Source organism: Manihot esculenta, chromosome 9 (assembly GCF_001659605.2).
Source record: "Manihot esculenta cultivar AM560-2 chromosome 9, M.esculenta_v8, whole genome shotgun sequence".
Taxonomy (NCBI): Eukaryota; Viridiplantae; Streptophyta; class Magnoliopsida; order Malpighiales; family Euphorbiaceae; genus Manihot; species Manihot esculenta.
In genome coordinates, this window is record NC_035169.2 from 31,580,593 (window position 1) to 31,638,254 (window position 57,662).

The following is a 57,662-nucleotide window of genomic DNA, read 5'->3' on the forward strand; positions in this document are numbered from 1 at the left end:
TAGTTCACATATTCAATAATAATAAATTTTATTTTAAAATAATAATTATAAATATTTTATAATAGATATATTATCTAATTTAAAATAATAATATATATATAATTATTAAAAATAATATATTTATTATAAAATTTTATAATTATCGATATAAAATAAAATATATTTATTGTTAAAATTACCGATGACATATTTTACATTATATTATTATTGTCTTTAAAATTAAATATATTATTTAATTATAATTAAATATAAATTAATATTATTTTAATGAAATTAATTTATATTTTAAAAATAATAAAATATTATATGTGATATTCTATTTAAAATATTATATTTTAATTTTTAAAAATTGATTAAAATTATATTCAAATATCTAAATGATGAATCAATCAATTCTAAATTTAAATATTTTGAAAGATAATATAAACGTTAATATTTTTTGGTCATTTAATTATTAATTTATATAAAAATAATAATAATAATATATGTGTTATACACTTAGGTTATTAAATTATCGTATAAATTATTAAATTTAAAATTTTAAATATTGATTAAATCAATTAAATTCAAATTAAATATACGTTTGAATTTTTAGGTTAATTAACCAATTTTTAATAGTAATTTAAAACATTGATTTAACAAAATGTTGATGATATTAATTACTAACAGGCTATTTCTAGTATCAATTTGAGTAATTATAAAGTAAAAAAAAAAAATATCAAATTGAGTAATTATAATACTCTTAACTGAAATATCTAATTCTTCTGATTAAATTATTTAAGTGGCTTAATTAAGAAAAAAAATAAACGGAAATGATCTTATTGTCTCTAAAAATGGTAATGGTTTGACATTTTTATAATTGATCCGAGTTCTTTTTGTTAAGACGGATTTGTAATCAACACGGGTTAATATATTCAGATGGACTTCTAATTTAAATATAGAGTATTTATTATCTGAATTTGTTCATATATTAAATTTAAAAATAAATAATAATATAATTAATAGAAAATAAAAAAATTTAGATATATTTATAACCGAATCTGAATCTAAAAAATAAAAATATAAAATATTGTCCCAAACTAAGTAATTCAAGATAGAATGAATGGGTATATTTATTAATTTTTCAGTTTTTATTCAAAATTTAATAAAAAATTATGGGAAATAACTCTAAAATGAACAAAATTTGTGTTTGAAAAAAATGACTAAAATATTTTCTCAAAACATGTAATCAAATACAGCAAATATAACAAACACATATCAAATACTGATGATAAAGCAAAGTAAGATTAAAAATAATAAATTATTTGTAATATATTTTTACCGACTTCATTTTAGCATATAGACATGTATCAAAGTTAAATATTAAGCTTTAATCGTAAAGAGTTTAAAAAAAAAGGATAAAATAAAAGAGATTTAGTGTGATTCGAATAATTTAGATTATATCCACTTTTCTAAAAATTTTCTATAAATTTTGATTCTTCGCAACATTGAAATTCTTTTACACAAGTAAGAGAATGGCAACAAATTTTTTAAGTGCTTTTGAATATTTTTAAATTTGAATTACTTTTTAAATTTTTATTTGAGTTTGAATAAATACGTTTACTCAGTAAACACACTTACTCGATCAATTCTAATTAAATTTCGGTTAAACTCAACAAATAATACAACATAAAATTATTACAATGAGAGAAAAAATTTACCAATTAAGATAAGATTTTTTGAATAAAAACATGTGCAAGTAAGTTTGTAAACTCAGAAATTTGAGCTATTTTAAGGAGTTTTAAACTATAAATTAAAATTTAAAAATAAAATTTTCTCAAAAGGATTGGTGCTACATTTCATCTTTGTATTTATTGTGGGAGTTCATGAATATAACTCATTTTCAAATTTTTTAACCAAATCATTCAATAACTTTCATTTTAAACTTAATTTAACTTAGAAATTAAGAAATTTAAGAAATTAAACTTTTTAATTTAAAATAATTAAAAAAAAATACTATGTAACTTAGCATCTAGCAAAATAATATTTTTAACATCGTTAATAAATATTGACATGATAAAAATTGATTAAAAATAATTGTTAATTAGGATAAATTACATCTAAATTTTTAAAATTTTATAAAATATATAATTTAATTTATATATTTATAAATTTAATTATAAAATTTTGTTTTATAATAAAATAGTTATTTTAGTTATAATTCATCTCAATATTTTTATAATTTAATTTTTTAATCATAATTTATCTATATATTTTTATAAATTGATTTCTAGATATTATAATTATTTATAAATAAATATTTATATTTTTTAAAAATTAACCTTGCAGGTTTATTCAATTTAATAATTATATTTAGTAATAAATTAATAAAATAAAAATTAAATTAAGAATCTTGATAACAATATGCATTTAAATTTGAGCTAAAAAGATTCTTTCTCATTCTAATTTTTATCTTCTCAATAATTTATCAAAAGAAAATAACATATTTTTATTTTATTATTTTTTACATATAAAATATTAAAATTTAATAAAAAAATTAATTTATAAATATAAAAATTTATTAATAATTATAATATTCAAAGAATCAATTTATAAAAATATAAGATTTTAACTTTACTTAAAAACTGTGAAGTTTAAATTGAGGAATTATTTTATTAATAAAAGAAACTTGTAGAAAAAAATTTAAAAATATAGTAATTAAAATATAGAGTTTACTAAATATTAAAAAATAAATTGTAATTTATTAATAATATTTAACTATATTTTAAAAAAATTACGTAATTTTTTTATAATTATGTCTTTTTAATTTTTAAGTGAAATTAAAAAACTAAGAAATCAGCACGAAAATAAAGAAATTGAGCTTTTTAATAATTTTTTATAAGCTTGATTTCTTCATTTAAAAATAAATAAAAATCTTTAGCTAAAAATTTTTATAGATTAATTGAATTTAAATTGAAGCTTTTAACTCAATTTAAATAAAAAAATAACAAATTGAATTAAACTGAATATTCTTAATGTGAAATTAAACATTCTAAAAGTTGCAGAGACCATTTCTTAATGTGAAATTAAATATTCTAAAAGTTGCAGAGACCATTGATTTATCTATAATTTTATTTCAAGCTTTTCTAATCAATTAGATTATAAAAAGAAGAAGGTGGTGCAAGTGCAACCCTAACATCTTTTTTTTTTTTTTTTTAATTTCAACCTAATTAGGTATAATCAGAAAAAATAGTCAATATAGAATATTGTTAGGCGAGAGAAATTGCAGGCTGGAATTCCAAGTTATGACCATTGTTACTGAAAATTCATATTTAATATATACACTGTATTGCTTTCCAAGGAAGACTTGGAAAAAAAAATCATCTGTACTGATTGGACCAATAAATTTTAACATATATTAGCAAATTGACAAAATGGTTGGATCGAATCTGCGAGAGCAGATTAGATTCATTGGTCAAATAAAATTTGCAAGTTTGAAGGAAACATCTTCAATTATTTACAGAAAAAGTGGGATAGGGAACATTTTGAGGAAGTTACCTTTTTTTTTTTTTTGAAATGGTTTGAGGAAGTTACCTTGAAATTACATATTCAATTATTTACCTAGTATATATTTTTTTTAAATTGAAAATTAAAAAAAATAAAATTTAAAACTTCTAAAATTTACTTAAATACATTTACCATTAAATTATAATAATATATTATATTATTATAATATTAAAAAATAATTTTATTATATTAATTTATATAATTACTATTATTTATTAACAGCTTAATAACACAAAATATTATTTTGCCCTATAAAGCCTCTTCCTACACTCTTCAACACCAATTTCCTCCCTTCACTTTCTCTCTCTCTCTTTCGCTTGCTCCCTTCGCCATGCCTGGTCAAGTGATGCCAGAGAAGACCCTTCACGGCATTCATGTCCTCGGACCGGAAAACAATCCTCCCTCTCCTAGAAGGTACTTCTCCATAGTTTAACTTCTCTTGATTTATCTTACCATTCTCTATACACTCGCAACGATTACTCACGCAAGTAAATTGATGCAGGTTGGAAGGGAAGATTGCTATAGTAACAGGCGGTGCCAGAGGAATTGGAGAGGCAACAGTACGGCTATTTGCCAGACATGGTGCCAAAGTAGTGATTGCAGACGTTGAGGATACACGGGGAATCATTCTAGCCAACTCTTTATCTCCTTCTGTGATATTCGTCCACTGTGATGTTAGCCAGGAAGAAGATATTGAGAACTTGATAAACTCCACAGTTTCTCATTATGGCCGGCTCGACATTCTTTTCAACAATGCTGGGGTTCTTGGAAACCAATCAAAGCACAAGAGCATTCTTGATTTCGATGGGGATGAATTTGATAAGGTGATGCGTGTAAATGTTAAAGGGATGGCTTTAGGGATCAAGCACGCAGCTCGAGTAATGATTCCTAGAGGAGTTGGATGCATTATTTCAACAGCTAGTGTAGCTGGGGTGATGGGAGGTCTTGGTCCTCATGCGTACACAGCTTCCAAGCACGCCATTGTTGGGCTCACAAAGAACACAGCTTGTGAGCTTGGGAGATATGGGATTAGAGTCAATTGCATATCTCCATTTGGGGTGGCCACAGATATGCTCATCAATGCGTGGAGAACCAGTAGCGATGAAGAAGAAGACTGCATGAATTTTGGGCTGCCGTGTGAGCAACAAGTGGAGAAGATGGAAGAGTTCGTGAGATCACTAGCTAACTTAAAAGGTTCAACTCTAAGGACTAAAGATATAGCTGAGGCCGCTCTTTATCTTGCCAGTGATGAATCCAAGTATGTCAGCGGCCATAACCTCGTTGTGGATGGTGGAATTACCACTTCAAGAAATTGTGTTGGTCTGTAAATACAATTTGCCATTTTTCCCTTTTTTTTAGGATTTTTTTTTTACTTTTCCTTTTCTAGCTTTGCATTCGTTAGAACAGGCATCTAGTGTAAAATTATTCCTCTATTAATTATAGCTCTTTCAATTTTATATAGATATTTTATTTAGGCCAAATGAGGATTTTGTGTTCTAATGTCTTTAAGAAAAATTGCCAAATTCTTGGAAGTGGCTGGGACACAGAATGTGACAATGATGTAAAGAAACATGCATATAGCCAACAAAAATCACTTCTAATTTCTGTAGCAGTCATGAAATGTATAGATGTGTCATTCGATTAGTCATAGAGGCTGCTTGTTGAATTTTCTTAGGTTCCTTTTCCCCTCGCAGTGGCGTTTGGCAGAAGTTATGTATTAATATCTGATAATTCACAGCTAATTACTGATTTATAGCGGATTGTATCAGGCATTTTGCTAAATTATATTTAATTGTTATTATTAATATATAAAAAATTTATTAAATATAAAGAGATATTTTTAAAAAATTTAATATATTTAAAATGAATATAATTAAAAAATTAAATAAATATTATATGACAAAATAAATATTATTTTAGCTCGACTTTATGATTTGATTGTGGATGATATCAAAATCGAAGCTGTCATGCTCGTGACCTCCTCAACTTCAATATAGAAGGGAGCCACTTGCATTAATATCTCTAATGCTCTATACAAGTCATGGCTTCTTGGAATTTGAAGGGAAAGTCAATTAAAGACAGCCTGGAATGTTACTTGCCACAAATGCTAGGGCAGACAGACTGTGGATTAGGTTAGACTTGGCCAGTGAGCCAGTCTGGTTTTCTTTTAGATTTAAATTATTTATTTTAGCTTTTATAATTAAGGACATGGGGTAGAATGAATTAGAGGTTTCTCTATTTTACTTTTAATTTTGTTTTGATTTGCCTATCATAATTAAATGAATTGGTAAACTATATTTGACAATTTTTTATTTAAAATAAAAATATATAATTTTTTTAATTAAAATATTTTATTTAAAAAAAATTAAATCATGATTTTGTAAATCGTCAAGTTGTTTTTTAGCTTTCTGACTTTAGAATACACCTATAATGTTGAATAAGATTACGTTGACTAGACCTATCTCTTGTCCTTTTATTGCATTTTCTAATTTACTTTCCACAAAATTCTTCTTCCGATATCATTTTCAGAAATTCAATAAATAAAATTCATAATAGTTATATAAATTTAGTAGGAGAAAAATATTTTTTTTATTTATATAATTATTTTTCTATTATAATATCACTTATGTTTTGTCATTCGAATCCATATGTATGGATGTATCAAAATTTTTTTTTACACTAGACAATCAATTTAATTTTTTTCAGCAAACATACGAATAAAATTACAAAATGATTTGATCTGCTTTCCTACTCTGGACTAAACTTTACATTGTTATATTGGAATCCGTGGTCTTAGACCGATCCGTTTGAGTAAGACCTCAAAAGTTAGTACCTTTTTCAAAATCTGACTTTACTCTCATGTATAAAAAAACTCAATAATTATTAAAATATTTTTTGATTGCATTAATTTAATATAAATTCATTCTAAATATATACACGTAAACATGACAGATAATCAGAAAAATTGCTAAAAATCCGAATTAAATTATTTCCCATTAACTGTGGTTTGAAGAGTTGTTGCATGAATATAATAGTGAAAACCCTTAACTGGAAACTCAGAAAGCCCTGGATTTCCAGAATCTGAGTGTGGAGAGAGCTGGCGTGCATTCAACATACATGAAAAGGTAGTTAGGGACAGCTCAACCAAACCTTGGAATTCAACAAATTAAAGTAGAATCCTTTACAGGGCTGTCAGAAATTCAAACATCCATCGCGAACCATGAGTTGTAAGTCTGTCTCTTGTTTATTGAAACCAGTACGGTGTCCACGGAGATCCATGTCGAGGTAGCCACTTGCCTATTATATATTTATATATAAGCACTGCAGAATTCCAACCCAAGCATTTGGGACCAACTGTCCGTAACATAACATTAGGGTATATAGTATAAATTACTGGTATATACTAGGGCTAGTATAATACTAGGCCTAAAAAAATTAGATACTATGCCAAATTATATTTATATCTATATTTATTTTATTAATCCCATGCAAACCAAATTCTTAAACATAAAGTTGCAAATGAATTCTGTGGAACTGAATTTTAAAAAATTAAAATTTAATTTATTAAAATTTTTTTAAAATTAAATTTTTATTTATTTTAAATTCAAATTAAATATTAATAAATTTAGATTTAATGCATTACGCAAATTATGTAGAACAAGTTTAACTTTTATCGAATTTAATTTCAAATAATTTAATAATAATTTAATTTATTTATAATTATAATAAATTTTAATTTAAAATTAATTAAATTTAAAACTAAATAATTTTACAATTAAATAAGTTTACATGAGTAAACTTGTAAAATCTATAAAAAATAATTCTTAAATTTTAATAACCTGAATTTTTATAAGTTCAAAAAGTATAATGAAATTGAGCTGAACTCAATATTGGAAGTTTCGAACTTGATTTGATTTTAATTCTGTTATGACATTGGAAGTTTTGAACTTGATTTGATTTTAATTTTGTTATGACATCGAGATTAACTTAGTTAATGAGTTCGTTTACGAATTTACTTAATAAATTAAATTATAAATTTATTTATAAATTTAAAAATAAACTGAATTTATGAGATTTAACGAGTTAAATACTATAAAATTTAAATTCTACTCATTTACTAAACGACGCTAAAAATTGAAATTAAAATTAACTTGTTTAAAAAATAAATCAAATTTAATTAAATTTTTATTTAAATTTCAAATAACTTATGAATATGTCAGACTCTCTACTAATTAGACTCCCCTCATAGATTCCATTTCATTCAGCAAGACAGGTTTTGAATTAGTCAAAATGAATATGGCACTTAAATAGCAGAGAATCTAATATAAAAAAATGTTTCTTGTTGTAAATCTTTTAAGGGATAAATAGTAAGTTAAAATTTGATTGACAATTAAGAAAAAATTAGTAGGAGATTATCTAACTAAACCAGTTCATTAAACCTCTCCAATACAAGGCACGCTAAATGGGAAATTCTGACAAAGACAGTATAAACTCAGGAATCATAGCAAGCAACATGTTATCATATAGTTATAACAAAAAATTCAAATTCAACCATTTTAACTCAAAGTTTTTATTTTTTTTTAAATTTCATTTAATATATACATAGGTTTTATGTTCCAATTAGATTAATTTAACTAAAACAACTAAAATGATTAAAGATTAGTACCCATAATAATTCTTTTAATTTTTGAGTTAAAAAACTTTTACCATTTCATTTCATATTGTTTTCCTATTTTAGATATGTAATTATTGTCTAGTCTGACATAATCTGTGAATTATTTACGTATTAAGTTTTTAATATTCAACATCAAACATCAGCCGACCTTAGCTCAGTTGGTAGAGCGGAGGACTGTAGTTGGCAATTGCCTCAGCTAATCCTTAGGTCGCTGGTTCGAATCCGGCAGGTCGGAGATTTTTTACAAAAAATTTCTTATATGTGTTGTTGTATATTTTTTTCCTTCCCCGATAGCAATTTTTCTCTTCAAGAAATGACACGGTCAATATAAATATATTTAAAAACCTGTGTAGTTGGCTAACTGTATTTTGAATTTCGAAAATTTTCTTTTTCGGATAAAATTGCATAGCATATAAATATAATAATACCGTTATTATAATTTAGTATTATATTTATATTTTTGAAATTTTCTTTTGAAGAATTTAATTATTATAATTTTAAATTGATTCAAAAAAATTATTATAATTTTAAAAATTTAAAAGTAGTCAAAGGAAATTAGGACTTCTATATTTTGATTTATAAAATTTTACATTATAATATTATCACTTAGTAACAGAATTACAAACTTAACGACTAAAAGTAAGAGAATTATTTTTAAAAAATCAATTAAATTGAGATTTCAAAAATTTTTCATTTAAAAAAAAAAACTAAAATAAAAACCAATTCGAGCTTTGCCTTCCACCTATCCTATTGGTCATCTCATGATAATTTTTCCTTTATTCTGAGGTCCTTGTTTGGCTTTGTAGAAAGAATTATGGAATGATCTTGCGCATCAAATTGTTTTCTTTATCCGTGAAGCACTGCTTCCAAACATAGATGGTCAGCGGTGGCCGTTCTTGCAACAATGGTCCGTAGCTAGGATTTTTGTTATTTTTTGGGCTCTTATATGTACGCCTTTTGAACTTTTGGGCCTTAATTTTTCATTTGTTGATGATGGGTTTTTTGAATGTAAATTCTTCTTAGGCCTTGAATGTATACGTATATACATACTAGAAACCTATATGGTATCCACATACATCAATGTCGAAGAAGCTAGTCACTTGTCGATTATATACTTATAGGAAATTTCGTACAAGTATAAATATTTTTTGTCAATAAATAATAAATAAATCAATATTATGATACAATACATATATTTAATAAGTGTGATATGACATTAAATTATTTAAAATTTTTTAAAAAAAGTAAATAAATACAAATAAAATTGAGAGAATAAAATTTACTCTCATGAAAAGATTTGAGACCAAATGTGTGCATTTGGCCTTTTCCTTATTGAATTGATTTCAACGAAGGATGAAGAACTTCGGGGGGGAAAACAAAAATAATTAATTAATTAAAGTTGTTCGAACTTGTCAGATACCGACCTTAGCTCAGTTGGTAGAGCGGAGGACTGTAGTTGGCTTATGCCTCAGATTATCCTTAGGTCGCTGGTTCGAATCCGGCAGGTCGGAATTTCTTTTTTTTTTTTCTGGCCTTGGGGAAAAAATAAAATATATAACAAGGCCAGAAAAAATAAAATATATAACATTGTTTTTCTTTTTTTCTTTTTTAAAATGAATATTTGATTTATCTTTCTAAAAGAGAAAGCAGAAAAAACTACGAAATTAATTGTCGTTGGGGGATTGTGTTTTTTAAATATAATATAATAATCTAAAATATTTTTTAATAAACGTAATATTAATATTTCTGACTTTTTTAATCGAATGTAAACGTTAATGTTCTGACGTTATATCAAGACAATTGAGGTGTAAATTCTAATATGGATTAATGTTTAAGAATTAAAAAAAATTAAGTGAATATTTTTTTAAGTTTGTCAAATGTATTGCAAGAACATGGTGTTAATCCTGTCATGAAGAAATTGACTTAGAAACAAATTTATAATAAATAGATAAATAAAGTTGTAATTTCGGCCATGAAGAAAACGTGATTTCATCATGTTGCAGTTGTTTTGGGAACAACTGTGCCGAAATGATTTATATAAAAGGAAAAAAAATTTAGCGATTACTATTCAAAAATTTAATAAATAAAAATAAAATTAATTAATTTTTAACCGATGATCATTAGATTTCTCCCACTTAAAACGAGACCGAATTTAAAAAAAAGAATATTGATCCAAAATCTATTAAACTAGTTTGAAGGCTGACTCAGCAGTTTAAATTCAGATCCAGACGCGCAAAGCATACTGAATTCACAGCAAGCTCAAATCTAATGAAAAGTAATTCAATCCGGTGATGTGACGTGAGAAATAATAATTAATTTAATCACTTTACAGTCTTATCCACATGCGTGTTGGGAGAGTTAAATGGCTATTTGGTATGTAAAGAGATTCTGACGCATTCATACATATAAATTTGAGTGACAGATAAATAGATTAGGTGTCACTAATAGGCAAAAAAAAGAAAATAAAATGAGTGAAACATCTTTGTTCAAACTTACAGGATTAATATAAATTTAATTTTTTATATTTCAAAACATTGTAAAAAAAATAAATTATACTTCCTAGAAATATTATTTTATTATTAAATTTATATTTATTTAAGAATGAATAAAATGAGTGAAACATTTTCGTTAAACTTATACGATTGATATAAATTTAATTTTTTATATTTTAAAACATCGTTTAAAAAAATAAATTATACTTCTTAGAAATATTATTTTATTATTAAATTTATGTTTGTTTAAGAAAAAATATATTTTTCACATTAAATACTTAACTATTCAAAAGTAAAAAGTATAAAATAAAATAAAATCATTTGAAATCTAACCTTCAACAAAATCTGACAATAAAAGAGAAAAAAGAGGACAATGATGAATGAAAATGATCCATCTCCAACTGACAAGAAGACGTATCAAAGAGATAGAAATGGATTCAGTGGCTGAAAAATGGAGGGAGAGATTTAGGCCATTAATGCATACAATCATCACTGAGGACTTATCTCTTTTCTATTTTTTAGGCATTTTGAAAATTTTAATTCTAATCATAAGAAGACTTTTAAATATGTCTTGTCGAGCCAGTAGAGGGTAGGTGAAAATGACTTATCATTGATTCCATGAGCGAGGAAGATTGGTGAAGCCGAGATTGGGCATGCTTCTCATCCATTTATGAGGCGGCTCTGTTCATTTTCAGTTCAATGTACACTCAAATTATTCTGTGGTTTTTGTGAGGCTGTTGTTTGAGTAGATCGGCTTGTGGTTGTATCCAACTGGGTCCTTAAATGCATGGGCTCTACATCTACTCCATTATGCACATTGTCTTTTTATTTATTTATTTTAATACAATTAACTCTAAAATAAAATTTAAAATTCAACAATATCCAATTTAAATTTAAAAAAAATTATCGAATTGAATTATTTAAAAATTTAATTTAAAGTTTTATTTTTTATTTTCAAAAAGATAAGTACTTTTTAAAGTGTAAAAAATCCTTAACCCGTCCTTTGTAATTAAAATTTTAATTTAATTAATTTCTTATCTATTATTTTTATTGGTCAAAATAAAAAAAGTCAAGTTTTTAATTTAAAAAAATTAAAAATTAATGTGAGTTTATAATAATTTATTTAAATTTTTTAGTAAAATAAAAAATAAAAAATAGAGTCTAAATTTGAGTCTCAATTAAAATTAATTAAAAGAAAAATTGGAGTTTTAGTTCATGACTATTAACAAGCTTATTAAGAGGAGTAGGGTTGGGGAATTCAATTTAAAGCCGCACGTGGAAAGGGACAAGGCAGCTACCGTCCCCGGTTCCCTTGAGAAAACGACGACATGAGTCAAACGGTCAAAGATTCGGCCAGCCTGGCCAATCTACTTGACTAGCATCAGCTACTCCCTCTGCGGATCCGACAAACTATATAAACAACGGTGCTACTAATTAAAATTTCTCGATTGGTACTATAATTTATTATTTTCAAAAAGAAATTCGATTAAATTTTTGTAGTTTTACTTAATAAAAATAATTTTAATTCATTTTTTAGCAAGTAATAAATAAAATTACAATACTAAATATTATTTTTATAATGATAAATTATTTCATTTTATTTCAATTTAAAAAAATTACTTTTAATTTTTGATATTCAAACTTTAAATATACTAATATTTTTTTTCAAAAATATTTATAAATTAAATTATTCATATTTATTTTTTATAATAACTTTTTAATAATAATTAATAATAACTATTTGTATTTATTTTTTATTTATACAAATGAAATTATATATTAAATTTTAAATTTTTGGAAAAAATAAATTTTAAATTTTTAGAAAAAAAATGATATTAATAATGGTTAAATTATTTAATATTTTCATAAATTATTTAAATATAAAAATATAAATTTTTTAAAAAATAAATTTAATAAATTATGAGTTGAATTAACTTTTTAAAAATAAATAATAAATATAGATAAAATTAAATAGTATTTATGTGGATAATAGATTAAATCATTCAAATTAAAAAAAATTAAAAAAAAAAAATTCAGTCAACTTGTAAAATTTTATTTATAAAAATTTTCTCCAATTAATTTTGACTTTCAATTTAAAAATTTTATCTTTAATATTTATATTAATAATTTTTTTTTCAAAAAATATATAAAATTAAATATTTTGCTAAAAAATTGAAATTAGGCACTCCTTATTTAAATTTCTAGATCCTTCTCAATATATTATTTAGTATTTTACAAATTGGACTTATTTAATCCTTAAAAAAATATATATGAATTTAATTAAAATTATTTTTATTTTGTTTTTGATAATCATAGAAAAAAAAAACATTATTGAATTATTATATACTATGATTGTATTTTAAAACCAATCACCTATTGAATTTTTGTTTTCACTTTGCTAACCGCTGTGAAAGAATGTAATTTAATTCGATTTCATATATTAATTTATTAAATAAATCATAATTTATAAGTAAACTTTCAAAATAAAACCAATCATACTAAACTTAATAAAATTTACCATACAACAAGCCAAATAACAATAATTTAACAATAAATTGAAGCAAATAAAAAATCTAAATAAAATAAATTATAAAAATAAAAATTAATTTTGCTATTAAACTATATAGTAGGATTAAAAATAAGGTAAAAAGATTATTAAACTATACAGTAAGGTTAAATATGTTTAGTATAAATTTATTCATATACACCGACAGACTACCATTAATATGCTACGGATGACCTTTCTCAATCTTTCATTTTCTGGTCTACTCACCTTTTTTATTTACAACTATGTGCCAGAAAATGCCTAGTATTTGTGGGGTTCAGTTTTGGTCACCTGGACTTTTCATTCTTTAATCTTTTATTTTTATTTTATTGTCAATTTCAATAATATAACACATTCTAACGAAATTAAATATTTTAATAAATATTCCATCTCTATATACCAATCAAAAAGATTTAAGAAAAAAAACTCAAAAAAATTAATATTTTTTAAATAAATATCTTTGGATAAATAAGAAAATTAATATTAAAATTAGGAGAAAAGTACAAAATTTACATAATTATGGAATTAATGTACCTAGAGAAAAACGGTAAAAAAGAAAGATTCCATCAAATATTTAGATTGAACCTCCAAATCATGACAAATTTGAAGGGTAAATTAGTCATTTTAGAATTTCATATTAATGCACCAAATTCTTAGGAGAACACAGACCGTTGGATCTACCACATCATAGAAATAATCCAATCTCTATCACCACAAATATTGGAAGATACCCCACAATCACACGTATGCCTCTCCAAAATTTTGCTATAAATAGGTAGCCTTTATCAGCCAGAAGATGTCCAAAAATATTGAGGGCTAACACCAAGCACAGTTGCACTACAGTAACTCTCTCAAATCATACCTTCAAAGATGGAATCTCCGGTGCCGGAATCCGGTAACAACAACCCAGAAATGCAGAACAAGATTATCATCGATGTATTATACAAGGCAATAGCACAAGGTCACATGGATGAAGTGGCTAAGTTTCTATCAAGTGACCTGGAGTGGTGGTTCCATGGACCTCCACGGTGTCAACACATGATGAGGGTGCTGACCGGCAAGTCGAGCCACAATGAGTTCAGGTTCGAGCCAAGAAGCATAGAGGTTATTGGGGAATGTGTGATTGCAGAGGGATGGGAAGGTGCACAAGTGTATTGGGTTCACGTATGGACCTTGGAAGATGGTGTTATTACACACTTTAGAGAGTATTTTAACACATGGCTCACGGTGAAGGGAATTAGCCCAAGTCGCTGGGAAACTGGGATAGGGAGGCGCCGCCCCACCTTGTGGCAAAGCCAACCCAGAGATCTTTTCAGCCGTTCGCTGCCTGGCCTACTTCTGGCTATTTAGAGAGCCTGTGCATGGTTGCTGGGTTAATTACCTGTAAAACTGTGATGAAAATGGAAATTTGTATAGTATATTTTATATGTATATGTGGTTGAACGTGTAGTAGTCGGTCAAGAAAAATGCATTTTAAAATTTTTTTTAACACTTAACGGCTACTCTTTTAACAATATTCTTCAAATAATTTGAATTAAGCATGCGAATAAAAAAATACAATATAATATATCCTAGAAAAATATATTCTTATCAAAAGAATATATGTCTATTTATAAAATATAGTACTATGAAATCTTTCCTTAGCAATAGAATATACCTCATATTACTTTTTACAAACAGGGGAAGAGGTTCCTTCTTTCTCTATATTCTCTTAGCACTTGTCCATCTAAATTACTATTATTATTATTATTAGTTACAAACTTAAGATCGTGACTAGGGATGGCAGGCGGGCGGGTTTTCACGGGTACCCGATCCGCCCAAACCCTATTAGGACGGATTTGGGTTTTTACAAAACGGATTTGGGCGGATTCGGGTTTGAAAAATTTTACCCGTCTCGGATTCGGGTAGGGTTCGGGATTAGGTGATCGGATACCCGTTACCCGAATCCGATTAACTATACTAACAAAACTAACCATAATCCCTAATTTATTTTTTCATTTTACTCTTTCTCTCTTAGTCTATGTCTCTCTCTCCCTCGCTTCCCTTCCCATAGTTCTCAGTCACGCCTCTCCCCTACTTTACTGACGACTGCCGGCAGCCCAGTCGTCACCGGCGACGTCTCCTTTCTCTCCCCAGTCGACCCCAGTCGACGATAAATCTTCTCTCTCCCCCGTCAGCAATATCTCATTCTCTCTCTCCAGCGGCAACATCTCCGACTTTCCAGTTGAAGACAACTCTTCTCTCTGCCCGGTCGGCGTCGACGATATCTCCTTCTCTCTCCCCAGTCGGGTGAAATCTACTCTTTTCGATTTACGCTTCTCTCCCCGCACTTCACTGACGCTAGAGACAACCCTTCTCTCCTCAATCGGCGACATCTGCTTTGACTAGAACTCTCTTCAGGTTTCAAGATCTTTTATGTGTATGTTCTTAAAGAATTTTATAATTTATGAACTATTAATCTGATTATTTGGATATGTTAAAAAATTTAATTATTTGCTATTTGATTAATATAATACTGTTAATTTTTAAAATTTATGGACAATTAATCTAATTATTTGATTATAAATCATTATTTGCTGGATTGCTGAGTTGCTGGTTCTTGTCATTGAACATTTCTCCTCCTACTGGGTTGTGCAACTGTTAGATAGTTTATTTGGTTTTGTCATTGAATTGAATTAAAAAAATTATTTGCTGAGTTGCTGGTTTGTATCGGGTTCGGGTATTGTGCGGGTATTATTAAACGGGTTTGAGACGGGTTCGGATAGTAAAATTAAAATATTAAACGGATTTAGGACGGGTTCGGAAATTGTATATATAATCGGGTTCGGGTTTGGGTACTCTCAATTTTGCGGGTACCCTACCCGTTTACATCCCTAATCGTGACCGATCATAAAATTTAGTGACCCAGAAATTTACTTTTACATCCACTGCCAAGCTTTCCAAGTAGGTTTAAATTTAGGAAAAATTACTTCAACTATATTAAAATTAACAGATATATCACTCCATTTTTAAAATTTAATAGGAAATCTCTCCATTTAAATTTTTATTATCTTATAATAAATAACCAAAATTACTTTAGATATATATTTTTTAATCATTAATTTATGTCAAAATTAATACTTATATTTCTTGATTTTTAAAAATAAATAGTTTAGTCTCTATTAACTCCAAATTTATAATCTTGCTGCGATTATGCCCCCAACCAATTTACAGACTAAATTGCATCAAAGGATCTATATGTTTTAATCATTGTTATTACCATGATTATTCTAGTGCTACTAAACTAATGTGAGATGCATTTTTGTGTATGAGATTTTTTTGAAAGAAACTTTTTTTATGCGATGTGTTAGTTTAAAAAAAAAAAAGAGAAAAAAAGACTATTCTCAGCCAAAGTTGAGAATTTGTCTTGTAGTTAGTTGAGTAGTTGATAAATCGTAAAACACTCTCTTTTGCCTATGAAAAAGATAATTTTAAATAAACCTGAAAAAGATAATTTTAAATAATCCAGATATAAAAATGGCTACTGATATTGTTGTTTTTATTATTATATAATTTTAAGATCAAATTTATTTACAGCAGAATAATATACAAAGTCAGATTTCAATTAATACAAACAGAAAATTTATCGCTATTTTAATACAGCATTTTTTTTTCTATATGGATATTATATAATTGATATTATTACATTTCAATTCTTTTCTCACACCTCTCACGATAAATTCTGAATTGGATTTTAAATTGACAGAAATTTAAATTAATTGAACTAATAAATTTTAAATTATTTGTTAAAAAAAAAGTAGTTACTGTTAAAATAGATAGAGTGCAGAGAATATTTGCTGACAAAGAGTATCAGGAGAGCTGAAAAAATGAAAAAGAAAAAAAACATAAATGTTTGTATATCTCTATCTTTTAATAATAAAATTTAAATTGTTTTTCTCTCCATTTTTTCATTTTTTATTATATTAATTTCATAATTAAAGTCGACATCTAGCTTTTTCATCCTTATATATAGTGGTCTTGAAACTTTGTTTTTTTGATAGATATTCTCCAATTTTTTTCATTTTTATTTTCTATTTTTAGAAAGCTATTTTCCTGTTTTAGTCCCTTCTTTTAATACGTATCCCAACTGCATAAGATCACATGAGAAAAAGCATCTTCAAGTAATCCAATGGGAGAACACATGACTGCAAATTTATCTGAGAATTTCCCAACATTTTTATTTTCACTAACTGTAGGGTGGAGGGGGCAAACCAAGTTCTGCATCCTGCAATTCTACAGTACCACAAACTACACACGCAGTCCTTCCAAAGTAAGGAGACAATAGAATATAACAAAATTCTATTTACTTCTCTCCAATGCCAAATCAAGCAATTTGCGAAAGAATCGGTGAGGATACATTGGAGGTTGCTCTGCTAGTGCCTGCACCAAGCAAGGTAATCGCTCGTTAGGAATGAGTTTATTACACTGATTCCATTAGCTCATGCAACACTGAACACAAACGCCCAATTCCCATCAAATACTCCAGCATATGTATGTGCTGTACAATATGAATTTGGAGTGCCATAGCTACCTGATGAACCAGGACAGTGGAAGGAGTCATTCCAGGGACAGTATTGACCTCTATAACCAAGACCTGCAAAGGAAAATTTTTTAATAAAAAATTAATAATTTAAGTGCTTGAATCTTAAATTGAGTCATAGTGATATTATATCATTTACCCTTCATTTAGAATCACCAGTTTTGCAAGAATTCAATTTAATTGATTTCTTTTATAATAAATTTCTTGTTTAGAATGGAAGAATTCAATTTTTTTTAACTTAAAAATTTTCATTTTAAAAGAAGTTGAAATCATTCATGATTTTGCAATAATTCATTTGAATTATTTTCTTGCAAAATGAATTATACTAAAGGAAGGGTTAAAGATCCTTTCTCAATAGGCTAACTACATGGGAAGAGTAAGGTATTAAAGCATCCCACATTGAGAAGTTACCAAGTTATGTGAAAATATATATATAGCTTAAAACGTACTACATTACTTGGATTAACCATCTTAGCTAGGTGTAAAGGGTCAAAAAGGTATTTAGACTGGTTTTAGCCCAGATATTACAGGTACACTATTGCCAAACCTTGTTTCCTTCTTGTTGCTTGGCATTTTAAAAAAGTTCTACATTTTAAAACTTGCAGCCTGTTTTTCTATCTAGTTCAGACAAGCCAAATGGGCATACTAACAACAACATAAAAATCTTCTCGTGTTCACAACTTGAGACAAATTCAGGCAGATCCAATAATGTCATTTAATGATTAACATACCTCTCCACTATCAACGTTAAGAAAAGCATCGATTCGTGAAAATCCTTCTAATTGCAGAGTGTTTGCAATCAGTTCAATATGATGTTTACAATTCTCCAAAGCCTCATTACTGATTCAAGAACAACACATTAAATTAATAAAATTGAAGATCAAATAAGAAATCATAATTAATAAATATAATGAAGAAAGACATGGGGAGGAATTTATCCATGAACGCCTGTTTTATTGGAAATAATAATGTCCAAATTTTTCTACAAGGCCAAAATACTATTAAGAGATCTGGATCAAATGGTGCTGTATATGATACCAAAATTCATCTTTGTGCAATGTAGTATTTTTCTAAAAGATGGAGTCGATGTGTTGATCATTAGTGGATTCCGCATAATATGATTCACAGCAAGTAAAAGATACAAGCACCACCAAACACGAATCCCCTTCAACCAAATTTTAAAAGCAGCAACTTACATGCAAAAATTGAACAAATTCCATTTTAATGAATAAGATATTAGAAAGTGAAAGCAATGAAGAGAAAGGTTTGTCATTTTTGTAATAAAGTTTCCAAAGCAAACCTAACAATTGATGTAGGTGGCGGAGTAAGATTGATGCCAGTTCCACCTGTCAAATATGACAAATAATATATGCATTAAGACACCATAAAACTATTTTCGATAGATATAATATAGTAACTTAACCTTGACATTAAGCATTGCCAAAAACTTAACTGTAATCATTGTTTTTTCTTCTTGCTACATTTAATCAAATCTCACATCATCTATCCATTATTTCATTACTCACAACAAATTTTCTCAAAACCACTATGTCAAAAAGTAATGCAGTCAACTAGTCATTCTAATGACTCATAGACTGCATGTAAAACAAAAAAGCACCGCAGATGAAATTACATTCCACCTCTGTCTAAACTCTAAAGGTATAACTTGCAGCGAGCAAAGACATACCTTGAAATTTCTCTTCAAGTGATAAAATAGCACCCGATTCTTTTACAGTAATACTAGGACTCAGTGAGTGCATAGATCCACATTTTCCTATAACACCAACTGTTATTTCCACCCACCGGCTGTGTCCTTTCCACATTAAGCAATGTGCAGTTTCACTGACAGATTTAGATGAAAAAACAATTTCATCAGTCTCAATGAAAGGTTCAAAGATCAAGAGCTCTGGAGGAGGGCTGGGCATCTCAATCATTCCATGTGCCTGGATATTACTCCACAGAAAAGATGTAGGAGTGTTATTAGGTTATCAATTATGCACAGTAGACAAGAAAAAAATAAGGACAAAGTTTAGGAGCTAATGAACATAAACATATGGACTATTCAGTCAGGAAGTTAAATTGCTTTTATGGCATTCATCAACGCAGAGGATAAAAATTTAGATCCAAGAATGGGGAAGATTGCAATAGGTTTTTTATCAATATATTTATTTGAAAATAGGTTAACTTATAATTAGTTAGTGCTAAAGATCTAAAAGTAAAAGCTAGCTACTTTTAACTGGACTTAACAGTCTCCAGTAGCAAATTTTCTTTGAGACAGTTATCAGATGCATCTCCAAATAAGCATCCATTGGTCCATGCATATTTCACATGTATATAAAAGCTCATTTATCTTATTAAAGATGGCACCCACATCAATTTACTTTCATAATTGCCATCTGGTTATCATTTCTGATTTTCTAGATTGGCATTTAGCAAGTTATAATTTCCCAACAGTCTGTCCATCAAACATAAAATTCATAAAAAAAAATCTCATTTGATTTGAACCAAGAAATATCTATGAAACTTTTAAACAAAATGTTTAACCATATACCTTTGACAAGCTATCGGGTGGTATCCGAAGAAGGCAGTCCCTCAATGCTTTGGCATACACCACAAGGTCATCGGCACAACTAGATGTACAATCAAATAAGCAGAATCAGCAATACAATGAGAAATATCAAGCATTGTAGATAATATAGATGATATCAGTTTTGCACATGAAGTCTCAAGGAACATTTCAATATCCAAAAGCACAGCACCTTTCAAAACAAATAAAAACATGCCACGTTTGGACAGAAAAATTTCAAATGACGGAAATCGGACATGAAGTTTAACTTGTTGACTAGAAGATGTGCACTCTTAGATTTAGTACATTCATGCATGAAGATAGTTTCGTGCACATAAATGAAAGCCTACTTGAAGTGCAATAAATTACATCTTTTCATATGCTTTTCAAAATTCACCCTCAAAAAGTTCTTATTTACATACAGGAATCTAACATAAACTTAATCAAATAAAACCAACGTATTATCAAATCCCTCCATCCAAATGCAATAAATGAAGCACAAAGACATTTGATAATAAAACATGAATAAACTGACCATAATCTTGCAACACCAGTTGAGCATCCATCCCTTGCTGGTTTAACACATAAAGTTTCACACTGAAGGGTTGAGGTCAAATTATTCCAAAACTCAAGTGCAGGCTTATTTAGCAAATCCTCCTTTTTGCACACTTCTTTATTTATGGTAAGAACTCCCTGATCTGCAAGCTGTTCATTTCCACAGATGATGAGACTTGTCATACCAAAAAGGAAAAATGAAAAAGTTGATTCAGATCATAGACGACAAAAGGAAATACAATAAATTAATTTTGTTAGCATACATTCCTAAGAGCCAGAGATGTTGCAACTTTGTCCATGCAAGTCTTTGAAGCTGCTACACCAGGACCTTTATTTGAAAATAGGAGGACCATTAACAATTAAACTTTAGAACAGTTTGATTGTTTGTCTGCCAAGTAAATTAGAATAAACCTGTATAAGGAACACCTTCGGCCTCCAGCAAAGATTGAAGTGTACCATCTTCACCTATGCCTCCATGCACTATTGCAAAGATTAATTAATGTCAATATAGAGTACATAAAAAAATAAGAAAAAGGATTTGCTCTAACCTTAAGCATGTGACCCTAAATATTCTATCAACAAATAAAATATGCAGGGGGCTACTACCAAGTAAACCAGATAGAAGATCTAATAATTACAAGAATTAATGCAAAAAATCAATAAAGTTCTTTCTTAATTCTGATTGGTCAGAAGATCAAACGAAAACATGTAACTATATTCGAGAAAGATCTCTTTGAATGAATAACCTACCTGCACGCTCTATGTTTCTCTGTCATTTTAACTAAGAAGTATACAAGTTTTGAAGATATGCTTTTTATTAAATGATAAAACCATCATCAACATTAGGGAGCGCAGTAATTTTCATTCATCCATGAAAAACAAAATAAAAGAGCTTACATCTAGCGAGTAGCAATATTCTTGGATTGGCAACATCTTAGTTGCTGGTTCACTGTGGTAGCCAATGCTTGTAAAAGAAATGCAGAAAGGTAAAACTATCCAATAAATTCCCTTCCCAATTCCATACTTCAGTTTGATCAGCATCATGTAGTGACCAATTTCTAATCCCCTATTTCACTAATATCAAGCACAATCAAAAGCAAGTAATAAGTTTACTTTGTTGCTTGACAAAGAATCCACTTGCCATACTCTAAACAGTTGAATTACAACACTTTCCCTTAGAAATGTCAAATGGCAATATCCATTAGAAAATAAGCTGCGAAGATAAAGATTTAATGCATATGCATGTATTTATCTTTGTTGAATCCCACATCGGTTGTGGAAAGGGATAATATGCCCCTTATATGGGCCATAGGCACTCCTCCCTCTTGAACCAGCTTTTGGGGTGAGTTAGGTCTAACCCAAATTTAACATGGTATCAGAGCCGATGTTGGGCTCCCATAAATATGTCCACACACCAGTAAAATTCTGGGCGTAAGGGGTGTGTTGATTCCCACATCTGTTGTGGAAAGGGGTAATGTGCCCCTTATATAGGCCACAGGCACTCCTCCCCCTTGAGCTAGCTTTAGGGTTGAGTTAGGTCTGGCCCAAATTTAACAATCTTTTGTACCTTTTCATGTTCTGTTATAGTTTCCAGAATGAAAAACGAAGACCTGTAAACATGACTTTTGCTGCGAAATGAAAAACATATGCAATAAGTAAGATATCATGCTGTAACAAAATAATTTACCATGATAACAATATCCACAGAGAAGCTTTTATTGGTTAGATTCATGCCAAAAATTATGATTTCAATAAACACCAACACATAAATCAAATATGACAAAATTATGCCATTTTACTCTAATGAGAAAGAAATATGCAACATTTGACTGAAAAAAAAAAACACATTACAAATATCTGAAAAATAGGACCTGCAATGAAAACTGTTGCTTCAACTTCCTTGGCAAGTTTAATCCACTCCTCCAATGAAAATCTTGTAGGTAGATCATCAGCAATATCAAACCCTTTAAACCAACTATGCTTTTTCAAACCTTCCATGAGATCATTTGTCACTTGGTTGCGCAAGTGAGATGTCAATGCAGCCCGAGCTGGTTCAATTGCCTCTATGCAAGCATCGAGAACTTCTTCTGTTGTGTGTCTCAGCACAAGAGAGTAACTGCATTCAAAAAATTATTATTTTCTAGGCTTTAAAAACACCAAAATAGAGAAATATAAGATATGACTTACGGCAATGACCAAACTGCTCTAGAACTAGCATCAGAAGAACTGCCATTTGATGGGGCAAGCAAACAAGGAGTTACATCAAGCTGCAGAAAATGCAAACCATAGACACGATCAATATGAACACTAACACTTGAGTAGAAACCAAGATGCCAAGCAAATTGAAATAGTAGACGTTGGGCCATAGCATAGTAGCCATGAAGAAGTATAGGACAAACTTGGTTGCAGGCTAAGTGTTGATATACAAAACAAGTGCATATACTTTTTGAGCATGGAAATACGGTTTCTTTTTCCATTTCATGTCTCTTTTCTTTCCTAGTTCTAAGGAATAATATTTAGAGAGTTCTGGAACAGAGGAGGCATTTGAAATTTTGATTCAGTTCATCCGGTCAATGCTATATGGCTAGCTTCCATTCTGAAAATGAAATAATAAAATCAACAGCCTCATTCATCAACAAGACATTTTAGCTATTGGCAATGAATATAGTTACAGTTGTACTTGTACCATTGTACCTCCAATTCTTCACAACATTAAATATGAATGTAAAGCAATAGCATCGTATTTCAAAGTCAGCACACTTTGTTTGTTATTATTTGTAAACATAAGATTAACATTCCATTTTCTCTAAAAGAAAAAGTATATCTCCTCACATCACCAGCATTCACATACAATTGATACACTTCCAAATGTATGCAATCTAAACAATTTAATAACAAATATCTCCTGAACTTACATCGTTAAAGGCTTGCAAGTTAAGCCATACATTTGTTCCGCTCATAAGGGATACTTGCCGCTCTGAAGTGTCCCCTCCAAAAATAACAAAAACTTTGCGAGTGCCTTCACGTTTCCTGAATGTTTCAGTTTCCTGAAAGGATTTTGATCTTCTTGGCAAGTGATTAGATATACTATTCTTCGAAACAAGATTGGGAAACCTCAAGCAAGCATGATGGATGATACTCCGTAGAATATTAGAATGAGAGAATCCAACCTTGAGAGTAAAGGAACTTTGTGAGAAAAATAGCGGTTCAGAAACAGATGAAGCATGGCCAAAGAAAAAATAGAACAAAAAATTATGGAATATGTTGAACAGAAAAAAAAATGTGGGGCATAATTAATCAGCTAGCAAAATGTTTAGGAAGCATTGAATTCTAAAGTTCAAACTATTTGTACTCTATAATGTGCTGCAAAATAATAATGATAATCATAATGCACTTTCTGCCGTATGCCTACCTCAATTCAAATAGTGTCACCTGATAAAAAAAAAAAATCAAACTGTTGCAGCTAAGTTCCATCCTCAAGCAGCATGCAACTCAATATTGCCAATGACATGAAACAATACTAGACGCCACCTAATAGTTGGAGGATAATGATTTGATGAAAATGATAGATTCAAACAACGATGCTCTAAACTTCTACCCACCTGGGCACCCCCAACCCGCACATGCAAAAAGAAGGTATATCACTAAATTTTAGACATTATACACCTAAAATGATTGTGAACCACACAAGTTGGATCTAGTTGACAACTTTCAGTTCAAGGCCATAGCAGAAAATATTATGAAGCGTACCTTTGAAGCTTGTTGAAATAAAAAGCTGGTCTGCTCCATTCCACTGATCTGAAAATAGAACGAAAAATCAATATGGCATGCCGAAGAAGGATGCATGGCCACAGTCCTCAAAGGATGGACAATTACCTACCAGGTTAATGTCAGTGAAGAGTACTGGACCAAAATCAGTCCTTCCAAATTTCCCATCTGAAGTCAAAAACACATTACTGGAAGGGGGCAAAAACCATCCATCTATTCGAGCAAAATCACGAAGGTGAAGCCGTTGGAATAATAAAGATGCTCCTTCTCGAATCTTTCTAATTACATCTACAGGAAAACGAGGCGGAGTATGATAAGCTACCTGGGAAGAAAACAAGAATTTTCTCAGGAAAAAATAACAAATAGAGGCAATACAGATTAAAGAATGGAATATTTTATACTTAACACATTTAAATAAAATAATTGTGATGCAAAATATCCAATTCACTGCTTTTCTACCTGTTGTGTTGGAAGGTACTTTCTTCTGTAATTGAAAATTGCATCCTTTTCCCTTACATCAACATTGCCATGAAATTGAAGTTCCACCTGAACATCACATGTCATTACTGGAACCAAATCCTTTGTTAAGCTATGTAAGTTTATTGCATATTCATCTAAACCTTGCAAGAGCACTAATAAAGGCACTTTTAGAAGAATTTAATATAACTCAACAACAGTATGTTAAAAGCAGTATTTCAAATTGAATCATGCACTCTCTGACATATCATGGATAAACGAAATATCATTCTAAATTGCAGTGCATTCTACCTTTTATCGCCTTTGAGTTCTAAACTGGCCTTCTCAAAAGAAAGAAACTGTGAAGTGAAATGATGTCAAAAGCTAATGGGCATTTACCTCAGTTGGCAGTAGAACAACAGGATGACAATCAAAGCCAGATCCCACATCAAATACAATGGCTGTAAACTCACTTCCTCCCTCAAGGAATATTTCAACAAGGACTTTATCGTCAACCCCCTTTCAGACATTGAAGAACATAAAATTATGTTAGTTGAATCTTCCAACCACAATTTTAAGTCTGATATACCAACTCTTCTGTGGTTCACAAGTAACACTGCTGCAGTTTGAAAGTGAATTACCTCCAGAATTAAATCATTTGCTTTTTTAAGAGAATCAGCAACACCATAAGCAACTGTTACACCAATACTTGATCCTGCTACAGCTGGTTTCACCTGCAAAAATACAAAGATAATGTTTAAGGTCTTGGAGTCTGGACCATCCCAAAATAAGTGTTCGCCATACTTCTTAAATAGGCACAATAAATTGTTCTTACCACAACTTTCCCTGAGTTAGGGTCCAATTGGTTGCTTGCAAACCACTTAGATAATTCAGATTCGTCCGTTTTGCTTCCCTAAATGCCATTTCCAGTGTTAGATGATCCATTCATAAGATTTACAGATACAATATGCATAGTTATCCAATTAATAACTGTGCCAAAAAAAGCCATCGAATAGTTGGAAAAATACCTTCACTAAAAAACTAGGTACAGTTATGAACCCTTGCTTGCTAAGCTCCAAGGATGCATAATGCTGCCAATAATTTAATGATAGAAAAGGTTAGAAATATCTTGCAATTGCAGAAGAGGTGGCCACTAGCCAGTACAGTGAAGTGTGCATAACGCCATAAGCTATGAGCATGTAAATGTTTCCTTCTGTATTAGTGGTCTAATATTCATCAACCATTAAGCAAAAAGGAACATGCCAGTCAATTAAATATGATGAAGATGAAGTATGACATGTTATGTATCTCTTCCAAATGCTACACAACTTGTGCGTACCATATTGTTATCCAATACTAATTGGACCACACTTGATGTTATCATCATTTAAAACCTCAAGAAAGAAAAGGAAACCTTGTTGAAAATTTTCATTTTTCAAAATACTAAACCATGTATATCGGTGTTCATATTTGGATATACCACCTCATCAATCTGTTCAAGCACTGTGTTCAAAAAGCTTCACATGATTCATATCATTGCAATATGAAACAAAGTAGTACAAGTAATAAAACTAAGTTATTCCAATTTCACATTCTAGTTTAGGCCCCAGACTAAAAACGTGTCAAAATTCAAATGAGAAACAACACCACGTTTACAATATTGAAAAGAAAGTTTCCTCTTTTACCTTGTCAAATGCTTGACGACACTCTTTTGATCCTGTGCCGACAAATGGAATGTTGTACTTTTCCAACAGCTCCTGCATAAGACAATACGTGTAAGAATAAATATCATCTAAAACTTTATCAAGTCGAACTTTGAGCAGAGAAAAATAATATATAACTTCATATATAAAAATAATGTGTGCATCTGCTATCGATGAAGATATTATTCAATACTTCACCTGGATGCCACCATCTTCACCAAATCGACCATGAATCACAGGGAATACTATGTCCACAGAGGCAGCAAGATGTTCTGCGAATTCAGACAGAGATGAAAATCCCAGGGCAAGGCTGCAAAAACAGAAAATTAGTCACCTCAACGCTTTCAATTTTCAATTTATTAGAAAGTTCAGAAGTATAGCTTACCTTTCAAGTTTAAAATCAAAATCTGCAGGAGTATTTGAGTATAGCTGAAAAATAAATGACAGAAAGAAGTGAGAACAAAACCAATTTTGGCGTATCATCAACTTAAGAGCATCCTTAAGAAAATATTCATATACATAATTTTGGAATCTATGGGAAAGAAACGTGGATGCTTCAGCCATTCAAAGCGTTGCTGATCAACTAAAACAAAAAACACAACATATGAAGCAATGCTAAATTTTTGGCAACAATTAAAAAAATCTCAAATGATAGTTCTATTCAGCAACTCCAACTGCACTATGTTTGCCGATATAAGAATTCACAGACAACTGTGTTATACAAACCTGAGCAGAGGATATAGCATAGGCATTGAGTTCATAGTCTATATAGTAGCAGCTCACATGCAAATCTTCACCCTGACACAAATTTGAAAAATTAAAAAATATATATTTGTTTTTTTTAAAAAAAAAAAAGAAACAAAAGAAGACTAAATGCATAGTCTCTACTTTAATCATCTTTAATTACGACGTAATAGAGAATTAAACTTTAAAAAAATGTGTTTGGTCAAATATATTGTTTAGAAGGTTTTTTTTTTTTTTTTTTTTAAATTTAAACGTTTAAAAGTAATTTTTTTAAAAATTTAAGTATTTAAAAGAAATTTTCTTTAAAAAAAAAATTTAGGTGTTGAGGTGTGGCCAAAATCATTCAACTCCATAAATGCATAATTACAGATATAGTACCTGAATGTGATCAAGAACTGATCTAGCAGAGTTAAGAGAAATCCCACGCTCTGCAGAGGGACCTCCACATATTAGACCAACTCTGAGAACCCTACCGGCCTCCTGCTGCTTCTCCTCATCCTCAACAACTCGATCATCCACCACCTCTATTGTGGAGCGTGGAACTCCAACTCCAAAACACCGCGTCTTCAAACAAGAAGAAGAAACATTCAACATCCAAATCATTTCCAACGAGTTCGGAGAATCAGAAAAAGACATCCGCGGAGCAAAGCTCGATTTCCATCCAACGGTGTCGTACAGCCGGATGCCGCCACGAAGAAAGTGGAGCTTAGAAGAGAAAGCAAGGGAATCCATAGAAAGGAGAAAAGGAGAGGAGAAGCACAGATGAAATTGTTCTCAATAATGGAGAAGGAATAGAGTAGAGAAGTGAGAGAGCATTTATTTTGTCCCGTTTGAGCTGTCAATTGAAAAATATATTGTTTCGGACGGCAGAGCAGCTAGAGTAGCAGTTCTCAAGTGCGTGTTTGTTCTCCATTTTATTGGCCGTTATGAACGTTGTTCTCTCTTTGTTTGCTCATTGTATAGTTATTCCCTAGTGAATTGTGCACGCTATAAATAAACAAAACTTTATTAAAATATATTAAATGATTCAATTAAAAATGAATAATTACTAATCCATTTAATAATTTTATTCGCGTGTTAAAATATAAATCGTGAATAACATCATTATGCAACGTTGATACTCTAATTTATTGTACAATTTTCCAAAAAGTTGCCAAAAATATATATACACACATGGCAGTTTCACAGAAATGATATTTTTTAAAATACAAGATCACTTCCAAAAACGTCTCAAATGTCATTATTTATCTTTTGTATTTTTAAAAAATAATTAAAATATTTTTAAATGAATAAATATTTGAATTCTTTTATTCATCTTATAAGTATATTATAATATATTTAAATAAATAACTATTTAATGCCTCAATCTTTATCATCATTAACATTTCATCTATTGAAAAGTATTAAAATATCTTTGTTATATGAGGTATTTTAATAATTTTCTTAAAGTATAGTTAAATGGATAGAGAGTTGAAAGTGTTTATTGGAATCAAGACTTACACTATTTTGGACATATGGTGAGAGAGGATAGAAAATAAAAGAAAGAAAAGTTTTTTTTTTCATCCTTTATTTTTCTTCCTTGTGTTTGATAAACAAGAGCAAATATATTGTTTTATATTCTTATATTTTTTTTACATATTTTTTCTCTCACATTTCCGTTTTCTCTCCAGAAAATATTTAAAGAAAAATAATATCTATTTTTTTTATTATTTTTCAGACTATTAAATAAATTTTTTTTAAAATATTAGTAATTTTTTCAATTTACCATGATTATAGTTAAAATAATAAATCAAATTTAAAAAAATTAATAATAAATTATAATATAGTCTCTAAAATTCTATTTAATTAGTAAAATAGTTTTTAAATATATTTTTATTACAATAATATTTTTTTATTAATTTTATTATTTATTTTCTATTTTCACTTTATATAATATTATAGATTATTAATAAAAATTTAAAACATGAAAAAATAAAATTTTATAATTTTAAAATATATAATATTTTATTTTATTAATATATTATTAATAAAAAGTAAAATTTTTTCAATATAATATTGAGTATAAATATTTAATGAAATATTTTAATATATATTATTTATATGTGATATTTTATATAATATAAATTTATTTATAATATATTTAATATTACATATAATAAATATAAAATATATTTAATTTTAATATAAAATTAAATTAAAGGATTACACATTTTATTAATAAAATAAAATTTTAAAAACTATATTATAATTTATTATTAATATTTTCAAATTATATAAATAAAATTAGAGAGAAATGTAAAGAAAAAGAAAATAAATAAAGAAATAAATTATAATAAATTATATTTTAGTATGTACGGGTCAATCTATCTATTTTTAAAACTAAACACTTAAATTCTTATATTTTTATTCCATCTAAAAATTTCTTCTATCATAAAATTTATTTAAAAAATATAAATATTTTAAATATCAAAAATATCCGTTACAAAAACCTCACCCTCTTAGTATTCTCCTTTTACTTCCCTCCATATTAACTCTCTCTCTCCCATCTTCATCTTTAATCTTTCTTCTTTCTGCATTTTTCTTTCTCTAAGGATCTTACATCCTTCCATCTATGGTGTCTCCAACATCTTCATTCTTTGACATTCTAATACCCATTTGATACAAGATTTTTCAAATCAAGTTTTAGTTTTCACTTCATCTTTTTTAATAGATGCATCTTAAATTCCAACAGCAGATTTTCTCAATTTTTTTCACTTGCCCAAATGCTCACCTTCCTATTTTTTCTCAAATTCTTCCATCTCCTTCACAAACCCTACGTATATAACTCCATTAGGTTTTATTAAAATTCACATAGGGCATGACTTGTATGGGTAAAGTCATAAAAATTATACTGTATGGGCATGACTTTTTATCATAAAAATTATACTGTAATCTTTTGATAATTACAATTGATAAATTATTTACCAAAATATTTGTTTAGAATGGTAAAAATTAATTATATTATTATAAAATAAAAAAATAACATAATAAAAATTAGAAGTAAAATCATTTTTAAATATATTCAATAAATTGTTTTTAATCATAAAAATGAGAATAATTTTTTTATTTTTTTACATAAAAAACTATTTTCTATTATTGACAGCCAAGCACATTTCCATATTTTCCCTTAACTTTTAGAAAATAAGAACTGCAGTTTCATTACAATATAGAAAAAAAGAAAATAAAAAAATGGTATTGCATAAATAATCAAATCCTATTTTTTCCCCTATATGTTTACATACTTTAATAAAATAAAATAAGGGATAAATATAATTTTTCTTAATAAAATTACTTAATTGTCAGGAATTATAATTTTATTTTTATATAATATTATGAATACATATAAATAACTTTAATATAAATTATTAAAAATTTAAAATATAACTATAATATTTTATAGTAATTATATTTTAAATAATCGACATACGATGAATAATTTATTTTAATAACCATTTTATTTATAATTTAATCAATAAATTTTATCATTACTTTTAATTTTTTTTAATGTCTAATCAATTTTCGCCCTTCATTATTTGAAAATTATATATATTGGATCAGTAATGTGATTTTTACAAATTAATTTTTCTATAATCCTCAATAGAAACAAAAAGGATAAGAAAGGAGTTGCTAATTATTCTTTAATTTTGCAAAAGCCAAACAACTAATAGTTCATAAATTTTATATCAGAAAAATATTATTTTTCTTTTTTAAAATTAATAATTTTGTAAAAATTTAATCGAATTAATTTTTTAAAATAATTTTAAACAAATGAAACAATTGAGTTATTTTTAACTTAATAAAATTTTATTATAAACAAGAAGTAGAAACATTAATAAGCAAAACCGCAAAAATTGGACTTCAACGGCAAAGCCAGGGGCTATCTTTTTTTTAAGTGGAATGCTATTGTTTTCCTCTGTTTCCATTTGGAATCCCCTGGCTGAAATTTCTGTAATTGCTCGCAAAATTGCATATTTTAACCGCCCTGCTTTGCAATACATGTGAATTATTATTATTATTATTTTTTTTTCTTTCTTTCTTTCTTTCTTTCCTTCATGTCTGTTTAAGGCTTCTAATTCTCAATTCCATTTTATGACGAATATAAGCTGTTTTTTTTAGGAATAAAAGCTAACACTGCAATTATTTAGCTAGATTCGATTCAGCGATTAAAAATAGAGTGATTTATAATTTAGTCCCTGGATATTGCCATTATTAACAAGTCAGTCCCTGTATTTTTAGAAACCTATTAAAACGTCTTTATGTTTTATTTCCGTCAATGAAATAGTCATTCCATTCTATTTTCCGTTAAAATTAGATAAAAGAGGAGAGATAAAATTTTTAAAATCTAATTTTATCCTCAAATAAAACAATTTATTTAGTCCTTGTATATTGTAATTATTAACAAGTTAGTCCTTACATTTTCAAAAATCTATTAAAATATTTTTATTTTTTTTCATATCTATTAAAACGTCCTTATTATTTTTTTCCATCAATGAAATAGTCCCTATCTTTTCTCACATCTATTAAAACATCCTTATCGTTTATTTAAGTCAACGAAATAGTCCCTCCTCATCGTTTCTTTCTGTCAACGAAATCGTCCCTCCCTATATTTTTAGAAATATGTTAAAACGTCCTTATTGTTTCTTTTTGTCAACGAAATAGTTCCTATCTTTTCTCAAATCTATTAAAACATCCTTATTGTTTCTTTTTATCAACAAAATAGTCCCTATCTTTTCTTTCCTCCTCCTCCTCCTCCTCCTCCTCCTCCTCCTCCTCCTCCTCCTCCTCCTCCTCCGAAAAAGAAGAAGAAGAAGAAGAAGAAGAAGAAGAAGAAGAGAAAGAAGAAAAAGAAGAAGAAGGAGGAGAAGAAGAAGAAGAAGGAGAAGAAGAAGAAGAAGGAGAGAAAGAAGAAAAAGAAGAAAAAGAAGAAGAAGAAGGAGAAGAATGAGAAGAAGAAGAAGAAGATAAAGAAGAAAAAGAAGCAAAAGAAGAAAAAGGAGAAGAAGCAGAAGAAGAAGGAGAAAAAACAGAAGAAGAAGAAGAAGAAAGAGAAGAAGCAGAAGAAGAAGAAGCAAAAGGAAGAAGAATTGATGAAGAAGAAAAGGAAGGAGGAGGAGAAAAATAATTGGAGGTAATTTAGTATTTTACTATATTTTTAACGGCAAAAATAGACAGAAGGACTATTTCGTTGACGGAGAGAAAATATAAGGATGTTTTAATAGATTTCTAAAAATACAGAGACTGACTTGTTAATAATGTCAATACCCAAAGACTAAATTGTAGATCTCCCTTAAAAATATATTATTCACTTGAAATATCCAAATTTGAGTATTCGCACTCTCAATCCGTACACAAAATATAATGTATTAAAAAAAACACTAACACCACAATCCTTGCTTTGCAGAATAGGAGTGTCTTTGGGCTCCAACAGATTTTTAGTAAGCATGCTGCATTTGAAGTTATATCTTATTTGGGCCTTAGGCCTTTATTTTAACAAAGTCTCTATCTTTGAAAAATAAAAGAAAAAAAAGACACATGTTAAAGAAAGAGGGGATAGTTAAGATGTCGTCTTACCTTAATATTGATTTGGTACATAAATTTCAGATATAGTTTAATAACTTAAATAATTCATATTTTGTTTTGATTCTTTTTTATTTTCCATATTTTTCATCTCGTTTAGTTATGTTTAGCTTTGTGCATGTCGTTGTTCTTGTCTATAGATTGCTTTCTAGGCATGCCGCGGTCATCTTCTCTAATTGTTTTCCTGATGAGGATGGATGGCAGTGGCTTGGCAATTTCAGGCAGTGAGGTGATGGAGTTGGACAGGACTGCATCTAGGTTGTTGGCTTTGACTATAGATGTGGGTTATGCTATGAGTTGAGTTTGGGTTGGACTTTCTTTAGCTTAGCTTATATGATCTGCTGATTAATGGCCTTTATAAATTACTTTTCCGCTTAATTTGTTGCAATTTTACTTTGTTATTTGTCAATCAATTAATTATTAAAAATCGCGTATTCAGTATGCGGACACTGCTGTAAAGATATTCTTGCTATATTTTCTATAAATGAGGTATTTCTCTCTTATAAATATTTGGATTTGCCACTACTTCTGTGACGTTTGCGTTAAAAAACTTTAGCTGCCGTAAGAGATTGCGTCAAGATTAAAATATAGTCATGGGAGTAAAAATTATTATCACATACTAATTGGGCTATAATGATTCAATCGGTGTTAACTGCTATACCCAATTATTGGATGTATGTTTTTTTGTTTCTCAAGCAATTTTTCTGCTAAGCTAAATAGTTTGCTCTCTAGATTTTGGTGGGGTGGTGATGCGAACTTTTCGAAACTTAAATGGGTTAGTTGGAATTGTTCCTGTGAATCAAAACTTTATGGGAATTTGGAATTTAAATAATTTGACAGTTTCAATCTAGCTTGCTTGCAAAGCAGCACTGGCGACTAGTTCATCACCTGATGAACTGTATGGGCAAGAGTGTTAAAAGCATTATATTTTTCTCATATATCTATAAGGGATGCTGTATATAAGTGGAATAATTCTTGGATTTGGCAAAGCCTCTAGGATGGGCGTGATGTACCGCATGAAGGGATATGTATAAATATTGGTGATGGTAGATCCACTCATATTTGGTCTGAACCCTGACTGACTGAGTTAACTAGATTTCATCTGCAGCAACCCTTGGTGGTTCTGACTAATGTTCGGATCACTAATCAACTACCATTTTCTAAAATGGAATCACTAGCTCCTCACCTCTCACCACATGAGGTCACTCAAATTTCATTAATATCAGTTACTCCTAGCAGCACTCCAAATCTTTTAGTTTGGCGTCATACTATGACTGGATTTTACACTGTGCGTTCTGTTATCGACTTTTACTACATCATCACCAGCTTTTAGGTCTAATTTTGTTACCATCTTTTTCTATATATCCTAGTTGTGGTGCATTGAAGAGTATTTGGTTCATTCCGGTCGTACTGAAGCTGAGATTTTTCATTTGGAGATCACTTCATAATATTTTGCCTGTTTTAGCTAGTTTAGTAAGGCGTGGCTATTTATCTAATTCTCAATGTAAGCTTTTTTACTCTGAACTTGATACTCTCAACCATATGGCTTTTCACTGTTTCTTTACCGGTTTAATATGGTTTGCTAGCCCGTGTACATATAAGCCTCTGACTTTGCTTTTCCTTATTTTCTTACCTTGTGGGAGGCTCTTTTAGCACTGTCCAAATTGGATTCGAAATGTTTGAGACTTTTAACTCTTTCCACACTTATACTCCGACACATTTGAAAAGAGTGTAATTATTGCGTTTTCGATAAAGTTCCTCCTGACCTTATGCATGTTGTGTCTTGTATCTTATTTGATTTCTCATAATTACAACTCGGTGGGATTTTTGTTGATTCTTCTTCGCATCCTTCTCATATGTCAGCTACAGACAAGAGTTTGCTTACTTGCTCTCTGGATTGTGTTTTATTACACTATGATGTCTCATAGAAGAATCAATTTTCTCCTACTGTTATGCTTATTATCACTGATCGGGTTGGATAAGTTATTCATTCAGGTGTTTATCGGTCATTACACGTAAAGCTCAAGTTTTGTTAGATGGTATTAAATTGGTTGTGTCTCTAGGACTATCATTCCTCATGTGTGACACAAACTTTCATATTTTATATTCCGTTGTCCAGTACCTTGGCAAATTATTAGTAGCATTTATTTTATAGGTTTGCTCTGTTTGTAATAAGTTTCCTTTTGACATATTCATCCATATTTGAATATTAGCTAAACTCTATCGTCTGAATTTACTTTTTTAATATTGGCTTTTGTACAACCCGTGTTATTTATAATCTCTTTTATAGTCTTGCTACTTTAGTATTTTTGGAAATGTAATTTATTTACCGTTAAAAAAAATTATATAAAAAAGTTACTAGTATTAAAATATGGGCTATAGGCCTACGAATACATTTTGTGCATGCATTTGTTTAAAGCTGGTGTCTTGCCCAAATAAATGACTCCTCCTAAGTAGGCCACTGCCCAAGATGGATTTTTCTTTCTCAGTTTACCGGATTTTCTTTCTATTTGAATCCATAGGATGTTTAGCATAAATTGTACTTAATCTAATATAGTGTTTTTTTTTTACTTATTAGCATTTTTCCATTAATATTATATCATTTTTTATAATATGACTGCTTACAAAATTTAATTTTACTTAATAAAGGATTTAAAATAAAATATAAAATTTACTTGACTTTTATATGTAACATTTTTAGATTTTTCTTTTTATCATTTCACCTGCATATGTAAAATCGTTTCTGCAAACTGAAAGGTTTTTTTTTTTTTTTTTTTTTTTTACATTCACTTTCTGTTTAGAATAAACAGTTTTGTAATAATTCAATTTAATTGAATTGAAAAAATTTTAATTTTTTAATTTAAAAAATTTCCATTAAAAAAATAAAAATCTTATATAATTTTATAAAAAATTCATTTAATTTTTTTTTTTTTACGAAATGAGGGTAAAACATATTTGATATTGAGTTTGAAAGTTTATATATATATATATATATAACATAATTTTAAATGTAATTGAAAAAATTATTTTGTTATTTTAATTAAATTATATCAAAATATAATATTAAATTATTTTTTAGTATGTTCTAAATAATATATTTAAAATGATGTTTTTCCGAAAAATAATTTTAACAGAAATATCAAACAAAACCTCCATGAATAAGACAATATATATTTAAACTATTAATATTCACTAAAAAAAAGACATTGTGACACTTGAGTTTTAAAAACATCTTATAATATAAAAATTATTATTAATATGATCTTATGTTCTTAACATAAGATTTATTACTTAATTGTACTATTAATAATTAAAATAACTTAATAATAATAATTATATATAATTTACAAATTTTAAAATTAAAACTCATCTTATTTTTTATATATTTAAAATAATTATTTTTAATATTTAAATTAATAAAATATTATAAAAAAATTTACGCTATTTGCCTATTTTAATTTTAAATAATTCCTATGGGCCATAATATTTTTAAATTTTAAAGTGTCAAAGCACTTTTCCAATATTCTACGCATGTCATGTTTGTGTAAATGCACGATTTTTCAATTTGATTTGAGTTGGGATAATGGCCTTGAAAATAATTCATTTTTGTCTTATCAAGCTTACAGCCGCGTTATATGACGTTTGAAACGAGAAAAGTGGAGTTGGTAGGGTTTTTTTTTTATTATTTAAAAAAAAAGTAAGAGAAAAATATTTGTTTGAAATATTTATTAAAAATTAAAGTTTTAATTTAAATCTAATATAGTTTAATATAATAATAATATTAATAAAATTATTTCATTAATTTTAAAAAAATTAAATTTAGACTTTAATCTCTTATGTTAAGTTGCTTTCAAAAAAAAAAAAAAAATCTCTTATGTTAAGTATTATCGACTTCCATTAACCAAAATTTGTATTAGAAAATTGATAGACTTTAATTTTATTCAATTTAATGTATTTCTCTTATTTTTTAATAAAAAGTATAATACCTTCAATTAAATGTATTTTTTTCTTTTTTCCTCTATAAAAACTAAAAACTGTTATTTTTTTAAAAAATAAAACAAATAAAAACTGTATTCCATTCTAAATAAAATAAAATTGTATTTCCAGATTCTATTCGTAAGTTTTTTTTGATCTCGTACCCATTTGGATCTAGTCAAAACCCACGAAAACAAATCAGATCTAGAGCTCGGAACGTCCTTAGGCAGATCTGCCCCGCAGTCTAGAATTGGATCCTGATATATATGGCAGGCCGAGTCGCCTGTGAATCCAAAATCAGTAAGAAAAAAGCTGGTCCGATGATAGGACGGGGTGAGAAAGAAACAGGCTAGTTCTTTCGCAACCCTTTTCGCATACATATTAGGGAGAATTAAATGGCCGTCTGAAATAGATAAAATGATTGACGCTACTATATGTACAGATCTACTCGACAAAAACGAATATTACTGTAACAGAAAAATTATTAGGTGTCACTGACAAGTAAAAAGAAAAGAATAAAAGAAAAGGGAGACCCTTCTCATAAAAGAGCTTACACATATATTGTAGATCCTATTTTCTACATTTTGATATCATATTCCAATAATAAAAATATGAAAAAAAAGTAAATAATCTAAAAAGTTTAATTTTTAGATTTGATTTTTATCAATTTATATTCATTAAATTCTGAAACAATGGTAAAAAAATAATTAAAATTGAAATATGTATTTATGTTTATATAATTGAACACATGCCAATCATTTAAAATTTTGAAAAACTTTATTAGAATAGAAAATATTACTCCTTTCTTACTATAATTTTTTTCATATTTTATTTTTTAATTATTTTAAAATTATTATCTATACATATAAATCAACTATTATAATTCTATTTTATTTTATATTGTTTTCAATATAATCTCTTATTAATTATTATTTTTTTAAAATAATTAAAATAACTTTTAATAAATTTAATATTTTTTAAAATATAAATATTTAAAAATTAATAAAAAATATTTTTTAATATATATAAAAAAATAAATTAATAAAAATTATGCAACTGAGAAAATATAGTATAATTTTATAGGGATAGATATCTCTCCTCGCTATCCTTCTCGAAAATATTGGCTTTTAATTTTAACTCAGACCGCATTCAATTTAGTCGATTTGTTTTTTGTTTTTTTTTTTTCTAAAATAATAATTTTAATTAAAAAAAATTTAACATCATCAATGATGGTATAAGAACATATTTAAATTATTTTATTTCAAAATGAAATGAAAATATATTAAATTAAAAAAAATAATTTTTTAAATTTAATAAAACTTATTAATTTGTTCATTAATTTTGAAAAAAATTCATTAAAAAATTATTAAAATATTAAAAAATTTATTAATCAATCATTTATTAATTTTAAATATTAAGTATTTTTTTATAGTATGAATAAAATTTATTAATTTTATAAAAATTAAATTAATTAATTTTTTATTTTAAATTTTTTTAATATTTAATAATTAAAATTAACCGATAAATTAATTAATAAATTTTTTAATATTTTAAGAGAATAATTAGTTTGTACATAATAATTCTCCCATAAATTAATTAGTCTGTACATAATATGACTCCTACAATTGGCTATCTCTCTTTGTTAATTTTAGCATATCTAGATCTTATAAATGACACTTGATCAACTTCTAATAATAATAAAATCTCGATGCGGGTCTGTGGACTGTGATGGTTTGTCATGGAAACATATAGTTTCTTTCCCCTCTTGAACTTTCTATAAATAATGCACCTCAATTATTTGAAAAATCAGCTAATTTTTGTGTTGATTGAATTACATATTCAACAGATTTGACAACTCCATACACAAAAACTGAAGCTTATAAATAGTTTTTTAGTTTTTTATTGAATTAAAATATTTATATTTAATAATTAAAAAAATAATTTATAAAAAATAATATTTTCACATTTAATTCATCTAAATAAAAGTGAATATTTATTTTTATCAAATCAAATCAAATAAATTAAAAAATAAAATTTTAATATTTATAAAATTTAAATCAAATTAATTTTAGATAAAAATCAATTTAAATTAAATTGATTTGATTCAATTTCATTTGAATTAATTTAATTAATTGAGTTTTTAATAATTTTTTAAAACTATTTCAATTTTAATCATAATATAATCTTTTTATATTATCAAAAATAATATATTATTACCCACTGGATAACTTCAATTGTTTTTTTTTGGTGAGAAATATTAATATATGCCGAGTATATATTATTGAAGATGCTGCTTCCTAAATCTATCACCATCGGTCTCTGAGCCGATCACCTCTTCCGGCCCGTTTTAATACCAACACGCTACTCGTTGCGGGCCGTTATGATTCTGATGGTAAGCTTCTAGCCTTTTTTTTATTTACTAAAATCTATTTTCTGATAAAATTAAAATTAAAAAAAAAAAAAACTCTTATATTTCATGACATACACATTGCGTTACTATGACGCTTGTCGCAGAGGAATAATAATAATGGTAATAAATACAAACTACTTCTCAACTATCCAGATTTCAGGGCAAATTATGCAAATTCTGTCTCCAATCAGTCAATCGGACCATTAATTAGATTGAGCATAATCACACTTATTAATTAAAAAATTATCGAAACCAGAGCTGAAATGGAAGAAGACAAAGCTACATATCTTATCAAACAGCTAATAATATATAATTTAGCTGAAGATTAAGTGCATGATTAGTATCTTAATCATTGAATTTTAACACTGTGATAGTCAACAAATTGAAAATTTTTAAAAAGTCAACTATTCAACAAGTGAGATGAGACAAAAATGAAAATGCACAATCTGAGATTCTGAATGATTGTGTAGGCCACAAAATTAATCTCAAATTAAATTAAGTTAAACACCCATAATTATCAACCTACACTAGGGTTAATAATCACACCCCTTTACCTATTTCAATACTTGTTTTCTTCTTACATTTTTTTCTTATTGATTTATTTATATACATTTTTAATTTATTAAATTTAAAAGAGATTCAAATTTTGTATAGATATTATCATTATTAATTCATCATATTTCTATATTTTTTAAAATTTTTTAAAATATTTTTATTTTTTATCTTCATTAATAAAATAATTTTTTTATTTATTTTTATGATTAAAAATATAATAAAAAATTAAATTACTCTCTTTTTCTTTTTCTTATTTTTTTTATTTTTCTTTTTCTTCATCGATTCTTCATCTTTTCCTTTGATTTTTCTTATTTTTTCTTCATTAATTTTTTTTTTCATTTTTCTTCATTAGAAAAGAGGAGAAAGTAATTTTATGGTTATCATTTTCTTCTTTTCTTTCTTTGTTTTTTTCTTCTCCTTCATTATTATTATTTTCTTCCTATTTTCTTCTTCTTTTAAGAAAGAGAAAGAGATTCTTCTCCTTCTTTATTATCATGTTCTTCTTCTCCCTCCTCCTTTTTTTTCTTCATCATCATCCTCTACTTTTTCTTTTTTTTTTAAAAAGAAAAGAAAAACTATTTTATTGACGAAAAAAAAATATTTTAATACATATGAGAAAAGATAAGAATATTTTAATAGATTTATAACTTATTAATAATAACAATATTTAAGAACTAAATAAAGAGTTTTATTTGAAAGAAAATTTGAATTTTAAAATTTTTTTTTCATACTTTATATATTTTTAACAAAAAAAAATAAAAAAATTATTTTGATGACGGAAAAAACAATATAAAAACGTTTTAATAGATTTTTAAAAATGTAGAGTCCGACTTGTTAATAATGATAATATTTAGAAATTAAATAATAAATTTCTTAAAATTTAATTAAATTTTATTCATATCGAATAGATTCATTAAAAAATAATGTATTTTTAATAAATATTAATTATTTAATTCATGAAAATTAAACTAAGAAAAGTGTTGAGCATTCATTCAACGCTAGTTAATTTTTTTTAATAGTGATCGTGTTACTTTTTTAAAAAAATATATAATTTTTTCTGAGTGGTGATGTCAAGTATATTTTGTAAATTGACATGTCTAAAATAAATATAATTTTATATGCTTAGATCCTTAGTTATATCCTTATCAGTGGTCTGAGTAGAGTGGAATGCCAGGTCAATGGGCCGCATCTCGCAAATTCTTAGGCACATATGTACAAATCCAGCTACCATAAAGTGAGAAGACGTGGGTGCTCCATAATAATAATTAATATTTTTTTTTTGAGTGATTCATAAAAATATTTATCAGTATTATATTATTAATAAGTGGATCTTTACATTTTAAAAACTCATTTAAACATCATTAAATTTTTTTATTCTCATCCAATCAGAAAATAAAAATATTATTTTTTAAGTATATTTTATAAATTTCCTATAAATTAAATTTTAAATATGAAATAAATAACTATCTAAAACCAACACACTGAGTATACGTAATGATTGTGCATTTTTTTTCTCACAAGATGGTTTGAAGCAGTTTTGCCAAATGCTTTATGTGGTTAAAATTTCAAAATAGTCCTCATACAAGCTAGGGCTGTAAAATTTGATGGTAAATGAAATGGACCAATATCATATATGATTAAGACAAAATATTTTCAAGGGGGGCCTAGAGATCAAGAAGCACAAAAGGGGAATTTTTAAATTCCTAAACTTCTTTCTATTTAATTAATTGCCCCATTGTGGGTTTTGATTTTATAATTTGACCCTCAAATTGCTGGGATTAGGTACAAATGGCCATTGCTTTCTAATAGGCCACTCAAGATTTCCAAAATCCTTGTGAAGAGAACATGGGATGATGGATGTCTACTCATTATGCTTTCATTCTCATTAGCCTTTGGACCCAATAGAAATTTCATCACCTCATAAATAAAATCTTAAAGTGATACTGTTCTCACATCTAATATTAGCCATTGAATCATCTTAGCACTTATTTACTTTCAATTTTATCAACCATATGTGATACAAAATAAATGTTGATTAAAACGGCTGTTGATAGTGAAATGTTGTCTAGCTTTTAGTTTATTCCTTTACATTGAAGTCCAATCATAAATACCTATAATCGATTGCGGAAAATTTTTCACTGTTGCTATGTCTGGATCATGTCTCAGTCCCAATGGTATATATATATATAACGAAATTATTTAAAATATCAAAGGAAAATAAAAAGGAGAGTGATGAGAAAGAGACTCGAGCCGACTTTCCTGAATATGATTGTTTGGTGTTTACTCTTAATTGAAAAATGATTTATTTTGTTTTGTTTTTTCGAATAGTTTTTTAGCGTTAATTTGATTAAACTTGTATGAAAAGAAATTTTATCTGTCTATTATTTAGATGTGGTCTTAGATTGGTGCTCAGCAAAGATTGGAGCAATTGTTTAGTGGCTGGAGTTTCAAAGAGTTAGTAGCCATGTGTTCAATAGTTTAGCTTCGCTTAAAGTTATAGAAGATTGAGATATCAATAAGCGTCTCTATAGTATTATGTATATATGCCTCAACTAAAAAGCTTGACTTGCATACCATCAATTTGACTATTTCTAGATTTTTTGGCATGTGTCCTTCATCGTCTTAGTATTTAGTTGATCTGCGCTCATAATCATCTAATTTGAAGTTGATGTGGATGATAAGAATGGAAATCAATGGTGTTGCAATAATTGATAGAGTTAGTAATCTCGGAAGACAGACAAAGAGTATAATTTTTCGTAGATTCATTATTAGGAGACCTTAAATTTGAACCGGATGGTAAAAGGTTTTAAATATTGTCTATTTTGTATATTTTTAAAATTTTTCTGAGCTCACATTTAATAAATTACCTTGTACCTTTGTTAAAATGCATCTTAGATGTATTGTTTTAAAAACTGAATCCAAGTACTACTCAAATAAATAAACCCTTTGGTTAATTTTAATGATTTTCCATGCATTGAATTGTTATAATTATGTCAAGATCAATAAAATTTTATTTTTTTTCAAAAAAACCTTATTTATTATAAACTAAAATATAAATATTTAAAATTTATATGTAAAATAAGTGAGTGGTATCATATACTTTATGTCTTCGTTTATAAAAAAAAAAAAAATTATTAGAAATCTAAGGATGCCGTACACGTAATATACCTGAGAAAAGAATCCTTATTTATATACCTTATAAAAGAGAACCCTCATAGACTTAACCTCACATATCCTATTGACCCAAAACTTTAAGGCTAGATTTTTTTTTTCCTTTTCGAAGACTTTAAGGCTATGTATATATATATATATATATTTGCAAAAATTTCATTTAATAATTTAATAGGAATTATTTTCATGGAATCCATGGAGAGTTAAAACCCAAAATAAATAGAACAGAAAAACAAAAATGCAGATCTTAATAAGGAGTTAAGGACACGAGAAGCATCTGTGATAAAGTTGATAATGCACAGGAAGTGGACTGCGAAAGAGACAAGGAGTCCACTTGAGAGAAGTGGGTCGGTAAAAACGACAACGTGAGCAATCAGGAATCAGAAAACGAATCTCTAACCAACGAGCAGATGTACCTGCACTCTTGCAAAATTTTCACACGCCAACCACTAGTTTAACGGCCTTTGGCGATTGATGGAGCAAAATCAACCCCATTTCTCCCCTCTTTTTCATTTTATTTTTTTTTATGACGTAATCCTTTTCTTTCTTTTATTTCAGGTGAAAAATGGGATATAATTTTCTATGGAGGTTCAATTAGCTTTTCTCAAACTCAATGCCAAACACCTACTCAAACCTAAGTTGTTAGGGGTATTCTGTTTTCTTTCCTTTATTTTGGCATAGCATAATTTATCACTGCAAAAAAAGTACAATACGTTACCGTATTGAATAAGTTTCATTGTTCTCAGATTCGCCCTGTTTTTGTTCGGTCAACATCACTATGGAAGTGTCCCACTTTATTTTTACATCCATTTCTTCCGCTTTTCTTTATTTTCTTTCATAGTTTAGTGAAAAATAAGTGATAATATTTTCTTTTATTTTTAGGTAAAAACATATTAATCGAATTTAAAATGAATTCAAATTTAAAAAATAATATTTGCTACAAATTTAAATTAAATTTAAATTTTATATATAAAATATCCATTATTCGAATTTATTTATATAAATAATTAATTTAATATAAAAAATATATTTTACAATAATATTAATAAATTTTTTTATATATTTTTATTTAAAAATTAAAAATTAAATATTTTTTATATAAATTATTAATTAAAATTTTATTAAACAAATTTAAATTTTATTTAAATAATAATAATTAAATTTGAGATGAATTCAAATAATTTAAATTAATATTTAATAAAATTCTGAATGAATTCGAACATTAATATAATAGAATTTGAGTAATTTAATTTTTACAAATATTCTAACCATTTGCATAATTTTAACTTTTTCTATCATTTTGAATGTAAATATTCTCAACTACTCCTCGTCCCTCTCTGGTAAAAAAAACTTTTCAAAATTTACAAATGTCACAGAGCATGAGACAGCTACACCTCATATTTAGATTAGGACACAATAACAAGATCCGAGTTATGTGTCGCGCAGCCGGTCAGAATATGGTAATGATAAAACAAGTGTACGATTTTGGCCATATGTCATGGCAAACATGAGCCTTTGCCAGAAGCTTGCCAGGTTTTTAATCTTAACTTGTCCAAATCTGTGTTCGGTGGTTCAGATATTTATCTGATATTAATATTTTTTCCCTTCAAATTTCCTTTATTGATTTTCACAACAATTTGCAAAGAAAAAAAATATAGCTCACGGTTCAAAATCTTAAATCACATGCCGCAAGAAGAAGGTTCCCAGAAAAGCTCAATAGCTTTATGACCCCTATTTAAAGACAAAGGAGATGAAATATCATAATCATAGCCACAGGCCAGCATCTTGGGATCTTAAATGTATGTATCACCTTGGTTTCGATTGCTGTGCTAGGAGAGTTTTTCTAGTATAATTAGCTTTTGTTTTTTTTAAATTTATAATATAATATTTAAAATTTAATAAAATTTACTATCCTTTTAATTAGAAATAATTTAATTATTAATATTTTATTTTATTTTATTTTATTAACAATGTGAATACCTAAATTCTTAGTATTTATGTGGGAAATGAATAGACGATGGTGGTACAGCGCAGCTCTCCGATCTGAGTCATGGCTCAATATTATAATTTACAAAAGAGTATCAAGTAATGCATAGTGGGGGCTGCTGAGACTGAAGCAGACCTTCCACAGTTAATTGGAGAGAAAGAGAGAGGGTGGTGATATTTAGTAATATTTTTTATAAGAAGATAGGGTGATTATGCAATAGGCTAATTATTTGAAATTTTTCAAATTTATTAATATATTTATTTTTAAATTAAATCTAAATATAATTATTTATATTCTTTTAAATGCATACCTACTATATTTTTATATTTTAATAAGGATGAAAATTAACGTATTTCATAACGAATCGATTAAAATTAATTTAAATAATTTTTAAATTTATTTTTTATTTAATTATTTTTACGATATAAAAAATAATTTAGTTCTAGTTAAATAATTATTTCAGGAAGATTATATACTTCTATAATATATTTCTTCCATTTTATATTTAAGCTGTTTTCTCTTTTTAGAACATAAATTTATTTATTACTACCTTTGTCCTTTTTGTTTTAGAAATTCTTTTTCCTACTTTATTTGTCATTTTAGAAAATTTATGAAGCATTAGTTATTTTATTTTTTTAAGTTTTATTTTATTTCCTATCTCTTACTTAATAATTGATATCTATATCCTATAAATTTAAAGTGAAATGATATTACAAGGGTATTTTAGTAAATTACTTGTGTTATTTTATAAAAACGAAATTATTAAATCATTTCCTTAAATTTTTATGAAAAACCTTACAGGGATAGAGAAAGTATATGTAATTCATTAATTTTAGAAATAATTTAATCAAATGAGTTATTTAATTTTTAATAAAAAATATGAGTAGAGAGTATATTAAAAAAGACAAAATAAATAAATTCATTTTAATTATGTTAATTTTTTTTATGTCTATATACCAAACAATTCATAGTATTTCATGCTTTTTTACAAAATATATGAAAATAAAATTTAAAAATATTTTTTTGCTTTTATTTTAATAGCCGTTCACTAATTATTACTTTTCAATCTAATCAAACACTACAATTTTCTTTCTAGATTTAGCGAGAAGAAATGGAAAAAGCAAGCTAACCAACGGGGATTCAATTTCAAATACAAAATAATAATGTCTTAATTATGAATATTTAATATTTCACCTAATATTGGTCACCAATAATGAGAAATAAAATATTTTTATTTTATTTTTTTAAAAAATAAATATGTTTTTAACCCAAAATTTACACACATTTATGAATTTTTTTTTAAAAAAATTATCATACAATGATTTGATAAAGAGAATGAGATGTCCTTTTTTTTTTTTTATTTTCGTAAAATACTCATCATCCTTGAGAATATATGAATGATTGTGACGATTTTAACCCAAAATTTACTTCCTTTACTATTAATTTTGCCAAGACAATTATATATCTCATTGAATAAAACTACTAATGAAAAGATGTAAATTACATTGCTTTGATTTATTATAATTAAAAAATAGAATCAATCATGCTCAATTTGATATTATATCACCACTTTGACTCATTTTCTTTATATTATATTTTTTAAAATAATGCTCTTAATTTAGATAAATATAATGGATTCTTTGACGGTAAATTTTTTTATTTTTTAAATAAATCATGAAAATGTAGATAAAATATTCTACTTTATTTAGAAAAAAGAGTGTTTAACCATTTATTTCAATGCACATCGATAATATATATGTTTAGGAATTTAATTAATTTGGTTGTAGTAATGGAGTGGTCCTATTGATAGTGGTGAGTTGTGAGGAGCTGTTTAGGGCAACTGGGTAGCTAAATGCAAATATGAAAATGCAAACCCACAAGACTCATATATGGTCCCACACCCAACTAAGCCTTTCATTTCCTGCCTCTATCCCCACACCCCCCACATCTTTTAAATTAACGCACCTCTTTGCTGCTTTTGTAGTATATATGAGTGGTCTCTGATTTCACAATATTTGCAGACCCATTTCGCCATTTCAGGACCTCACCTTCTCCCTCTGTCTATGTCCCTCTCCGCCTAGCTAGATAGCTTTTCAGATTTGTTGTTGAGAAGAGGGCGTGTGGGCAAGATGGAGAAGCAGGGCACGTGCATTTCTAACTCATGCACACACTCAGTCCACATTTTCTTGGTTGCAGTCGCCTGGTTGAAGATCTTTTTGCTTAGCTTCAGTGACTGTGAGTTAGTTCTTCATGTGCCCATCTTCCCCATCATGACCACTACTCCTGGCTACAATATTTATCATTCAAAGACGACGATATGTTTCTACCCATTTGGCTTTCTTGTCAAGATCTCATCCAATTCGGTGAAAAAAGCTCCATTTCAGGTCAGTCATGCATTAATCTCCAAAACCCACTTCTCAGAAACCTTCTGTCTGATAAATGTTTGTCTTTTTTTCTGTGAGAGTGCACATGGTTTAATTATTAATTAGTGCCTAAATTTTCCATGGTCAAAGGAGTAAATTAGTTAATACTAACATATTATACCGTCTGAATTCTATAATACAAACACGAAAGCATAGCATAGCTATCAAGAACAAGGATTATACTATTGGGATAAAGATCAAGAAATTAAGGCTGTCTATGCCGTATGTATGTTGCAAACCAATGAATGTTAAGTTTCAACTATATATTATGATGGAGCTACGAGGATAAAGATAAGATTTTGACTGAATTATTAGTTAGCTAGTTAGCTTAGTGTCATTATCAGAGAACTTGTGTTTCCATGACTGATGAGAGTTGTGTATATTGGCAGCTGCAAAATTCTTACCCCTCTCTCTCTCTCTCTCTCTCTCTCTCTCTCTCTCTCTCTCTCTCTCTCTCTCTCTCTCTCTCTCTCTGGCTTATAATATAAGAGTTTTGACGCATTAGAAACTAAATAAAATGCCAAATCTATGACCTAATTGGAATGGCATATTCTCTGAGTTAAGTGGGACAAGAACTCGGAAATTTCATAATATTTAATTAAGAAAATGAGGTGTTATGTCTATCTGTCTGATTTTATATATTGATAATAATAAAAGCTGTTAATTGCCTGAATAATTCTTTATTTAACAAGTGTTCGACAGCCTATAAAGTACATATCTTTAATGCTCACTTATATTGCTTTGGCAAAAAATTTGAAGATAAACAAGCCTAATCAATAACACAGCCAACCAAGCCTTGTCTTGAATTCTAGCTGGCTAGCTAGGCAGGGCAGACACGCATTCAAGGTTCAAACAACCATCAAGATCTCAAGACAATTATCGGTGTTGTAATTAATTAGCTCTTTGGTACTTGGGATTCTTTTTTAGGAAAATAAAGCTATTAAATTTTAATAATTTAATAAATTAACTATTGTATTAAATTATGAGTTTGATTATGAACTAGTCGCTATTAGAAGTGTTTTATCTGAATACTACATTTGACTCGAATGTAGATTAGTGCCATACGCATAAGCAAAATTGGGACACTAGATGTATGGTGCAAACCAAAGTTCTAATCCAAGATTTTTCTACATTACCAAATAGGCATCACTTAATCATGGGGCAAGTTGCCCAAATGGCCACAAATGGATATTGTTCTCTCCACTGAAACTGAAAGTGGAAGAACAAGAAAAAGGGTATGAAATTCTCATTTATCTTTATTGATTTCCAATTAAATTTGGGAGTTGCTCTCATTGATTGCCAATAATATCTTATTGTGAGTTGAGTGAAGAAAGAAGTATAGGTAACAAACTGTGTGTGGTATGATTTTTCTAGGTGGAAAAAAAAAAAACAAGAAAAGAAAGAATTGATGGCATATTATCAAGAATAGGGGCATTTGGTACCACCACCAAGGAGACAATACAAGACAACAACCATATGTCTCCATTCCATCCTTCTCGCCCTTTCACTTCATCCACGTCTGATTGACAATGAAAACCCATTCTCAATATCTTTTCTTCTAACCCAATACATATACATTACAGCCAACCTTTTTTCCTTTTGATAAGCGAATTACATCCGCTTGAAATAAAATAATTTCACAAAAATTTAGTTTCTATTTGAAATAAAAAATTTAATTTTTTTACTTTAAAAATTTTCATTCTATAATTTAGTAAGAATCATTTGAATTCTTTTATTATAAAATTATTCATATTAAACGAAGGGTTTAAAATTTAAATAACAGTATTTTAGCAGCGATAGTGACAGTGTTGAGACAATACTTTAATAACAATTTAAAATTATTAAAAAAAATTATTATATATAAAATATATTTTAATAAATAAATAATTATATTTAATAATATTATAATTTTAATCATACTTTTATGAAAAATTATATAAATTATTGTATTACTACATACACATATATTACTTTATAATTATTGGTTTAAATATATAAGATTACACATGTTTTATAATAGTAATTATGCAATTGTTTCTTTCTTATTCATTATGGGGGACATGGTTTGTTTCTATCAATAATTAAGTTGGAAAACGTTTGATTTTTTTTTTTCCTTTTTCGTCTTTGAAATTCCAAATTGCATGTAGTTTTCCATCAAATACTTTGGATTGGTACTGCAAATTTTGGGCACACGATCCGGATGTATGTGATATGAGAATCTGAAATGAATAAAATGTACTTGAGTTGGTCTATGCAGAAAAAAAATATTATGATATGATTTTTTATAGATGACTTCAAATATATGTTTTTTAGAATAAAAATAAAATTTATTTTTATTGTCCTTAATAATAGAGTCCAATGAATTGGATTTATTAAAACCTTCACTGCATACTTTTATTTGTGTTAATGATGTGCATATCTATATATTTATAAAGCGAGGAAGCAGTTTGACACTCCCATCTCTTTAAGTGAGTTTACTATATTAATAATTTCTTTAGGCTCAATATAATCAGTATAATATCTTTAATTATATAAAAAAAACTTTATTATCGGTGATGACCGTCAGACTTTTTACCCGTGGAATGAGGTCGGACCCTAAAAAAATATAGTTCCAAAGCCCATCAAGCCATTCTCAAGCAGATCGATCCAATATCGCAAGACCTAGTCCGAATACGCGAGGCAGGTCAGATCAGCCATGAGTGCAGGTCCAACAGAAAATAGTCTAGCCCGGTGATATAACGCGAGGAAGAATAGCTGGTGCAGTCGCTTCGCAACCCTATCAATATACGTGCCGGGAGAAATTAAATGGTCGTCTGGTATGAAGGGGTGCTCTTACTCGTCCGTATGTATAGTCTGTATGATAGAGACATACACTGTAACAAAAAGATAATTATATGTTAAAGAAAAAGGAAAAAGAAAAAGAAAATATCATAAAATTTTATTTTCTGAATTTCAAAATATCACATAGTTTAAGCAATATGCTGCATATGAACTTCTTTAAAGTGACCAAATAAGAGTCACATGCATTGCATAGCATAGTTGGTTTTCTATCGAGTCTCGAATTCAATTATTCTCATTTACTAATTTTTAGATATTCATAATGATGGTGAGGGGAAATTAGTAACTGATAATCAATATTAACTGATATTTTAAGTATTTAATAAAATATATATAGGTATTATTGTTTATATATTAAATGATAAATAAGGATAATATATATTATATTATTTATTTATTATTAAAATATACATATAATTATATTGATAAAATGTTTTTTTTATATAATAAAAAATATATATACACAAAAAGAATGTTTTGAGAAAAAAAATCCAAAAAGAATGAGCATCAATATCAAATTTTTTTTCATTGTATGTTTTTAAGTTATAAGTTAAATTTATTTGATATAGACATTTTTATTAAGTCACATTTTATTTATCCAAAATTAATAAAATATGCTATTTATGATAAAAATAAATAATGACTACTGCTTGATAAAAATACAATTTATACATTTTTCATAATTATTAATTAATTTTAAACAGATTTTTTTTCCTTTCTTTTTTTACTATGCAGTTGTATCTTTATCAAAGTTTTATTGAACAGATAGACTACATCACTGGTTTTTTTTTCTTTTTTTTTTTTTAAAAAAAAAGGCAAAAAGTCAAATTAGAGATGACCCCATGACTTCAGCTTGTAGGAATTATTTCAAAATTATGTCTGTCTGAGTTTCCAGCTGTTCTATAGTTACGTATTTGATCTTCTTACGATTATGTATTGTACGATGTGCGTGCGAATGATTAATAATATACGTACGTGCATTTTTCAAGTCTAAATAATTGAAATTTATTGTAGGCAGTTTTATTATTTGAAACTCTTTTAATTAAATATATAAAATATATTTTTTAAAATTATTTATATTAACCTTTTCCAAGTAATGCTTATGAAATAAAACTTTGTCTAATTAAGAAATAAAATATATAAATTTTATAAAAGAAAATTTAAGAATACAATGTTTATTATAATTAGTTTTGAAAAGTAATAACGATAATTTTCTTTTATTTATCATATAAATTGATGGGCGCAAATTCATCAATTAAAATTAAAAAAATTTACAAATAAAATAAATGATCGTTGAGTTTAAAAAATCTTAAAATTTTTTAAATTAAATAATAAATAAAATAAAAAGAACAGTTTAAAATATAAAAAAATTATTATTTAAAAAATTAATTTTAAGAAAAATTTTAAAAAAATAATATAATATAATTAAAATTATAAAACAAATAATTAATAAAGAAAACTCAATGGAAGGCAATTAAAATTGAGTGGTTTATATTTCTTATTCATTAAAAAGATAATTTATTTTATTATTCATTATTTGATTATAGTGTTTAAATAAGTGAATTTTTTCAATTTTTTTATAATTAAATTAATTCGCATGCTTAAATTAATTTTTAATTGATTAATAAGATTTAATTAATTAGAGAAAAAATTTAAATTTGATAAATAAAGAATAAATTATTTAAATGAAATCAATTAATTACTTAATATAAAAAAATATGTTAATTATTAATTGTATTAATCCAATTAAATCAATTAATTATTTAACCTAAACAAATATGATAATTCTACTTATATTAACCCAATTAAATAATTACATATTTACTTATATTAATTAGTAATATATTACTTTAAAAAAAATAACGAAGGTGGTATTTCTCAACAATTGAAATTAATTGAAAATCAAAATAAGAATTTAAAAATATAATCTCCCAACTTTAAATAAGTTTTTGTTTGATTCACATTCAATAAAAAAGTTTAACATCTAAGAATCATAATAAAATTACAGAAAAATAAAAAAGAAGAGAGGAAGAATTCAGCCAAGAGAAACCAAAAAAGAGAGAAGAGGTGATAAGAAAGATGCCTAGAGAGATGATTTTTTACTTCTAGGGCAGATAATTATTTATAATTTAAAAAAAAATAAATCTATTACTTTTATGATAATTCTTATTATAATTCTAATTTGATTGTAATTTTGTACGATTGTTAATTATCGAAAATCTGAAATTTATTCATCGGTCTGGACTACGATTTTGAGCAAAACTGTACTTTTGAATAAAAAAAAAATTTTAAAACAGCCCTTTTAGTTTTTTTTTCTTCTATTTTTAGTTTAAAATCTGTTCAAAAATTAAAATTTAAATAAAAGTCAATTGTTTAAGTCAAGATCATAACAAAATTATGAAATTTAAAAGGAGTAATAACTAGATTAATGGCACAGTTGTTGGTTAAAGCTCAAGTATTTATAACCATTTATCAAAATATAGTCGTGAATATATCATTACATCAGTAAGTCAATAACAATTTTATGTGAAAAATATTTATTTGGATTCGGTATATCATAAATCAATCGATTTTTAAAATATAAGTAAATGAGTTCATGGTGACCTGAATTTATTTAAAAATTTTCTGTTTATATTAGATATTGTTAGTGAAAAAATCAATTATTCTACATCTAAACATTCACCCTATATTACTATATGTTTGTATGATCGTTTAAATTTTATTTTTAATATATCAAGAAAAGAAAAGAAAAGAAAAGACATTTGGTGCTATCTTGTTGTGATGCTAATAATTAGATTTCAGTTGAGGTCAAAATCCCAATTTGGGTGGTGGAGGAGGCCAGTTTTGGTTGGTCGGTGAAACAGAAGAGGGGGCGGTGTCGCCACTCATATATTCAATTCTTCATCCATCTTGGCGTTTGATGTAAACCCTTTGTTTTGTTTTATCTCTTTATTTCCATTTTAATAATTAGTTCAACAAACTTGAGCCTACTTTAAGGATTGCAATTTGATGCCCATATTGATTTTGACATTTATGCATTGCTGCTTCTACTCCTTGGATGCTTCACTGCCATAATGATGAAATTTGAAAAATCTCCATAATTTGCTATTATCCATTTGAAAATTAATTTATATTTAAACTTTATTCGAGAAATTTTAAATTTCTATAAAATATTAAAATTTTATTTATTTAATTGTCAACATTTCTTAACTTCTTGAAAAATCATATGACTTTCTTTTCTTAATACAAGAAAAGTAAATTATTTACCATGAACCAAACAGAAAGCTAATTTTTATTTAACTATTTCTAAAAGTATTATTCCTATTTTAAATAAGTTAAAAATAAATTATATTTAAAATTTTAAACTAACTATAAAAATTATATACTCTTATTATAATTTCTTACTAAATTTAAGGAAACTATATCAAATTGAAATTTATAAATTTTTGTAATTTGAAGTTGAACAGCAATTGTAATTCAACATATAAGTTGAGAAACGGTAAATAAAAATTAATTACACATTAACATGAAAACTAGTGATGGTAAAAAAAAAAAAAAGAAATAAAAAGGCATCGTTATCGAATTTAAAAGTTAATGAATTTCAAGAAAAGTAATTAATTGAAGGCAAAGCAGAGAAGCAACTTATTATTTGGTTAAATTCACTATCAAAACAGGATCCATCTGAAAAAGACTGTGTGACACAAGCTACAACAGTATAAAATTCTCCATTTTATCCTTTCGAGTGAATACACAGTATAAATTTCTCCCACCAGATCAAATTCTTAACCTGCACTCTGCAGCTATATTACTTGGACAGGGATACCAGTCTCAAAATGGGTGCATATCTCTCTGTCTGGCTTATCAACTTTCTATTTAACTTTTTAAATAGAAAATTCGGAGATATAGATTTAAATTTAGACAGTCTAAATAGATTATCCAACACAACTAGACACAATCATCCAAAATACAACTAAACTTTTTCTTTTATCTAAATCCATGCTGTTCATCGTAAGAGAAAAGAATATTCTATTAATTATGCATGAATATGTCACTAAGTATGAGTATATAAATATGTGCAGAACACATATTCCATGCTGCATCTCATGAAGTGTGGCATAGATAAGGGTACGACATGGCAAAAAGGAGAGTCAGAGTATCAAAGCTCCAGTTTATGTTATGCAGCTTGCAACACAGAATTGAATTGGAGCTGCCAAATACTGTAGCTATTTAAAATTTGAAGTGCAGGCGTGCACAAATGATGCTGTGTCCAGCATGTAGTACAATTACAAAGTTGAAAGCACTAAGGATTTCTAGAGGCATACCATGAGAAAGCTTCCTTGACCGATCGGATAGGTCGTAAATACAACAGTAGCTGCCACCATTTATCAGAACAATATGCAGCCATTTTACAATAGCAATTTATGCTATTTATGCTCCAACTCTTAAGTCAGGTGGATTTGCAGTTTCAAATATTTTCAAGGTTCAAACTTATCAAGTTATATGAGTTTGTTCAGTGTCCACCACACAAGTCAATGAGGTCTCCAACATTAACAGTGTAGACAGTCAAGCAAGCACCTTTGCCATACTCTTTATGCAAGAAAGAATAGCTCATTGAGTCTGTTGCTTAAGGTTCTGGCAATGTGGATGAGTTTACTAAGCTGTCCAACAATCCAACATCCTCTGCAAAACTATTATTGGATTGACAGCCAAGGAGAAGTGCTTCCCAAGCTCTAACACCTGGAGAAACATTCTTATGGATCATTTTCTCAAGCAATTCCAGTGCTTTACATGTCAAGCCAATGGGGCACAGTCCACAAATTATCTCATCAAATGTCGAACTCTGAGGACATAAACCCTTATCCAGTTCTTCCTCCAACAAAGCACAAGCTTCAGTAACTTTTCCACTGCTAATCAAACCATCAATCATAATCTTGTACGTTTGCATGCTCAACCCAAAGCCTTTCGAACTCATCTCCCTCACGAGTAGGTCCCTTGCTTGGCCAAGTTCTCCACTATTACATAACGCCTGCAGTAACATATTGTAAGTACTCAAATTTGGTTTGCATCCCAACTCCTCCATGCTAACTGCCATTTTAATCCCTTCCTCTACTTTGCCTTGCTTGCACAGGCACTCTATATAAACATTGTATGTATAAACATCAGGGACCAAACCAAAGACAAGCAATTCGTCGAACAGCTCATCTGCCTTGGAATAAGAACCACTTGCAATAACCCCATTCAGAACCATATTATAGCAAACAATGTCCGGTTTGATTCCATCTGACTTCATCTCATACAAGACACCCAAAGCATCAGCACCCATTCCTTTTCTCACTAGGAATCTAATTACATTAGTATAGTCCAAAATTCCAGGACAAAATCCCAATTTCCTCAGTTTTCCCAAAAATGCAACAACATCAACCCCCTGTATATGAATATCTGTCTGTTCACAAAGTGAAGATAGTAGCATAAAGCATATATCTGTGTCAAGATTAAACCCATCATTTATCATACAATCAAATAGCTCAACAGCATGCCCGACCTTTTTAATTCTACAAAGGGCAGAAATCAGCAAGCGAAAGCTCGATTCGTCAACTCGAATATGCAGAGCTCGACTCTTCAACAAAATTTCAGGAACCATTTTCAGACCTTCACTGGTTCTACAAAGAACTGAGAGCAAAGTATTGAGCGAGTAAACAGAAGGGACACACCTAAATTTGGGTATTCTATAGAACAGCTCAACAGCTTTTTGTATTTCGTTGGCATTGCCATAAATTTCAATAAGATGGCTCAAAATGAATTCGGGTGTGTCGAATTTTTCCATCTTCTCGAGATGATCAAGAACTGGGGAAATTTGGTTGAGTTGGGACGTTTTGCTCAGAGTTTTGATGATAAAGTGATAAGCTTGAGGGGTGGGCTCACAATCATAGATGCTAAAGGAGTGGATAAGAGAGGAAAGAAGATAAGGCTTGCTAGTAGTTTGTTGCCGGGGCTGTAGAGAGGAAGTTGGCGCCGTGGCTGCTTCTTTCAGATTTCGCAAAGCTTCTTGTTGCTTGAAAGTCTGCTGCCATTTGACATGGAAGGTCAAGTGTGGCCATTTCCTGTGTTTCCTCAAGAAAAGCCTACCAGTTTTTAAAGAAGACATGTTTCAAAGGGTGAGACAATCGGCAAATATAGCCGGAGGCTCCCAGACTAGCTGCCAAACCCCAACTAAATTCTCTTGGTGTGATGGGTTCCGTAAGTACAAGGTGCTTGTTAAAATGCTTCACTCAGAAATTACACAATTTGTTTAATACAATTGATTTCTTTTCCATCAATTTTCTTAAAATGAAATAATTTAATTATTTTTACTTGTTTAAAAAAAAATCATACAAAATTATTGTATACATCCTTTTTTATTTTTATAACGTACACTATTTCAAAATTAACAATTTTGATCTTATAGTTTGTTAATGACTTCATCTTCTAGTCCTTGTTGAAAAAATTATGAATTTTTCCCTTTTGGATGTACAAATAAAACTAAAATTTCTAATTAAAAGATTTAATTATTATGTAATCAACTATAAAAAAAAATCACAGGAATAAGACAGATCTCAAAAACAATAATCCCTTTAAGGTGCATATAAATTAACATAACATTTATTAAATTTTTTTTATTAATTACAGCAGTTCATATTAATTTTTTTAAAAAAATAAATAATTGCAATTAAATTTTAGGTTATAATTGGAAAAATTATGGGTGAAACGGTGAATTATCTTAGGCTAGGGATATGTAGCTTTGAAATTGAGAATTTAGATTGAGTTTTGGCATAGATTATGATAAATTACGAAGATTAAATTATAATTTATTTTAATTTTAATTTAAATAAAATTATGCAAAATAATTTTACTTACATAAAGTTTTTATTAGTTATTTTTTGGTACTCAATTGGTATAATATAAAATAAATTGATAATTTGTTTTTTTACTGAATGATTGAGAAAATTTCTCTATGAATTGTCATTAATTTAATATAATCTAATAAATATTAATTTTTTTTAACGAAAAATTGAGAAGTG

General features: G+C 27.7%; 4 protein-coding genes, 1 long non-coding RNA gene and 2 other non-coding genes across 8 annotated transcripts; 5 read left to right on the top strand and 2 right to left on the bottom strand.

Moving 5' to 3' along the window:
* Positions 1 to 3,804: 3,804 nt before the first annotated feature.
* LOC110622422 (short-chain dehydrogenase reductase 2a) lies at positions 3,805 to 5,007 on the top strand. Its single transcript, XM_021766916.2, has 2 exons — positions 3,805 to 3,960; positions 4,049 to 5,007. Exons 1-2 carry the CDS (start codon positions 3,878 to 3,880, stop codon positions 4,872 to 4,874), a joined length of 909 nt encoding a protein of 302 aa, XP_021622608.1. The 5' UTR covers positions 3,805 to 3,877; the 3' UTR covers positions 4,875 to 5,007.
* Positions 5,008 to 8,364: 3,357 nt separating this feature from the next.
* Positions 8,365 to 8,456, top strand: TRNAY-GUA. Its single transcript is given in 2 exon segments — positions 8,365 to 8,401; positions 8,421 to 8,456. It is a non-coding gene; the product is annotated as a tRNA-Tyr (tRNA).
* A 1,184-nt stretch (positions 8,457 to 9,640) lies between these two features.
* On the top strand, positions 9,641 to 9,732 carry TRNAY-GUA. Its single transcript is given in 2 exon segments — positions 9,641 to 9,677; positions 9,697 to 9,732. It is a non-coding gene; the product is annotated as a tRNA-Tyr (tRNA).
* A 4,335-nt stretch (positions 9,733 to 14,067) lies between these two features.
* LOC110623703 (wound-induced protein 1) lies at positions 14,068 to 14,754 on the top strand. Its single transcript, XM_021768722.2, has one exon. The coding sequence runs from the start codon at positions 14,129 to 14,131 to the stop codon at positions 14,606 to 14,608; it is 480 nt and encodes a 159-aa protein (XP_021624414.1). The 5' UTR covers positions 14,068 to 14,128; the 3' UTR covers positions 14,609 to 14,754.
* Positions 14,755 to 17,389: 2,635 nt separating this feature from the next.
* On the bottom strand, positions 17,390 to 28,548 carry LOC110623043. The gene is made up of 24 exons (XM_021767879.2): positions 28,008 to 28,548; positions 27,612 to 27,683; positions 27,271 to 27,314; positions 27,084 to 27,195; positions 26,868 to 26,939; positions 26,211 to 26,273; positions 26,018 to 26,095; positions 25,824 to 25,916; positions 25,582 to 25,701; positions 25,186 to 25,272; positions 24,839 to 25,048; positions 24,709 to 24,756; positions 23,874 to 24,128; positions 23,146 to 23,225; positions 22,830 to 23,074; positions 21,370 to 21,438; positions 21,222 to 21,286; positions 20,939 to 21,108; positions 20,389 to 20,467; positions 19,525 to 19,780; positions 19,138 to 19,183; positions 18,569 to 18,677; positions 17,829 to 17,891; positions 17,390 to 17,677 (listed from the first exon to the last, which is right to left on the bottom strand). Exons 1-24 carry the CDS (start codon positions 28,359 to 28,361, stop codon positions 17,597 to 17,599), a joined length of 2,871 nt encoding a protein of 956 aa, XP_021623571.1. The 5' UTR covers positions 28,362 to 28,548; the 3' UTR covers positions 17,390 to 17,596.
* Positions 28,549 to 47,137: 18,589 nt separating this feature from the next.
* On the top strand, positions 47,138 to 50,716 carry LOC110622192. 2 transcript variants are annotated; one of them, XR_002489061.2, is made up of 2 exons: positions 47,138 to 47,727; positions 50,333 to 50,716. It is a non-coding gene; the product is annotated as an uncharacterized LOC110622192 (long non-coding RNA). The 2 variants fall into 2 exon arrangements; XR_002489060.2 differs by lacking the exon at positions 50,333 to 50,716 and adding an exon at positions 48,526 to 49,241.
* A 4,021-nt stretch (positions 50,717 to 54,737) lies between these two features.
* On the bottom strand, positions 54,738 to 56,870 carry LOC110622413 (pentatricopeptide repeat-containing protein At2g38420, mitochondrial). The gene has a single exon (XM_021766908.2). The coding sequence runs from the start codon at positions 56,747 to 56,749 to the stop codon at positions 55,229 to 55,231; it is 1,521 nt and encodes a 506-aa protein (XP_021622600.1). The 5' UTR covers positions 56,750 to 56,870; the 3' UTR covers positions 54,738 to 55,228.
* Positions 56,871 to 57,662: the final 792 nt, after the last annotated feature.

Excerpts from the sequence above, each read along its gene's own strand:
- LOC110622422 (XM_021766916.2), top strand. The coding sequence starts at position 3,878 with ATGCCTGGTCAAGTGATGCCAGAGAAGACCCTTCACGGCATTCATGTC. Across the intron at positions 3,961-4,048 it reads AATCCTCCCTCTCCTAGAAG|GTTGGAAGGGAAGATTGCTA; the intron begins GTACTTCTCCAT and ends AAATTGATGCAG.
- LOC110623703 (XM_021768722.2), top strand. The coding sequence starts at position 14,129 with ATGGAATCTCCGGTGCCGGAATCCGGTAACAACAACCCAGAAATGCAG.
- LOC110623043 (XM_021767879.2), bottom strand. The coding sequence starts at position 28,361 with ATGGATTCCCTTGCTTTCTCTTCTAAGCTCCACTTTCTTCGTGGCGGC. Across the intron at positions 27,315-27,611 it reads ATGCTATATCCTCTGCTCAG|CTATACTCAAATACTCCTGC; the intron begins GTTTGTATAACA and ends TTTATTTTTCAG. Across the intron at positions 25,917-26,017 it reads CTAACTCAGGGAAAGTTGTG|GTGAAACCAGCTGTAGCAGG; the intron begins GTAAGAACAATT and ends GTATTTTTGCAG.
- LOC110622413 (XM_021766908.2), bottom strand. The coding sequence starts at position 56,749 with ATGTCTTCTTTAAAAACTGGTAGGCTTTTCTTGAGGAAACACAGGAAA.